The sequence below is a fragment of the Rhinolophus hipposideros genome, assembly GCF_964194185.1.
Source record: "Rhinolophus hipposideros genome assembly, chromosome: 10".
Taxonomy (NCBI): Eukaryota; Metazoa; Chordata; class Mammalia; order Chiroptera; family Rhinolophidae; genus Rhinolophus; species Rhinolophus hipposideros.
The window spans coordinates 43,661,643-43,733,731 of NC_138056.1; the positions used below are offsets into that span (position 1 = coordinate 43,661,643).

General features: G+C 37.8%; 3 protein-coding genes across 4 annotated transcripts; 1 reads left to right on the top strand and 2 right to left on the bottom strand.

The window, feature by feature from the left end:
* Positions 1 to 8,435: 8,435 nt before the first annotated feature.
* On the bottom strand, positions 8,436 to 9,872 carry RBMXL2 (RBMX like 2; the record flags this gene model as incomplete). Its single annotated transcript, XM_081063429.1, has 1 exon — positions 8,436 to 9,872. One exon carries the CDS (start codon positions 9,870 to 9,872, stop codon positions 8,436 to 8,438), a length of 1,437 nt encoding a protein of 478 aa, XP_080919555.1.
* Positions 9,873 to 18,419: 8,547 nt separating this feature from the next.
* NLRP14 (NLR family pyrin domain containing 14) lies at positions 18,420 to 40,763 on the bottom strand (the record flags this gene model as incomplete). Its single annotated transcript, XM_081063399.1, has 11 exons — positions 18,420 to 18,555; positions 19,246 to 19,416; positions 22,250 to 22,420; positions 24,443 to 24,613; positions 26,105 to 26,275; positions 26,713 to 26,883; positions 30,298 to 30,465; positions 33,125 to 33,289; positions 35,968 to 37,555; positions 39,608 to 39,679; positions 40,472 to 40,763. 11 exons carry the CDS (start codon positions 40,761 to 40,763, stop codon positions 18,420 to 18,422), a joined length of 3,276 nt encoding a protein of 1,091 aa, XP_080919525.1.
* Positions 40,764 to 54,336: 13,573 nt separating this feature from the next.
* ZNF214 (zinc finger protein 214) lies at positions 54,337 to 63,957 on the top strand. 2 transcript variants are annotated; one of them, XM_081063419.1, is made up of 3 exons: positions 54,337 to 54,455; positions 59,496 to 59,657; positions 60,752 to 63,957. In XM_081063419.1, the coding sequence occupies exons 2-3, from the start codon at positions 59,531 to 59,533 to the stop codon at positions 62,446 to 62,448; spliced, it is 1,824 nt and encodes a 607-aa protein (XP_080919545.1). In that variant the 5' UTR covers positions 54,337 to 54,455; positions 59,496 to 59,530; the 3' UTR covers positions 62,449 to 63,957. The 2 variants fall into 2 exon arrangements, with proteins under 2 accessions (XP_080919545.1, XP_080919544.1); XM_081063418.1 differs by lacking the exon at positions 54,337 to 54,455 and adding an exon at positions 54,468 to 54,599.
* The last annotated feature ends 8,132 nt before the right edge of the window (positions 63,958 to 72,089 follow it).

The following is a 72,089-nucleotide window of genomic DNA, read 5'->3' on the forward strand; positions in this document are numbered from 1 at the left end:
CGGGCAACTGTAAGTATACAAAATTTAAGCCTTACCATGTTATCACGTGGGGTGTCACGCAAGGTCTCTGGTCCTTCTCCCTGCATAAGAACGCAGGATATGGCGAAGCCAAAAAGGAACACCCACGGAGCCATAGGTAGGGGAGTCATAACACTATAGTCTCGCTGGCCGCTGAGTTGGAGACACAGGAAGCAGGAGCCACACTTTCCCCAACCCGCCATTCTCTTGTCTCTGCCAACCAACCTCACTTGCTAACTGCAATCCGCCTCTCTGCAATCTGCAATCCACACTGCCATGCCATGCCACACACCACACCACCACGACACCACACCTTGCTAGCTTAGCCACAGCAGTTACATCAGTGGCTAATGGCTAACCGGTAACAGCTGACGGCCAACTAGTCACAGCTGATGACCATCTACTACCTGAGCCAGCACCTTTCCATATGAGGCCGAGAGCCTGGAAACTGCTCTCTGGGGCTCTGTCCCCACACATGTATAAGATGGCTCTCTACCTCCAACCTTTCTCTGTGGTCCACTTTTAAGATGCCAAGGAGCCAAGGATATAACAGTCAAGTGCAGCTCAGATCACCACACCTGTCTTTCAAAGTTTCAATGACTTCCAGTTGGCAATCAAGTAAAGTACATGTAAATTAGCAGAGAGGGAAATAAAATCAACAAAGATTAGGACAATCCTAAAATTAATTACAAATAGAAACAAAGGACCTATCTGTACTTAAAATGGGCAACATACACACACTGAAAAGGAGCTTCCTTGTTTCAGGGAAAACCTTGAAATTCATATCCTCTGGAAAGACTTCCTCTGATCAGAATTCATGCATTTGTTCCCTTAACACACTGCCCATGCCTATCTCATAGTATTTATCTCTCCCTGTTTTGCATTTTAGGTAGTTTGATGCAGCACAATCTGTCACCCACACTAGATTGTGAGTGCCTTAAGGATAAAGACAGCATCTGGTTCATCTCAGATTCAAATTGCCTTGACACCTTAAGAAGAATGACTTTCTCTGTGAAGGTAACTCAGAGACTTTAAAGGAGGTATCAAGGCATATGCAGGTCATTCCAGGACATTAATCCAGACAATACATTCCTGTTTCCCAGTTTCTACAATTTACCTGTTCATTTTTTCCTATTAGTCTGACCTTAATCTGATCTCATAATTTCTGTCTTTCTTATTTATTGATTCACATTTTGGTGTTCCTCATTTCTGTTCTCCTGATAATCAACCTCAAGGTATACTTTCTTAATGTTAGTGATTAACCTGTGTTCCTTCACCCTTAGCTATATAAATTTCCAGCAAAAACTATATTGTCAAAAAAGAACAGCAATAGAAAACCCCAGCCTCTGTTTACAGAGCTATGTGCTACATGCTTTAATATATTGTGGTATTTAATTTTCACAGCAAGCTAGTTCTTACTCATCCTTCACATCTTAATTCAATCATCACTTCCTCAAGGATGCATTCTCTGACGTCATAAACTATACCAAACCTTTATTAATATAGAATCTCATAGTACTACGCATCTCTTTCATGCTTATAATAGTTAAATTGTTACATTTTTAACCAAAATTTAGCTTCCCTTTTGAACACCAATCCCTTTGAGGATTAATAATGTATTAATTAATACTTTTGTTCACCAACGTGTCTCCATTGCTCATCTAAGAGATAAGAATTAACTTGTCCAAAACTAATCGCCAGCAGAGTTGCTTCCAAGTAAAAGATTGGCCTTACACAAAGTTCTGTGGAAACTGGTTAAGGCCCAGTTTTTAAGGCAATCAATCAGCTGCACAGCTTGGACCACTGTTGCTCCTACAGCTATGATGTTAGAAAAGGGCTAATGCTTCCCCCCATCATGAATGCTGATGCAGCAAATCCTGCCACTAGTTTGCTATTCCATACAGCTTCAACTGCAAGACTTTGCCCCAGCCCCCACAACATCTTAGAAGTGGTGTTACTCACACTGACATCTTTGCTGCGCTCCCACCCCTTAGCACCCCCTACTCCACCCCCACCCCTGCCATTTATATTCTACTGTCTCTGACTTCTCCAGTTCTTGACAGCAGGGCTGGCCAAAAAACTCCACCAGGAGTCTTAGTGTCACGTTTTGAATAAGTAAGGTAAGGCAGATAGATTTCATTATCAAGGCCTTAACTTCTTCAAATCCCAACCATGAGCACTGAGTGACAAGCGGGCTAGAGCTAAGGTTCTGCCATGACATACTGCTATTACACCCTAACCCCTAAGAATTCCAGGATAGGGCTGACACTTCCTGTATTATGCAACTCAAAGCCCCAGAGCCCAAAAGCAGTAAGTTCTCTTCCAAAGCTGATACCCGCTGCATCTCTGCATTCCCCTAGAATGCATGTGGGCAGCCACCAACTGCTGCTGTTCTGCCTCTGTGACTCCTTCTTAATGAACATGAATTCAGCAGCTAAGTATGTGTGCTGCTTTGCTGTTTGCCTGTTGGCATGGTATGATATTAGCACAGGGCTTGACATATAGTGGATACTACATAAATATCTGCTCAACATTGAATATAATGAGCAGATGGACAAACCTCATGAGGTAAACATCCTTGTGTCTATTTTATAAGAGAAACAAAGCAGAGAGTGATCAAGTAACCTGATCAAGATCACATGGTTAGTAAATGGCGGATATAGGATCTGAATTCAGATCTACTAGATTCCATACTATTTATTCTAGATCACTGCACTCTATTGCAACTCAGGGACTTCCCTAGGTATGTCAGGCCCTAGATAAATTGTGAATAACAGTAACAATAGTAATAGCCACACTCTTTAAAAATCCAGGCATCATACTAGATGTTTTATTTATGGGGTAAAGTGAAGTCTGAGACTATTATGCCAGTGAGTAATAATTCTAAACCCTACATGATTTGAAGGATTCCAAGTCTTAATAATAACATCTATCTACCTCACTTTAGAGTGGTTAGGAATGGGACACTGTGGAAAGATTGGACCTGCTGGTGGAAAGTGAGGGGTCTGTAAAGAGTCAAGTATGTCTCTAAGATTTCAAGCTGGGAGAATATTGCTTGAATAAATACAATAAAATGCGCAAGATGAACTTTTCTGAAGACTTTTAGTACATAAGCAATTGTACTGTTCACTGGAAAAGATAAATTCCAAAGGGAAGTCTGGGCGTCCTCTGTGTGTAGAATGCTGTGGTACCATTTAATAAACCCCACTGCATTCCAGGCAATGTGCTGGATGCTTTATAAGCATTATCTTATTTTAAACTTTCAAAAATTTCATGAGATGATATCACCACTTGCACATGGAAAAACAAAAAACAAAAAAAACTGAAGGTCAAAAATTTTAAGAAAATGGCCCAAGCCACCTAAGTAACAGAATGAAGACTGTTATTTGACCAAAAGATTACCTTTCTATATTACATATGACTAAAGGTTACATATGACCAAAAGATTACCTTTCTAGGGGCGGCCGGTTAGCTCAGTTGGTTAGAGCACAGTGCTCTTTACAACAAGGTTGCCAGTTCGATCCGCACATGGGCCACTGTGAGCTGCGCCCTCCACAACTAGATGGAAAAAACTACTTGACTTGGAGCTGATGGGTCCTGGAAAAACACACTTAAAATAAATAAAAAGTTTTTTGTTTTTTTGTTTTTAAAGATTACCTTTCTACTATAACAAGCAGCCTATAAACATGGGGAAGCCTATTTTTTCCTCAATATTTTTTTCCTAAAAATTTCCTGATACTCAGGTTTTCATTCTCCTTGAGCATTTTAATAAATATAATGAAATACATTTGACAGGGTCATCATTGCTCTGTAGTTCCTCTAGAGTTATTTTTTACACTTAATACTCATGCTCATGTCACCCTCGAAATATTCAGACTCACAATCATTTTTAAAGAGTTCTTCAATGTGCTCCAGTATAAGAGAAATTAGCTTCAGAAGGAAAGTCACCACAAACAGAACATACAGATTCTGAAAGGAATTCCCACAACCACTGGATTCCATGTATGCACAGCAAAAGCAACAGTCTGAATCTGCTTGGTGAGTTCGAGTATGCCCAAAAGAGAAGGACATTGGAACTGGCCCCCAAAAAGGACATTTCTGTGGAGGAAGAGAAGGAAAGTCACATCACCTTTAAGATAAAGGCTGAAAGGGAGGCACATGGACCCCACATAATCTACAGGTTGAGAAATTAGAGAGGCCCCAGGTAAGAGGAGTATAGGCAGAAAAGCCTTCCCATCTTACCTGGCCCAAGGCAAGGGGAAAAGGGGAGCTAAAGGAACAGGGGGAATGAAGTCTACCTCCAGCACTCTAAAGGAGCCCCAGGACCCACAGAGGATTCAGGTTGCAGTCACAGATGGAAGTTCAGGCTTCACCTGGTGGGGAAATATTTAGTAATGCTGTCTGTTGCCACATGGATAGTTTGGATGCTCCTGGAACCGTTTTGGACAGAAGTAATGTGGAGATGGGATCTCAGGAGTAGGATGATTAAGGCAAGCTCAAAATTGAGAACAGTAAGAGATTTTTGTTTATGAGATTTTTGTTTATGAGATGATGTGACTTTCCTTCTCTTCCTCCACAGAAATGTCCTTTTTGGGGGCCAGTTCCAATGTCCTTCTCTTTTGGGCATACTCGAACTCACCAAGCAGATTCAGACTGTTGCTTTTGCTGTGCATACATGGAATTCAGTGGTTGTGGGAATTCCTTCCAGAATCTTAAATTTTACCCAGTGGATAACTCCTGCAAAATACCTGATTTGCTCGCTCTCTCTCTTTCTCCTCCTTTCCCCCCTCATTATTATGAAAGTAAGTATAAACAAGACCTCTCAAATCACTAGATCTCTTGCATATTTTCCTATGAAGATAGCTTTATTAATATTCAGTAAAAAAATATTGGGGCTGTTATACATGTATGAGAAATCCACAGCTTTTGTATGCTATGATCTCGAACTCATCTAAGCTCTGGGTCTTTATTTCCAAATGTTTACACCTCACCTTTTTAAATAAAGTTATTAATGGTTTCAGTATTCAGATTACTCCAGAAATAGCTATTCTGTAAATTGGGAAGTTTTTCATCATTATCATGCTTCAAAAAGAATGTCAAAGGAAAAAGGTGCACTTTCCTCTAAGATTTGGTTCTCAGATATGTAATTTCTAGCCTTGAGGTTATGGTAAGCTAGCTATGAGCAGTGTAGGATAGGAAGGTTCTGTAAACTGGTCAAATAGAATAAGGCATCACCCGTATTATTGAGAGAACAAAGCTGGGAGAATCATTTGTAAGATGAGAGTGCTGCAACTGAAAGTTTCAGAATAATAGATAACATTTTTAAAGTAGCCATTATATGCTGGTGCTGTGCTAAGCTCTATTTTTCATATTAAACTTTGTATTATGAAGGATTCTGAAATTATAGAACGACATGCCGATGTACATACCACAGAAATTTAAGATTTAACATTGTTATTTTTGCTTATAACCCATCTCTTTTTAGGAAATGAAACATTACAGATTCAGCTAAGGCCCACTACTCACCCTTTCCTCTCTTTCTCCTTACACTAAATATCCTTTTTGTGTACCACTCCAAACACATTTTTATCCTTTTATTAATTATACCTACATTTATGCAATTTGCCTTTTCCCCAAAATATTTCAATATTTACCTATGCTGATGCATGTGGGTCTGGTTGACTTCTACATTGAACTTCGTAATAAGCCTCAGTTGATCCACTCCAGGTAGACTGTTTCTTATTTTTTTAAACATTCAAATTGTGCTGTAAGGCCCAATCTTGAGCCTATCTCCTGTGTACACATGCAAATTTCTCGGGGTCCTCTCCTTCGAGTGAAATTTCTGGGTCATAAGGCATGCATCCTCCCACATTACTAGGCATTGCCAGAGAATTATTTCCAAAGTGATTGTGTCAATTTATACATCAGAAAGGTATGAGTCTTTTGCCCATTTTTTTCGTTTTTCCTTTTTTATTTCTAAGCATTGGAAGTTGATTTCAATGCAAATAAATTCTCCCAATCTATGGTTTGATATATTACTTTGTTAACAGTGTCTTTTATCATAAAAAATACCTTAATAATAATGTGGAAAATTGTACCATTTTTCTTCTAGGCTTGAGATTTTTATGTCTTAAAAAGGAATTCTCTACCCCAGTATGGTACATATCTTCTTTATTTTCTTGTATTTAAATTTTTTTCACGTTTGTATCTTCAAACCATTTAGGATGTATTTTTGTGTATGCTGTTAGGAAATTTCATTTTATCTTTTTGCAAAGAAATAGCCATTTTTTAAAGTCCATGCTTTCACCAATGACTTTTAAAGCTATCTGTCAGATATCAGGTTTTCACATACAAGTGGGCCTGTTTGTAGGCTTACTGTTTTAGGCCTGTTTGGTCTACCTATCCTTGTCTTGTTGATAACATACAGCTTAAACTACTAGAACTTTATAGTAAATCTTGATTATCTGGTAGGGTAAGTCCTTTCTAATCACTGTTTTTCAGAATTGTTTTGGCTCTTCTTACTCTGTATTCCACCATGTAAGTTTTAGGATTAGCTAAAGCTCCCATAAGTGCTTTTTTTTTTTTTTTTTTTAAATAAAACACGTTTCTTAATTTGTTGATAGTAAAATGAAGTTTTGGTTTTTTTTTAATTTCGTGGTTGAAGAGCCAAATCTTTTAATATTCCATCGTTGATCAACACAAATAAGGAGTGTTATTAGGAAAGCTAGGAGGGGAGCTGTGTGGGGGAAAAATCATGTTGCAATTTCATTTGAAGTAGTACTGATTTTCCAAATTAATTTTGATGAGGTGGAGAAGTTATAAAAAGTCTTCCCAACCATTTCATGATATGACTCTCCATTTATTTAATCTTCTTTTATGTCCTTTAATAAAGATTAACAATTTATCCATAAAGGTCTTACCCATTTTTGCTAGATTAATTCCAGGAATCTTTTTTTGAGCTATTTCTATTGGTCTTCTGGGCCATTGTGCAGCCTCTTGTAACTTCACTATTTTGTTGAAAAACCATGTTTTTAGAGTTGTATATGTGAGTTACATTTTTTTCCTGTTGTGCAGGTGTTCCTCCAGCAATTACTAAACTGAACATGGATCCCAGTTATTTTAAACTGATCCTTCCTTCCCTGGTCACTAGAGTCCCTTAATTGTACAATTACCTTCTCTCAGATACTCATAAAATTCCACAGGTCCTGAATGGAAAAAGTGTTTCTCGCCCTGTGCTTGGGAAAAGGACTGTTACATCCCTCCTGAGGCAACCTGGAGGAAGCCTCTCCGATTCTTGTCTGCTCAAACCCTTTTCCCAATTTAAGGCTATGGAACATTCAACCCATCTTCTTGCCTTTTGTGGACAGAAGACCAGAGTCCCTCATATCAGGTTGAGATTCTCAGATGCTGAACGGCCAAGCTCTCTCAGGGATTCTCAAGCTCCTGAAACCTGATACTAGGCTGGTCACATTCAAATCCTCCACACCTAGGGGAAGAAACCCAGTTCTCTCCACAGGAGCCAGCAGCTGCCTCTAGAGCCAAGGGCCAAGTAGTTTGGAATTAGGAATAGAAGCCATTATAGTCCCCAAATCCACCATTGGTATTTTTCTACTTGTTTCTTAATAATTTGGTGGTGGTCAAAATAAATGCCATTAGATATTTTATGGGATGTTGTTTTTTTGTTTTGTTTTTGAAGCTTTGTTGTTGATTGGCTAAATCGTTAATTTAGTATTCCATGCCTGCTCAACGCATATGAATGGTATTTTGGGGAGCAAGGGGACAAGAGATTGTGCAGAAGCCCAAAGAAAAAGTAAAAAGGCAAAATATGGCCAGCATTGTCCATTTGCTTTTTTGATTTACGAAGTGAATAGAACTTTCTTTAAATAAGCATCTGATTTAAGTGTTTTTTTGTTGCTTGTCTTTGTTTTTTAACACTGGGAACACTGAGATTCAGTTTGAAAGACCCTTGGTATCTTTCGAGTAGCATACACCAATCCCTCCCACTCTCCCCTGCAAAATCTAGTTGGTTTGAATGGACAGAATGATCCATTTTCGATTTTAGTTGAGCAAATATTTGAAAAAGATCTTAGGACTGTTTGCCTCATTTATCAGGAAAATTGAGAAGGGTGGAAGGCTTTAGGAGAATTTCTACTCGGAAAATATAAGAAGACTAGTACGCAGATTCGTCTTTTAACATGAGCTTGTTGAAAGAAACGTTTTAACAATTCCAAAACGAAATCAAACGAGTTTTAACTTTTTCCTCCCAAAAGCAAAATTACGGAGAGGAAGTTAACAGGAAATTCTCAAAAAGTAAAATCAACTCTTCCTCGTACTAGTCCTTAGGTAGCCACCATAGAACTGGTTCTTCTTCACGTTAGTTTCTTCGAAGCCGGATTCTGGTCACAAGCCGGCGGTCCTTAGTACCTGCTCCGGCCTCGCCCTCTCTCCGAGCGGCTTCCGAGGCGGCTTCCGCTCCTGGGAACCCTGCGCACCGACCGGCTGTAAGAGTCGCGCGGCGGAGGGCACTCCCTTTCCATGGACGGGGGGCCCCCGCGACTGGCTCTGTCGACCTGGTCACGGCCCCTGGAGTAGCGCTCGCTCCGACCGCTGCTGTAACTATCGCGGCCGCCGCCGTAGGCGTCGGGCGAGCAGCCCCGGTACTCGTCGTAGCGGCCTCCGCCGCCGTAGGAGGGTTGGGGCCCCCGTCCGGAGGCGGTGCCGCGCGGGTCTCCGTAGCTCTCGAAGGCGTCTCGGTAGGAGCCTCCGCTCGGGTGATCCGCGTAGTCACGGTCGCGACCCCCGTAGCCGTCTCGGTCGCCGTAGCCTCTCGACGGACAGTCGTCGCGGGCACTGGAGTGGCCGTAATCGCGGTAGGTGTATTCTCGCGGCGAAGGGGCGAAATCGCGGGGGTCGCGGGGGCCCGGGTAGTCTCGGCTCGAGTAGCTGTCCCGGGGCGAGTAGCCCTCTTCCCAGGGGCCCACGTAGGGGTCCCGGCGCGGAGGGGGCGGCTCCCGGCGCGGCGGGCCCGGGTAGCCGTCTCGCCCACGCGCGGCCGGAACCCGCCCGTGCATTCCACCGCCACCACCGTGAGCGGGGACGGACGACGTGGCCCTCTTGGGGGGCGGGCCCGCCCTGTGCGGCGGCGGCCCGCGCTTCATGGGCATCGGGGCCCGGGAGGACCGCGGATCGAAATAACCCCCGTAGCCGCCATCGGAAGGCCCACCCCGGGAGGGGGATCGGCGCGGGCCTCGGCCGCCCCCGCGGTTCCCGCGCAGGCCCCTCAGGCGGCCGCGGCTACGGGACAGCGGCAGCGGGCCCCGCCGGCCGCTCTCGAACGCCGGCTTGGTGGCCTGGGCCACCTTGATGGCCTTACCATCTAGGGACTTGCCGTTCATGTCTCTGGCGGCGGCCTTGGCGTCCGCGGGGTTTTCGAAGGTGATGAACGCGAAGCCTCTCGACTTGCTGGTTTCTCGATCTTTCATCAGCAGCACCTCGGTGATGGGGCCATATTTGCCAAACTCGGCGTCGAGGGCTTTCTCGTTGGTATCGAGGCTGAGCCCGCCAATGAAGAGCTTTCCCGGGCGATCCGCTTCGACCATTGCGGCGGCTCGAGTGATCAGGGGCGCTGGGAGGCGAAGAGGCAACGACCGTCCAGGCCTTTGAGTCCACCGCCTGAGGGCCGCTTCTACCGGTCGGCAGGTCGGACGGCGGCGCGGCGCGGAGGCGGAGAACCGCGGTTGCCGCCCCCTGGTGCGCAGGCGGAACGCTCCGGTTTGTACCGCTTGGGTCTGGTTCCCGCCGCCTGGCTGGGCTCTAGTTGTGATTGGTTGGTCGGGCCAGGAAGGCCGTCCCATCCGGGAAGATTGGCAGTTTGGTAACTTTCCAGTCTCTAAACTTAAAGAAGACTTATTAACCTGCCTTAAGGTCTTTAATTCACTCCTGAAGCCTCTGTTGAGAAATGAAAAGATGTTAGGTTAAAAAAAATTTGTTTTTCCCCTATACTACTCTTGATGAGAATCATCATGTATTACAATCCAAGTGACCAAAACCATTTGTAAGCAAAAAAAAAAAAACCCCAAAAAACATTGAGAAATGAAGTATTGAATGTTAACCATAATTGAAAAAATATTTAAACGAAAAATAAAATAGTGATAACAATTTGAAAGTTTGTACATAAAACGTTATTTGCTCTTTCGCACTTGCCAAAGGGGAAGACTAGGTAAGTGGGGGGTTGGTTGGAATAAGGAGGGAGCCGTTCTTTGGATGCACCATTTTCTTCAGTTTTTCAATCTTCAAAGGGCTCAGAGTTAGGCAGCATTGAAACTGCCCTTTCAAATAAAGGTCTTGCTCAGAAAGTCACCTTATAACTAACAGCAAAACGTGAGAGAGCATTTGGACACTCACGGAAGTAGCACCTGAGCAAACATTAACTGAAGCCTTCGCCTCTTCCTCTTGAAAGAGGAGGTACTTTTAAGTATTTGGGGCTCATGTACACCACCACAATTCAAATTTGTTCTTACAATAGTCTCTGAATGAAACACAAGTGTGAAGAATAACTTGGTGAACTTATCTTTGCTAGACACAGCAACGTCTAAAAACTTTTTAAAATAATATTTTGAGTGTGGTTTTGACTGGGTTTTTTTTTTCTTTGAAGTAGTATAAATTTTGCAAAGGTTTCTAAGACGAAAAGTTAACTGAATAATCATGTCTATATGTGTGTATGTACACATATATATATGTGTTACATTGGTTTACTGTAATAGGTATATAATATTGAGGCAGTGAAAGCAGGCATTTTTGTGTTTCTGACTTCAATGGGGACACTTCTAAGGTTTTAAGATTTTTTACCATGCACGAATGGCAGTTAAACATATCACATCAGTTCATGTGATGAATTGCGGTTAAGACGTTTATTAAGTCATTATATTTATAAGTCTATCTGTGTGAGATGCATTATTTTTAATATATTGATTTTTATTTGCTCACACTTTACAAAAATTTTACATTTCTGAGCATAAAAGGTACTGGCCTATAATTTTCTTTCTCATACTGAGCTGGGGAGATTTTTGCTTTGTGACCTAATGTGTGTGCATGTGTGCGTGTGTTTAATGTTCCATATATACTTGAGAAGTATATTCTCTAAATGTTGGCATAGAATTCTTTCCTTATATTGTAATATTCAAATCTTCCCTATCCTGTTTTTTATTTGATAGGATTGTCAAAAACTGAGAATTGATTTGAAATTTCCCCCAATTCTGGATTTGTCAATTTCGCTTTATTTTTATCCACTTTTACTTCATGTAATTTAATATTATGTTGTTAGATACTGTTTAACAAACAAATTTGGAGCTCCAGTTGACTTTGATTCATGAATCAGGCAGCATTTCATCTAGCAACTACATGCACACTGAGGGGTTGTACAAACTGAAGGTTTTTACAGAAAGAAAGATGGGGCAAGGGGGCTACTAGCAAAAGAAAAAAGAAAGGATTATTTTTAGGTCAGGCCATCTTTAGTAAAAGGTATGAAGCATGGAGATGCATTTTTATGAAGGAAAAAACAAAATGTGTTTTCTGGATAAGGAAAGATATAAAAGACATGCGGGAGTTGGTAAAGGAAGAAAAAAAAAAGTAATTTTGTCCTAAAGTAAAATGATTGCTTCAAAATAAAAAAGGAAAAGATAGGACAAAAGCTGAAAGGCATATGAAAGTTGCAGAAGGTTTATGAGTGAGGGATCTTAAGAATTTTATATATGGTCAAGCTAAAATTTCAATGGAAAACAAGTCAATTTCATTATTTGTATGTGTATGTATGTGAACTCTCATCAGATTTTTAACCATGGACATTTTAAAGTCTTTATCATTTACACTTACTGTTTTACTCTGATGCTTTGGCAAAACTAAACAAACAAAAAAGAGTTCTTATAAACGTATTTCATCTTCAAAGATGTTTTTTAAAAAAACACTGACAACTATAATTTTATATATATAATGTGATGGCTCGGTGTGAGGTCGGAGGGATAGTGGATGGGGGGAGGGGGGTTCACAGTGTGAGGGATATAAATGATGAACGTCTAAGTATTACCTTGTCTTGTACACCTGAAACTAAAAAAAAAAAAAAACACTGACAAGTACTCTAAAATGCCGGTTTCTCATCATTTTAAAAACATAACACTAAACTGGGTAAAAATGAACAGAACTCTTAGAAAAACGGCTAACAAAAAGATCAAGATCAACAAAAATTAACAACATGGGACTAAACGAACTGGTAAGAATGGTTATAATTTTTATGACTTTTTATATAAAATGTTACTGTATTTGATCTTTGTTTTCCAGATACATTTTTTTTTTCTCCTAAGCTACCTATGACCTGTAGTTATTTGGTAAATTATATCTTTGTAAGCAAAATTAAAACATTTACCTTTCCCTTTCTACATGATCCCTCCAAAATTTCAGGTACTCTTAACTAATCCATATATGACCAAATTTAAAGGTGTTTTAACTCTTGAATTCATGTTTCCCATTTAAAGAACTCTATTGCACCTAACTGGACTGGTCAACCAACATAAGATTTAAAATTTAAAACTACTAGAAAGTGAAGCAGATGACATCTGTTGTGGACTACTGAACCAAGATTCCAGACCAGGCCATTATTGTATAATCTACACCTTCATTTTCCCTTTCCCTTACTTTAGTTCCTTCCTATCTCGCAAATAATATGAGAGGCCAAACACTCACTATATTATTGTTTCCTTTTCCCCCTAAATTTCTGACTGGAAAGACAATTCAACATTGGGCATCATCTTTAAACCTACTTCACAGATCAGAATATGCAACAGGTTGCAGAGATAGGCTAGGATGTTGAATGCCTGGTGATGTCAACCCCAGTAAAGGTACCAGATTTGGAAGAATACTTTTTCCTTGGGCAGGTATTACAATGACTGCCACAGCAATAACCAACCAGAAAAATCTTTAAATTCCCTTGCACACTCAGAAAAATCTTTAAATTCCTGTTGTTATATTAGACAACAGAACTGTGACCATATCCTAACCGAACAAGTTGAGGTTTGCTACGTTGATAATCTCTCTTATTATACTTGGATAAAACATCTCTGGTGAAACGAAGATGAAACTAGGTAAAATCCAGGCACAAGCCAAATGATTAGTTACTGACACCTCATTATTCTTTAGTATCTTCAGTTGACAAGTATTGCCTCCTGGTTCAGTTCTATTCTTCAAATTGGACTTGGCATTTTGTTTTGTTATTATATATAGAAATTTTTGCTGTTATAGAACTTTGTTTTGCATAGCTTAATATTAAAAAGACACCACTCTGATAATGGTTGCTCACCGTTTTGAGATAATAAGGCCTATGAGACTTCATATGAAAAACCTCAAGAAACTACAGAAGATATTTGCTCTTGAACTGTAAAGCCTTCCTCTGTTCTGGTGCTCTTGTTGCTCAAATGTGGCCTAAAGCTCCTAAGGGGAAAACCCTTTTCCTTCCATGTGGGACATACCACAAACGAACCTTCCTGGTGATGAGGGACCGACAATATCATGACGTCCCCCAAATGATGCTTTCAATAACTAATCAATGTTGCTTTCTGATGAATGACTAATGATGCTTTCAAGAAAAGAACTTGATCAAAAAGAAAAAAAATATGAAAATATAAATGGAGCCACTTTAAAAATGGAGTCTGAGCTGCCATCCCAGAAGAACTGCTTTACATGTCTTACTCCTCAAACCTTTGTAATGTTAAAACAGGGCAAAACTTTGGACTGAGCCTAAAGCAGTATTATGTCCCAAAGAACTGTCTGCAAACATAACAAGAAAGCAGATATTGGGGCAGCTGGTTGGCTCAGTTGGTTAGAGCTCATAACAGTGCTCATAACACCAAGGTCGCTGGTTCGATTTCCCCATGGACCAGTGAGCTGCGCCCTCTACAACTGGATTGAGAATGATGACTTCACTTGGAGCTGATGGGTCCTGGAAAAACAGGACCCATTGGAGAGCTATGTTTTATAGTTCCCCCCCAAAAAAAATCAAAAAAAAAAAAAAAAAAGGAAAGCAGATATGACTACTGGGCTGAAAATTAAAAACATTTAGAATTAGCATCACCACTTTAGTTTATTTGCACCAACAGAAATGCTTTCCTTCTATTGATATAATTGTCCCCCTTCCTTTTCTCATCAAACCCCCTTGCCTTTGCCTCCTAAATTGGAACACTATTGGGCTTCTATCCAAATAGTGCTTCCCAAATAGATATTCTTTCAATCTCAGATAAATGCTGGTTGCCTCTCACTTTGGCCTTTTATTTTTAGGTTAACACTTTTATGATGGATATATAAACCCTTGTTCCACAAATACCTGCATCTCACTGGTTCCCTTACTACTCAATTGATGACAATCTTTGACAAGTGTTCACTCTGCATATGTATTAGAACCATGATTTAAAATCCTTGAAAATTATATTTTGCTGCATCACGGGATCCACAATGGTCCAATTAGAGTCTTTGGAAGACATTTTCAACCAAAGCAGGGGACCAGAAGACATCTTTTCTCCTTGGTTGCTAAGCTAAAAGCATGCAAGTTCAAAGCTGCCTGTGACATATTTCTACCCCATTAACCCCAAATAGCCTCAAAATATCTAAAGTAAAAATTTAAAGACTTACAGGAAAAAATAGAAAATTTCTCTATCGTATTAGAAGATTTAAAGAAAATGTTCTCAATAATTGATAGATTAAACAGCAAAAATTAGAAGATTTGAACTGCATAATTTAAAAGCTTGATTTGAGATATATATGTATTTATGCACTTTTATGGAAAAATGCGTATTTTTTAAGCACATATTAGGAAATTGATTATATACTAGGACATAAAATCTATTTAAATCAATTTCAAAATATATTTTCATATTGGACACATTATCTGATCATAACTCAGTGAGGTCAAAAATCAATAACGAGAAGATAATCTTAAAAATGCCTAAGTTTGTAAACTGACAAGCATGCTTCTATGTAACACATGGGTCACAGGAGAAAAATACTCCAGTGTAAATCAGAAAATATTTGTACATGAATGCAAATGAAAATATTCCACATTCACACATGGGAATTCAGCTAAAATGTATACAGAGGAAAACTTGTAGCCTCAATACTTATGATAAAAGAGAGAAAAGGCTGGTATGTTAATTTAAGAAGTTAGCATACCAACAGAACAAATTCAAATATAACAGAAATCCAATGATTTACAAAATAAATTTATTTTGAAAAACAGATAAAATGTAAAGAATCAACAAAGCTAAAATTTTTGACCACTCTATTTGATTCCTTGACTATTCTATTTCACTCCTTAACTACACTATTTAAAAATGCAAACACTTCCTAACCCAGGGTCTGTGTTTACGATGAGGGTTGTAATTTGCTTGATGCACAAATTTAAGGGGATGCCAAAACAAACAAAAAAAACCCCTCAGTAATGCCAAAACAAACAAAACCTCAGTAATCAAGATAAATATTTTAGTGGAATATTTCTAAAAATCAAAATAAATGCAAAATTATCCATGATAACAAATATCACAAATTTAAATAAAGATAGTAACTAACTCTGAGCTGGCACAACCCTGAGAATAGGTGCCTCAGTTGCCTCACCCTAATCCTGGCCCATGGATTATCTGATAGCAGTGATACCAGGCATGTTTTCAAATTTTAAATGGCAATGATGCTAGTATTTTGTTGTTAATTTAGGGTAAATATTCCTTATCATGTTATGGAAGTACCTGACAAAAAAACCTAAATTTTATTAAATCCTTTTTCAATATATATTAAGGTGATTATTTGGTCTTTCTCCATCAACTAACTGATGCCATAAATTTTAACAATATTCCTCCTAATACTTGTCCTCTCTTGCATTTCTGTTATAAATCATAATATGGTATATTTTAATTGAATGTAAAAATATACTCATGGTATATTTTAATTGAATGTTGGAATTCGTTTTCAAATATTTATATTTGGTGTTTGCATACACATTCCTAAGTGACATTCAACTATATATTTTTCTATAATGCTATCTCTGTGTGGTTTATTATCAAAGTTTTCTTAGCTTTATAAAATGAAATGGGAAAATTATCTTCCTCTGTTATGCTTGGAAGTTATTCAAAAAACAAAAGAATTTTCCTTTATCTGAAAGTTTGGTACAGATCACCTTGATAAGCATTTATCAACAACTTGGAGTTTTACTTGGGTAGCTTGGAAATCCTGTTGTCTTGTGAAAGATGCTCATTGCCATGTGAAAGGAATGCCACTTCTCTGATGCATACAGTAGTCTCCCCATATTCAAAGTATCAAATTCCAAGGTTTCAGATACCCAAGGTCAATCATGGTCCAAAAATATTACATAGAAAAATTCCAGAAATAAACAATCCATGTCTTAAATTGTGCTGTTCTGAGTTATGAAATCTCACACCATCCCGCTCTATCCTGCCCTGAACATGAATGATCCATTTGTCCACGCTTTGTCCATGCTGTATACCCTCTCCACTTTTAGTCACTTAATAGCCCTCTCTTATCAGGTCAACTGTTGTGGTATCACAGAGCTTATGTTCAAGTAACTTATTTTACTTAATAATGGCCCCAAAGAGCAAGTCATGTTGGCAATTCAGTTATGCCAAAGAGAAGCCATAAAGTACTTCCTTTATGTGAAAAGCTATGTACGCATAAGAAAAAAATATAGTATATATAGGGTTCAGTACTATCTGCAGTTTCAGGCATCCACTGGGGGACTTAGAAAGTATCCTGTATCCTTCGCATATAAAGGGGGACTGCTGTATTTCCTTTTCTGAGTTTGTTCTGACAACCTGAGGTAGCTTTCTTTAGCCTGTATGACTATAATGACTGGGAATCAACCTTAGTAACGACTCCTTTTCCAAGTATTGTCTATGACAAATGTCAGCCATATCCTTATTCTGTGTAGATATCAGCTCCAGTAACATTACCTATAAATTTTGACGATTGCCATCTGCCCCCTTCTAACTGTCATGGTCCACTCTTGTCTCTATCCCTGCCATATTGACTCAGGAGCTACTATACCAGCTAAGAGGCTTTTTTATCTCCTCCAGAAAGGAGGAAAAAAATGATAGCGTTTGCAGTAGACAAAAGGAGGCCACACATTTTTTGACACTACTCTCATCAAGTGACTGCCCTTGAACCTGCGCTGGCCTGTACTGTTTTGACCAATGGAATAAGACAGAAGCAACTTTGCCAGTTCTGGGCCTAGCTTTTACAAGAATTGGCAACTTCCACTTGGCCTCTTCAAACTCTGAACTCTCATCAAAGAACTTTATCTTCTCTGTTGGAGAGACCACATGGAGAGGCTCTGAGATGAGAGGGAGGAGGGGCCCAACCCAAACCAGCCTTCCAGCCATCCTCTCCAAGGCACCAGGCATGTGACTAAAGTCATCTTGGGGCTTCCAGAACAACCTGGCTGTCAGCTGAACACCACCAAGGCACTCCAGATGATGTCATGTGGAACATAAGAAATGCTTAGCTGAGCCTTTTCTGAATTTTAATCTACCAAGTCATGACATATAACAAAATGGTTGTTTTAAGCCACTAAATTTTGGGATGGTGTGTTACATAGCAATAAATAACGAAAACGTTCTTTTACAGAAAATTTTACTGTGCGATGTTTCTGTCAAACAGAGGAACCTGTTTTAGCTCTAACCCTAATAATCTTTGTATCTCCTTATATCTTCACAGTAGACTATAGAAAATAGTTCACTGCAGAAGTGGACTCCCATTTCTATTAAAACTAGTGAGTCTAAAATATTAATGTACTGAAGAACAGCCTGGGAAATAATTTAAAATGCCAGTTCCTAAGACCTTCACCCAGATATTCTGATTCATGAAGTCTAGTATGGGGTTCAGGAATCTGCATGTTAAGTAACACCTAAGTGATTGTGACCCTGGGGATCTAAGAACACACATGGAAAAGCATTCAATAAAATGAACCAGAGATGGTGAGGCTGTGAACTAAGCCATGGCAGTGGGAATGAAGGAAAGGAAACAAGATGCTTTAACACAATCTTCTCTGGCCCCACCCTCTGGTCTCATTTCTAGGCTCCTCACATCTGGATTCTTAAGCTCTGCATCCAATTGAAATCACGGTACAATTTTCACAGAGTTTTGTGTTTTTCATTTTATTTTAGCCTCTCAACTCCTGTGGGAAGTAGAACAGACATTTTACAGAGAAGTGATTAACCTATATCTAACAGAATATCAAATGCAATATGTCTGGGCAAAGAGTATCTAAGCTAAGAGCCCCAGACCACTCTAAGGTCTTTATTTTAGTTTACTTTTTTTTTTTTTTTTTTTTTTTAAAGAATATCAGGTTCTTCAAATCAGAAACACTGCCACCAGGAACCATCTTCTTCATTATGATCATTACAATCTTGCTTAATGACTAAGTGAGGATTGCTAACGCGCACAGCTTCCAGCAGCTTCTGGGCTTCCGCATCAAATGCCTCTTTGCACAACCTGAGAAAACAAGGGAACATCTCTTCTTGTACTCAATTTTCCCACAGTACTTTACTTTCTCTGGAGAATTTATTTCAGAAAAAAAAAACTGTTCTGTTAAAGTAGGGAGAGAATATTAACATGGCTAGGGAGTGGGAAAGGAACCTGAGGGATACAGTAAGGGGGATATCATAGTTGAAGGAAAATGGAATATAGAAGAGAAAGAGAGAAACATTAAAAATTAAAAGGATCCTCCAAGAGCGTTTTTCTAGTCAAGCGAAACAGTACTACTAATGATACTGATGAAAATAGCTAACACATTGTTTATGTTAGGTACTGTTTTAAAGATTGCCTATACTGATGAAAGTGATCAATCCTTACAATAAACCTGTGTAGATATTATCATTTCGTCCATTTTACAGATAACGAAACAAACGTGAAAGATTGGAGACTAGCACAAGTTCAAATATCTAGTAAGTGACAAGGCTGGAAATGAAACTCAGGTAGGCTGGCTCTAGAGTTTGTGGCTCTTAACCACTATTCTGTATTACATCTCTTGAAATTCCGTGTTCTATGGGAGGGGAAAAAAAAGGCCTAGAAAATAGCCAGGGGTCCACAATCAGGTTGCTTCTGAGGCCTGCAATAAACGAGTGTCTCCCCAGATTCCTCATTCCAGAAAACTTTTCTTCTAAGAAGCCAATGAAGACTTACCCTAGAACTTGTAGTTTACATTCAGGAGACATCAAACCTTCACATAACTTCATAATTCCTTCACAACCTAAGGTATTCTGTGTCAGGTTTATTTTTACCAATCTTTGGTTGCTGCTAAGAATAGAGGAGAGATCCTGACAACAGAGATAGGTCAATCCACAATATTCCAGCCTGCAGGGAAGAGAGACTACAGATAAAGTTAACTTTATCCCATGACAGAGAGCAAGCACATAAGAGATCTGTGAGCTTGGCGTGTAGGTTAACTCCAGAAGCTTAAAAAATGAGTACAATTAGGGTATATCCAAGGAATATAAGTGTTTATAATATTCATTACTAGACATTTGTAGACTGAATCTACCCCTTCCAATATCATGAATTACAAATTAAATAATTATAATCTAAGGGATAAATAAAATATGGTAGCACATTAAGGAAAACTATAAAGCAGTTGAATTCTTGAACAGCATTAAAAATACAGCAATATAAGTAGATTTTAGAAATACGGTATTGAGTATTTAAATAGCAAGTTATATAATGAGATCTCTAGCACCATGCCATTTATGTAAGTAAAAATGCATACACCGAAAAACAACATTACATCTTTTACAAGGATACACACAATTCTATGGCAAATTTCAAACACATTAGTTCAGCTGTCCATGGGTGGGAAGGAGAATGGTTAATGGAGATAAATTAACCAACTAACCAACCAACAATCAATCAGTTGTGGGCCCTTGCATAAACCAATGATAATACAATACCATGAACTAAAGAAGCATGTTAAACTCAACCTTCTGCACCTGATGATTCCCCCAACCAATTTAAATTTAATTTTCACATTATGTTTAACTAGTCATTCAACAATTGAGGGTCTATATAGGTACTGAGTATACAAAACTTTTTCTTAAGTTGCTGCCCACATGGAACACACATTAACATAATGGAGCAATAGTACCACTAATTATGACACAGCGTACATAATATCACACAAAATAAACCTTAGGGTGAAACTCATTATAAGACATAAAAGATTATCAAGAATTCATCAAGAAACAAATCATTCTAAATTTGCAGTCACTAATAAAAGTCTCAAAATACAGAAAACAAAAACAGAACTACAAAATGAAAGACAAATAATTATAAAAAAAGACTTTAAACATATTTTACCATAATTAAATTATCTGGAAAAAGATCACAAAAAATATAGATGACTTGAACAGGATTAATAATCTTACTAATACTAAATACGGCAACCAACAGCTCTTCATATTCTTTTCAAGTGCACTAGGGAACACATATAAAAACTGACTATATACTAGGCCATGAAGCAAATGTCAACATATTTCAAAGAACTGAAATCATGCAATGTATGTTCTCAGACCACAATGCTAGAGTGTAAATATAAAAAGATAACAAGAAACCACTCTTATGTTTGAAAATTCACAGTATGAGGGATATAAATGATGAACGTCTAAGTATTACCTTGTTTTGTACACCTGAAACTAATAAATAAATTAATTAATTAAAAAAAAAAAAAAAAGAAATACACTTTAAATTAAGAAATACACTTTAAAATAATGGTTTGAAGTTAAATATTTTAGACTCAAAAATAACAAAAACATTGTATACAGTATAAAAACTTGTAGGATGAAATTAATGCAATGATTTAAAAGAAAATCATAACCTCAAGTCTGTGTTGGAAAAGAAGAAATATTTATGAACTAAGCATCCTACTCAAGAACTTAGAAAAAGAATGGTAAAATAAATTCAACAAAAGTAGAATAAGATAGAAAGAATAATTAATAAAACATCTCTAGATATCTAAATCACTAGAAATGATACAGAAATGAAGCAGATGATAAAATATTATTAGACACTTGCCAATAAGTTTTAAAATGTAGATGAAAAGCTAAAATCATAGGAATAATATTACCAAAAATTACTCAATAAAGAACTGGCTAAAATTTTAAAAGTTAAGTCTGACAAAACTGTCAAGAATAGAAAGCAACAGAAACTCTGGCAGTGGCAGAATAAATTGGTACAATCCTTTTGACACTATCTCACTCCTATTTATTCTATATAAATGTTTATGCAGGTGCCTCAGAATTTATGAGTAAAATATTTATAGCATCACTAAGTCATAAAAGAAAGAAAATGAAAACAACCCCAAGTCTCCACCTACAATAGGATGGTTATAGTTTTTGGTATGGGCATTCGTCAGAATCTTTTACAGCAATAGAAATGAATTAACTACAGTTACATGAAGCAACTAGATGACTCTTATAATCATAACATTAAGCAAAAAAAACCCACATCTGTAACACAAAAGAATATATAAAGCATGATTCCCTGTACATAAAGTTGGTCAGGTTAATCAAGAGGCCAGTGGAGTGTCATATCCTTGTGAAGATTCACCAGAAGCTAGGACTATATTGTGTAGGAAAAAAAGGGGTCCGGGCTTCTCACATGTAAAACAAAATTTTGACTCAGAGGTCAATTATTCATGTTGTATACATATAAATGTACTATCCAATATCAATTCAAGATTTTAAAGAGAAAAAAAATCTAAACAATATATAACTGAACATAAAAAGTATGCAGAACATAGGATAAGATTAGATTGCAAGTTCCTTGAAAGCATCAATAGCATTTTTCTGGATAGAAGATGATTAGTAAAATCTTTGATTTAATAAGAATAATTAATTCAAGGACAGATGGGCTCTGAAGGGTGATAGCATGTAGAAGACCTAAATCAAGTACTATTTATTTAATACATACCCTGTCCAATGCACTGAGGAAGATACAAAGAAATGTGAAATACTGCTTCTATACTAACAACATGTAATACACACTGATCCCTATATTTGAACTTAGGATTCTCATTTCTGAGAGTAACTTACCTTCTAGCCCCATTTATTCCCATCCTCTCTCCATATACTAAATTTCTTCTAGGTATACAAGCCACCAAATAGGTATCATTTTCCTAATGAAAAATTGAACTCACCCGAGCCTCTGAATATTACAGTTTGGATGTCTCAAAGCCTCATGCAGAATTTTTACTCCATCATCCTGCAAGTCATTGTTCCCAAGGTCCAGGCTCCGCAGGTTTGGGTTGTTCAAAAGAGCAGAAGCCAGATCCTGACAACATGCACTAGTGAGAACACAGCCCATCAATCTGCAAGAAATACAAAAAAAAAGTGAGACCTTTAGTTGTGAGGCTTAATTGCTTTATTTCTGGGAGAAATAAAGAGATGCCCAAGTATTTGAGCCTTTTTATTGACCCTTTTTTATCTACAATTCAGGACACTCATAAGAAGATCTAACATTACCAGTAGAAACAGATGGGCTTTCTTAATGAGCAGGAAGAAATAGTGGATAAAACTGCTTTCTTCCACAAACAGGTTATTATTGACCAAGTTTCCCAAATCAAGGGTATAAACATTTATTTCCACCAATACCAAAAAAAGTATTGTAAGCTTTCCCAAGGAACTCACAGATCTCTATAATTTCAGTTTCTAATATATTTTTGAAACCAAATTGCTTTACAGGAATCTGTCTTAAAGTGTTACCTCCAAAGAAGAAAAAAGCAAGCTACATATAAAAGACATTTTTCCTGTCCTTTGTAGGACATTCGAGGGTATTCACAATCTGGCCTCAAGCATTCTCTTTCCATACTTTGTCCCTACCCTATTCTCCAACCATACACATCTATTTTTTTTTCCAAATATACTGTATCTATCCTTGTTCCCCTTTTCTCTTCTTTCGTTCTGACAGACATCTGTATATAACAAAATCCTCTTCATCTTTCAAGACTAAAGTAACTCAGTCTCCTCTGTCCCATTCCTTGCTCCTTGAAATTTCTTTGTAACATATGGAATATATTAATATTATAGTTGGCTTTATATTATCTCTTTATTAGCATTTTGTGAATTATCTGAGGACAAGAGCATGACTTTAATAATAACCTTTAGTCCCCTCAGCATCTAGCTCAATTTGCTGTAAACACTTGTTGAGGCAGTGGCATGGCCTTTATAGACTATGAAGGTAGCTAAGAAAGCATAATTAGTCTATGTGTTTACAGCAATGCTAAGACAAGTAACTGGGCTAAGCAAACATTTTCTGTGTATAGGCCACTTAGAAATTGTATCTCTGTAGCTGAAATAGAGGTATTGGATTCAATGACAATTTCCATTAAGTAAAATTTTATTTTCCAATTGAATAATAATCAAGGAAATATCAGAGAATCACACTGTAACTCATATTGTATACGTTTTCCGAAAATACAGGTGCTTATCGGACCCAAGAGTTCAATCGCTTTAGTGTTTATAGATGTGACAATCAACTATTAAACTCATTTGGAAATTTGCTTATCATGAGTCAGTCCAGTCAAGCCAAACACTTCTGGGTATACCAACAATCTTGAATTTATAGTTCTTAAGAAACTATGCTGGGGTTAGACCTTCAATGACTCACCCAGACTACTAGTCCCATAGGAGGCCCTAGTGGGACAGTAAGCTGAGATCGCTAAGGGACACCTCTATCTTGCATCACTCCAGCCACAACATTTATATAATTAAATACTAAATATCATGCAACCAGTAAGATAATCAATAAGGTAACTATATAAGTATTTAAATGTGTTTCTGAAATACTATCACATGAAAAGAAAACCTCAAAGTCATGTCTACACAGTAATCACAATTACATATACACATACCATGCACCCACTCACAGAGTAAGAAAGAACATAACAGGAATAAAACGGTTGCTGTTTAAGAATGACTGTATTGTTGGATATTTTTAAAAATTCCATTCCCAATTTCTTTAAAAGTTGACCTATTTATAAACCTGAATTTTAAGAAAGAAAAACTAGTAGAGCACAATTTCAGGTTCATGGATGTAAGGTAGGACACACAGTAGACTCACTGAGGCACAACCAAGGGAAAAATAAAATGGCTACTGTTCAGCATGATGGCTCTGGTCCTCCTTACCTGAGGGAAGTTAACTGTGATTACTGTACTAATTGTTTTAAAAAAATTGATGAACAGACTTCAGCTAGTCTAAGGCAGAATGAGAGAGAGGGAATCAGCTGTGTATTCTTTTCTCTGACACTCAGTTCTCAGTACCTTTCTTTCCATTCCTCTCCTGCCCTCACAGTATTTAAAGCTACACAAAAGTAAGGTCAAAGAATACGTACTCCAGGTCCTGAAGATTACAGCTTGGATGCCGAAAGACATCACACAGCAGCTTTACTCCATCATCTTGTAGCCAGTTTGACCCCAGGTCCAGATGTGTCAGGCTTTTGTTGTGCAGGAGAGAAGATGAGAGATGTTCACCACTAAGTGAAGTAAAATGGCAACGTCTCAGCCTACAGGAAAGACAGTGAGAGGAAAAGATAGAATCACTGCTCTATGGCCCAGAGATGTATATCTTTGAAAACGGTTCACGTTACCAACCCTTATGTACTTGCCAACACTCCATCTCAGATCAAATACTCTTTTCCCTCATTGCCTCTTTGGCTATCTCACTTGGGAAACAGATTTGCACCAGATTGGGCTAAAACTGGATTCATGTTCTTTTTATTGCTGTAAATGAAATGTTAATCTCTTTACATTTGTATATAAATATAGTACTCTGTTGCAGAAGTAGCTACATAAAGCAGAGGAACAGGCATATGGAAAAGAATGGGAGTAATCATAATAAAGTACTTTTTGTACATAATAAAAGTGGCTTTTCCAATCATTAAGGAAAAGAATATTATGTCATAAATGATTTGGGGACAACAGACCTGACATATGGGGAGAAATAAGTTTAAGCCTTGTAACAAAATTACCTTGGAATAATTTAACATTTAAATGTTAAAAATTAAACCTTAAAGAGTATGAAAAAGATGACAAAAGTGGCATTTAAAAAAATGTTATTTTCAATTATGAGAAAATTTTTTAAAGTCATAAGGGAGAAGATAATTAGATTTCACAAAAATTTTAAACTTCCATATTCTAAAAATGACTATAAAAAAATTAGAAATACAGCAACATTCTAGGTAAATTATTTATAATATATAAAAGTAATAGTAACAATGTACATGGGATATTAATAACCACAATATATAAAAGAAAACATGCAGATGAAAACTAAGCCTATGATGAGGCAATTCCTAGACTACTAAAGGCCAAAAACATCTGAAAAGATGCTCAACATCAAATCCTTTGTAAAGTTATTTTCAATTATCTAATTAATATTGATCAAAAAGACTGTAGATACCCAGTGAGGATATTAAAATTCAGGCCCCTAGATTGACTGCTGAGGGAATATAAACAATTTGTCAGGAGGCAATTTAACCATATTGCCAATAAAAAAATTGGCTCATCAATTCGATATCTAGGACATTACCTAACAGCAACTAACAGAATAATCACAGTGTGATCTAGCCATAACATGGAATGCTATATTTCTGCTTAACGGTATTCCTTACCTGTTCTGACCCCAGAATATGGAGTTGGATATGTGGACTTTAGTTCTAAATCCATCATTTTCTTGTGATCATTAGGCAAGTTTCATAATCTTTCTAAGCTCCATATTCCTTATCTGTACAACGAGACACTTAGAACTCAGGTGGCCAATTTGACACCAAGTATTTGTGTGCAGATTAAACAAATATAGCACAGGGCCCAGCACACAATAAAGACACAATAAATGGCAGTTATTAATATCATCAAGCTCATCATCTTCAAGCTCATTATCATTAAGGATGACAGGGGAAAAGCAGAAGACAGAATACATCATTAATATTTTCCCATTTTAAATGTATTTCAAGATGTGTATTATAATGGAAGGCTGAAAATGGGGAGACACTTACACAAGGCTCTGTAGAACGCACTGTGGATGTTTCAAGGCATCACTCATAAGCTTTACTCCATCATCTCCCAAGGCATTATCCGCCAAGCATAAATGTGTCAGACTTTTATTGCTGGTAAGAGCCAAAGACAGATCCTGGCAACCAGCCACTGTGAGGCCACAGCTTTCTAAGCTGAAGGAGAAACAGATGGTAAGGGATCAGTCAAATTCCAAACTTCATGCTTCTCTTCGCCTTCACAGAGAAGTTAGCTGGTACTTACATTTCCTACACCTCAACTATAGACTCAATGTCATCAAAGCTACTAAAAATGATGGATTCCATTGCAGCAATATGTAGAGTATGATGAAACAAAACATAGGAGAGGAGAGGAGAAGCCTGGAAAGAAATGAAAATTAAGAATTCAATCATGAAGAGAAGAAGTATCTAAAAGTCAGGTAAAAGAGGAAGGGCAGTAGAGGAAGAAAAGGAGGAGCTCATCCAGGATTGACCAGGATTGACAAATGACCCAATTCGTGTCAAGACCAGGCAGTTTTCCCATTCAGATCATAACTAAGCTATACAAGATTAAACAAAATGACTCTACAGAAAACAAAGCAAAAAAGACTCACGATAGTCTCTCTACGTGACACTCTGGATGTCTCAAGGCCTCACACAACAGCTCTACTCCATCATCTAATAGATTATTGGTTGACAGGTTCAGAAATACCAGGCTCTGGCTTCTGACGAGAGCCTTAGAGATATTCAGACAACAAAGTGTAGTTAGGTTGCAGGATTCCAAACTGGAAAAAACGAAAAAATAGAAATGACCACTACTTGGAGAAGAATTATAACCACTGTTCACTCAGACAGAGCATGTGGTAACTTCGATATGGGTCTTTGACCTTTTGTGAAAATACAGCTTCCCTGCATAGAATGAGTTATTTAATTCAAGCACAAGGCTCTAACAGAGAGTTAGGAAGGGAAGGGTGGGAAGCATATCTTTTCCATCTCCACCTCCCCAATTTCTTATGAAAATACATATAAAAATATTTTTTAATGATCCTCATTTTTTTTTTAAATCTTGTTGGAATATCCTCTAACTACAACATGGGAGATGGTGGACTGAAGTATGGCTCTAGCCTTGCATTCTCTGACTTCTGAAATAGATGGACGGGAAAGCAGGAGTAAAAGCTGTGACTCCCCTGTCTGCCAAGAGCTCATTTATTCATGGGAGCCAACATACGCTTTCTGAGGAATCCAGTCCTTAAGAGTGAAAACAAGAAGTAAATTGGAAATAAAAATTTCTAAAAAATAAAGGAAGGGAAGCAGAAGTAGTGCATGTAGAGTCCATAGTTTGAGACTCATATTTAGAGACAACTTGCACTTTGCTTGAGGCTGAGCCTGACACCAGCTATTTGTAAGAAGAATCGTGCATCAGCAGCATTCCTGGAACGTGGAGTTGCTCTATTCATTTTAATCAAGGACTTATCAATTCAAGTCTCTTGGGAATTGGTTCTCTATCAAAATCAGAGTGTACAGAGGTAGAAACAGAAGGTGATCCTGCCTCAGTCCAGAATCAGACCTCAACAGATGACCTAGGACATAGGCTCAGGCTGAAAACCTCACTTGCCCTGAAAAGGTGTTATGGACTGAATAATGCTCACTAAAATTCGTATGTTGAAGCCCTAACACCAAATGTGACTGTATTTGGAGACAGGGCCTTTGAGAAAGTAATTAGGTTTTAAATGAGGTCATGAGAGCAGACCTCCTAATACAATAGGACTGGTGTCATTGTAAGAAGAGATACCAGGAATGCGAATACACAAAAATGGCCACGTGAAGACACAGCAAGAAGGTGGCCATCTGCAAGCCGGAGAGAGAAGCCTTACCAGAAACCAATCCTGCCAGCACCTTGATTATGTATTTCCAGCCTCCCAAACTGTGAGAAATAAATTTGTTGTTTAAGCTACCCAGTCTGTAATACTTTTTTATAGCAGCCCAAGGAGACTACCGTGTTTCCCTGAAAATAAGACCTAGCCGGACCATTAGCTCTAATGCGTCTTTTGGAGCAAAAATTAATGTAAGACCAGGTATTATATTATAGTATATTATATAAGACCCGGTATTATATTTTATTATATTATATTAATTATATGTATTACATATTATACATATTATGTATTATATATTACATATTATATTACATTATTATATTATTATATTATGTTATATTATATTATACCCAGTCTTATAGTAAAATAAGACAGGGTCTTATATTAATATTTGCTCCAAAAGGCACATTAGAGCTGATTGTCCAGCTAGATCTTATTTTCGGGGAAACACTGTAATACTAAAGGGTATTAACCAAGCATACAGGGAAATGAAGGAAATCTTATGCATTGTATTTGGATAGAGCCCATCTAGAAACCAAAAGATTCCAATGTTATGGGAACTGCTGATAAATTACTCAAGTTTAACAGAAAAAGAACATTACACTAGAGGGACAGAACATAAGCACATATATTATATGGCTAGTCAGCTGTCCATAGCTCTTATAACATGAGGTCTAAAATAAACACACAACTGGAACTTTTCCCACACGAAATGGCAAGTCTATACAGGCCTCTTGATTACTCCCCAGTGGCTACCCACAACAGGAGAAGATCCAGTCCTACATAATGCAGTGTTTGGTTATTACAGTGCTTTGATGACCTCTGCCACCCAAATGTTCTATTCACTGGTGCAACGAAGCTGACTAGTTGGCCCAGAGAGATGTTTTCCTGTCTGAATGTCTAGTAACTGGGTCTACATCAAGGTTTATCAAACCACAACTGATAAAAGAGATTTTATCAAGTCCTGCTGATCTGTCAAGTGCCAAGTTATTTTGTCTTGGATCCAGGGCTCCCACTGTAAGAAAACATTTTGCCCTCCATTTCACAGCTGTTTGCTACTAGTATGTTTTACTTTTAGACAGGAACCAATGACCTACTTCTCACCTGGGTTCTAGAGCAGAGGCTGCAGGTTATAGAAAATTCCTCAAAATGTCCTAAAACTACTTCATAGATAGTATAACCGATACCCTAACCTGGCCTGCTTATAACTTAACACATGTTCAAGAATTATCCACCAACTTTCCAGACATGCTGTAAGTGAATTTAATCCTGTAAAAACTGGTGATAGCTCGGTGCGAGGTCGGAGGGATAGTGGATGGGGGGCGAGGGGGAGACCACAGTGTAAGGGATATAAATGATGAACGTCTAAGTATTACCTTGTCTTGTACACCTGAAACTAATAAAAAATAAAAAATAAAAATAAATAAATAAATAAATAACCAACCAACCAAAAAAAAACTGGTGAGATTTAAAATACTCAATGGTAACAGAATTCATAGTCAAAAAGACCTTGTCGCAGATTTTACTTGTGTTTTTTTTTCCTACACAGATTATCATGCTTCCCACAAATACAGACCTATCTTGGCCTTTGTTGCATCAAGGTTCATTCTTCACCACCACCACCAACTGACTCCAGGAATTACAAAAACTTCAAAGGTAAAACCAATTGCAATGATTTTTCAATTTTTCTTTTGTCAGAAACTGAGTATTTTTCATTGTAAAATCTTTCTTGAAATCCGTCACACAGTGTGGAGACCAAGTATGATTGCTAAGCTCACTTTCACAAAGAAAGAAAATCAGGCCCACCACTAAGACCCAGAGTATACATGACAGCGAGTGAGCACCCTCACAGTTGACAGCTGCTACACTGTTCCTCCTCAACTTTCTGCACTGGTCATAGAGTTGCACTTATAAGGTGAGGGCGATTCACTATCAAAATTAAGTAAAACCGAGCCTGGCACAGCACTGCCCTCAGTTACCATTAGTCCTTCTTCTCTATGAGAATTTAAAGACACAATGAATATACATATTCTTGCATTGAAATATGAAAAAACTTAAATCTTTATAAATTCTGGGTCTGACCCTCCTCCCCAATTTAGGAGATGGAGACACAGAGAACTGTACGATGAGGTGTCTTCAGATGGGGAGGATGGAAGGAGTTAGAAGTCATATCAGTAGGAAATCACCCTCAATCTACTGATCCCCGTTATTCCGTATCATGCAAGTATGAGTAGATTTAAGGTGGCGCTATGAACAGCAATTCCAGGCTGGAAGAGTCTATTTGGACAAAATATCAATTGTAATAAAAACCTCACAGCTTACCTCAGATTCTGTAGTTTACAGTCTGGGTGTTTCAAGGCTTCACATAATGACTTCACTCCACTGTCCCCTACATCACTCCCTTTCAGGTCGAGATGCATCAGATTCTGGTTGTGAGTCAAAGAACTAGAGATATTCTGACAACCATCAGGGAAAGAAAGAAATCTCAACCTTTAGGGAAAAAATATACAGGAGGGATTACAAAATCATCTCTGTTCCTAGTTACAGCACCCCTTTCTTTTCAAACCTAAATAACTCTTAGATGTTTTCTAAATATTCCTGCCATTTCTTATCTTACTTAGGGTTCCTCATATTCCAGGTCAGGTCATAAATTCAAGTTTCAGGATGTTGCTTAGAAAAACAATTGGGTTACCACTTAGGTGTCCATTACATTATATCCTGACAAGTGATACTCTCAACTTTGTTTGACCATGGAAAAGATAATAATATCAGGAAAAGCAGAAGGGGAGTTTTTTAAGCTCTTAAATTCCAGAAATGGCCACCCAAAATTATTGGGATTATTCCAAATACTGTAATTACAACATTCACAATATTTAATCCATTAAACAAGCCAAGGTGAGTTAACAATTAACATCAACTGTTTGATATGCATTAGGAAAACACATTATTGCAAAAATGCCATCATCTCGTGAACTTTGTTAGGTGTACAGAGACAGCCCAAAACAAAATAGGAAGGAAGTTAAATCCTCCCATTTTTCTTTTGATTTTTCCATCTCCTAACTCAGTTACTGTTAGCTGTACCTGATTCTTCTGTAGTGCCTCTGCTGGGCCCAAATGCTTAGCATGTTCACACAGCTAATTGTTCAAAACCTCTTTTTTTGCCCACTACTTACCTACCCTTCACCTTGACCTCCTTCTAGGCAAGCACAAGAAAATAAAGCTTTTCCCCATTTAGAGCATCAACCATCATCATCTAGTAAAAGTGGCTAACGCACTCACTAAATGTAAATCAAAAGTATAGTCTCACTTGTTAGGGAAATGGGATCTGAGTAAGACCCCACTAAGGTGGGAAAGGCCAAAAGCTACCTTCACAGTATCAGGGTACCCTTGCATTCTAAAAGAGGAAACCATTTAACCCAAAAGAAGACATTAGCTATTGTATTGGTGACATTTAGTGAAGGGACAATGTGTGGGGGAGATATTTGAGGGTTAGCTAAAACGACTTCCAGGAACCCCTGAATTATAACATATATGTAACTGCCTACTACATCTATATGCAAATCCAGACCTAATCTAGTTGCTTGAAACCTAAGGTCAGATTTCACTAAAAACACTGAGATTCTAAGGGAAATATTTAGCGGGAAGCCTGGACCCCCCCCCAAAAAAAAAACATTAATCTTCAGTGCTCACAGGAACCAATATCTATCATTCTTTCAGCATTCAGCACATATTACTGAGCACCAATTAGGCCACATGTGCATTGATGGGCACCGAATACAGAAAAAAAAAACAGGATCAGTTTCAGCTCCTCGTAGAGCCAATGGACAAGAAGAAGACATGTAAACAAGCAAATGTAAAAATGTGATATGAGTATCTAGAATCAAATTAAAGACTAAAATAGCAAATGTCTGCAAGAATGAGGAGCTGCTGCAACTTTCGCATATTGCTAGTAGGACTATGAAATGATAAAACCACTCCGGAGAACTGGGTGGTTATTTCTTAAAAAGTTAAATATATACCTATGAGCTAGCAATTCCATTCCTAGGTATTAGCTCAAGAGAAGAAAACATATGTCACAAAATAAAAAAATAAAAGATTTTCACAAGAATATGCACACCAGCCTTATCCATAATAGCCAAGAATTGGAAACCCAGAGGTCTATTCACAGAGAATGAATGAGCAAGTTGTAGTATATCATACAATGGAATGCTAATCAGAGATAAAAATAAAGGAAAAAGAAACATAAACTAATAGACACAGACAATAGTTTAGTGGTTATCAGAGAGAAATGAGGGAGGAGGGTCATAGAAAAGGAAAAAGGGGACTCAAATATATGGTGATGGAAGAAATGGCTCTGGTTGGTGGAACACACAGTGTGATACATGGATGATGTATTATTGAAATGTACACTTGAAACCCATATAATTTTACTAACCATGGTCACCCCAATATATTTAATTAAATAATTAACAATTCAAAACAGAAACAAACTATTAAAACATGCAGTAACAGATAAATTTTCAAAAACATTTTGTTGAGCAAAAGATGGACACAAAATGCATAGATTGTTGAATCAATCTAAATGACTTCCAAGTACAGAAAAAGCTAATATATAGTGATAGAGGTTAGAAAGTGGTTGCCTTTGGGACTGGATTGGTGAGATGACTGAAAAGAAAGGGGTACAAGGAAACTTTCTGAGGTGATAGAATTATTTTCTGTCTTGTTTGGGGTATCGGTTACAGAGGTGTATGCAACTGTCAACACTCAACAAACCGAACACTTAATATCTATGCATTTTATTGAACATAAATTATTCATCAATAAAAAATTAAAGTGTTCCAGAACTTCTTTGAAAATGCTTTGTTGACCTGCCTAGAATGCCTTAGCTTTGTGTTCTTTTTCATCTAGAAAATTCCTAATCAAGCCTCAAAAAACCATGTCAACAGCTGCTATGTCCTGTGCTGTCTTTCCCAGAATAAGTCAGTTATGCTTCCACGTCCTCAGAGGTTTCCACTGGTCACGTTCTTAGTTATTTTACTCAGTGGATTTTAAATATTTGTTTACTGTTTCCCCTAAGAAGTAGAAGTGGGAGGTGGGACAAAGAAAGAAACTGGAATAACTCCATTAAATTTTCTCATGTCAGACTTACAATAGTTTCTGTAGTTTACAGTTTGGGTGCCTTAGTTCTTGATAAAAAGTCTTCATTGCTAACTCATCAAGGTTGCTATGACACAGGTCCAATTCTCTCAAGTGTTCATTTGTATGAAGCACAGAGCAGAGATCTTGCCAGCAATGAGTAATGCAACCAACATCCCTTTGCCTAAATAATTGGGAAAAGAGAAGACCAATGATCCTAGTTCAGCCCAGGCAACTCTCAGAAGATGGTACAGGGTAGAAGTAAGTGGGCTTTGGGAATGGCGAGAACACCCAGTGCAGGTCTGGCTGGGTACAGTTCACCGGGAAGCCTTCCTCTTGGCACTCCAGAGGCTTTATTTGCCCAATAGCTTTCCCAACCCCCTGGACACACTCCTTTGATGCACAAGAGCACTTCTTTTAGGAGGAAGAGACTCAGGGAAACTAAGAAGTCTTCAAAAACCTGAAGAGCCTATATCAAGAAGAAAAATAACATCTGACCCCAATGAGTAAGATTAGGAATAACGGGTACACATTATGAGACTGTGACACAGATTAAGAACCACAGGTTTGAGCCCAGTACTAACACTTACTAGCAAAATTACTTTCAGCAAGTCACATCAATTCCATGAACTCTGAATTTTCTTCATCTATAAAATGGAAATGCCATCTCCTTTCATAGGGTTTGAGGATTTAATAGCCAATTTTAGTGGGCACATAAAAGCATTGTGTAAATTTTAAAATGCTGTATAATTTAATTATTAGGCATACTATCAATAAACTCATTATACACAAAAAAGGTGATAATAAAACAGATAGTCTAGCAATTATAAAAGCATGAGCTCTACAATAGAATAGTTCCGAGTTCCAACTCTACTACCATTCACTAAACTGAGTGATTCTGGCAACATTACTAACCTATATGAGCCTCAGCTTCTTCAACATAAAAAGTGATGCTAATAGTATCTGTTTCTTAGGATTACTGTGAAAATCAGTAAGACAATCTGTAGAAAATGCTGAGCCAGTGTTTCACATTGTAAATGCTCCTGACAATTGGTAGCTGCTGTTATTTAAAGTATATAAAAGTCTAGCATGTTGCCTTATATATAATAGCTACTGTAGGGCAGGAAAAAAAATACCTTTTTCCCTCTGCCCTCCTAGGTTTCCTGGCCAGGGCCCTGTAAATTAGATTGACAAAAGACAGATTAACAAGAGAAAAGCATGCAAATTTTATTAGCATGTGCATCATGGGTACACATAGGGGAAACTCACTTATGAGTAACTCAATAGGGTGGTTAAAATTTGGGATCTAAACACCTCACTCACAGGGTAAAGGCAAGGGAGAAAGGGTGCTTATGGAAAAACAAATGATTTTTCGGAAAGATAAATGGGATTTAGGAGAACAGATGAGAGACGTGATAGTTTGTGATGTTTGTCTGGGTAGTGTCAACTTCTGTCTCCAAAAAGAGATTAGGGTTGCTCCTAGGAGGGGATTTATGACAGTTGAGTTCTTTTGGGAAGCTCTGCTTTTAGGCAGATAAGGTATTTCAGAAACTCAAATGCTTTCAGCTCAAAATAATTCTTTTGTGAAAGTGGCATATTTTGGAGTGACATATCCTGATCCCCTTCACTACTCAATAAATATTGGTTTCCTCCCTTATTTCCCCGATACCTTATTTAAATCGGAATGAATGACATTATAGAGTGGTGACCGCTACATCACCTGACGTCTTAAGAGAAAACTAGGCAATAAATTATTGACTCAAACATTCAAGTGCTTACAGTGTACAGATACTATGGATAAAACGTGTGGTCTCAGTCAAATTACACAATTTCATGGTACCTCAGTTTTTTATAAGTAAAAGTAGCATCTACCTTGGATTTTTTAGGAGACTAAATGATTTGGGGCTTAGAAGACTGTCAGGTATGTATTAAGCAAATGTTAGCCACTATTTAATGTGTGCTTGAATCAATGATTGTACACTTACTTTCTAGGTGAACTCTGCATCTCAGTTTTGTAATCTCAAAAGTAAATTGAGATATGGCTTTCACCAGCATTAAACTGGGAATGTTAAATATCCTGTGCACTCTGTAACTGTATACCACGTTGTAAGCCCTCAATTAATTTTAGTTTAATATGGAACTAATTCCATAATTCAATTGGTCCCCCCAGACTTAGATGGGTAGAGTCAGGAAAGGCAATCTGCGGAAGGGAAGAGGGTGTAATAATAAGCAGAAAATGCTGAAGTTCATTTATTCTTTCAAAACATTCATCTAGCACCTATATTTCTCACCCACACCTGACTCTCTCCAGTTAGCTGTTAAAGGGCTGAGACTTTTCCTACAAAGGCCGGGTATGTCTAGGCAATGGGGAAGGTGAGCTAAATCAGTAGAATACAGCGGAACAGAGCCCACAGAGATGACCTATGTACACTAGGTTTAGCCAGAAATTCCTAGTTCCTATTCTTCTGGAGGGCATTATTTCTAAAAGTTAAATATATGTAAGATGATGGGTGTAAGTTTGGGCTATGCCATATCCCTCCCTGAGGACTGAAGCACTCATTCCCGAGTTGTTGGGAGTGTTGACAGCTGACAGTGCTCAGCCAAGAACCTCTCCTGGGATTACCATCAGGACAAGATGGATACTTCAGGCAAGTTTTTGCATATTCCTCACCAGTAATTGTGACTGGTCAATAAGGGGTTTCAGTGCCTGGCCTCTTTTTCTCAAGGTGGGAAAACTCTGAAAGGTTATCCTGGCTCTGGGATCTCAGCTAAACAGCTCCTCCTTTCCCTCTGAGAAAATCTACTTCCTTCACTCCCCCACAGAACACATCCAGGGAACTGACCTAACACACTTACCAAGTTTCAGCTGGGGGGCTTAAGTTTAACATCTTCTCAACTACCACAGACAGTTTAATGGTCTGTAAACTTTGGCAATGCTTAAGGCAGAATGAAGACACAAGCAAATGGATTTTCCCATAAATATTAATGACAACCTTTTGTAAATGTCTCATTGCCTGGCTTACAAATGCTTCATCTTGAGTCTCATACAGACAATGAAAAAACTCCAGACATTCCAGCTGTGATGAGAAATATTCACTCTTTCCTAATATTTTCATCCACTGAAGTATCTTCCATTTTATCTCCAGTGACATTTTACAGTTAAAAGTTTCCTCCAGTTGTTTTACTCGATCTTCATTCAAAAGGCCAAACAAAAAGCATTTCATCTGCATCAGATGGGGGTCTCTATGGCTGTTGCTTTCAAGTAACAGCTTCAAGTCTTCAAAAGACTGAGAGGAACGGTCTGTGATTCCCCAACTGTCTTTCAACATATAGAACATAGCTGCAAAAAACTCCTGAATGTGTAGGTGCGTGAACTCATAGCAGTTTTCATACTCTGTGTCCTTTTGAAGAATATTCATGTCCAGGAAAACTGAGACATCAGATTTAGTTAACCCATGCTTTCTGAGATTTTCCCTGTAAAACACATGTGTCATAGTCCAGACTCCTTTAGCGGCCAAGTGGCATAGACTCTTCAGTTGGGTTTGGTTGGGTAGATTAGGACAGCTTCCATCTACCTGTGTGAACAAGCTAGAGATATAGCAGGTAAACAGAGCTGTGGTGGTTTTGCAGGTCAACCTGATATCACCACCCTTCTCCATTTGCTGCTCCAGACAAGTACAAATGACCCAGCACACTAGGGGGACTTGGCACATGCTAAAAAGCATCTCGTTGTTTCGTAGTAAATCCAGTACTTGCAAGGCCAACTTCTTGTCTTCAAAAAATTGGTAAATATACTCCTCTCTTGCATCCTCAGACATACCTAGTAGCTCTACAGAATGCTGGCTTTTCAACAGAGGCTTTAGTTTCTTGCAAGCTGTGAGTCTCGTTGTCACCAGTAAGGACGACTCAGGGAGCATCACTTTCCTCAGCAAACTACTCATGAGGAAGGACACTGGGTGTACCTGGGTCCAGTCTTCGCACAGCGCCAACTCAGGTTCCTCAAATGCAAAGTTCAGCTCATCAAAACTATCAATTATAAAAAGGAGACTATTTGGCTGGGACATAATGCTTTCAATGGGGCCTTCTGTGCTGGGCCAGTCCTTTGCTATCATTTGAACAGAGCTTCTTTCTCTCAACTGGTTAATTTCTCTTGCATTGAGATAAAAAATGTAAGTAAATTTCTGGTGATAGAGATTGCCCTGGGCCCAATCTAACAATGCCTTTCTCACCAAGGTGGTTTTTCCAACTCCAGCAGCCCCCTGAAGTACCACTGTCTGTGGCTGCTCACCGGTTTTGACATCCACGTCAAACAACTGTTCCAATAGTTCTTGACCTTCCTCAGCAATTTCATGACGGAAATCTTTAGGTTCTCCAAACAAACACTTCCTATTCCGCATGATGCAAAATTTTTCCTGTATTTGAATTTTGTATTCTGTTCCATCACCTAAGTCAGAATGGAGCAAGAAAAACAAAACAAAGATACACGTAATCGAAACAAATTCTATGATTTGCAATGTTAAGAATACTGGACTTGGAGTTAGGAATAAGAAGTGATACAGGCTGAAATCAAAGTGCAGGCTGGATTAGCTAAGAAAAGAATGTAAATAAAACAAAAATATTCCTGTAGATTTAAAATCTACATTAGAAACAGGAAAAATAGAACTGACAATAACAAATAAATTTGTGATGGAAACTAAAAATTAAATTCATTCTAGAAATATTTTCTCTATTTTGTACTTTTGCTCTACAGAGAAAAAAAGGTGATACATGTGTAGAACAGTCATCATCCAGATTAAAAATGAACACAGACAACAATTAACAGTAATAGCCAGAGAGGACCTGAAGACAGATCTGAAGCTACAAAATAATCCACTTTGTACAGGTAAAACATTAATAGAAATGAACACTGAAAAGTAGCATGAAGAATATTTAAAAGAGAAGAAAAAATTCCCAAGTGTGCAAGTTGAATGAAAATATGGTCTCATTTTTACTTAAAGTCTGATCCCATCTTTAGATCTCAATTTAAATGTCACTATCTCAGGAAGGAAGTCATCTCTTAAGCCCCAACGCTAGAATAATTCTCTCTCTCATATACTCCCATAAAAGTTTATTTTTCATTCATAGCACTTATCACAAGCTGTAATTATTCTATTTAATTTTTAAAGTAAATACAGGTTTGAACTGCGTGGGACCACTTATAAGTGGATTTTTTTTTCAATAAATATACAGTCGGTCCTGTGTATCCCCTAGGTTTCACATTCACAAATTCAGCCAACCTCAAATAATATTTTTGATCTGAAGCTGGGAATCTGCAGACGAGGAGGGCCAAAACTCTATGCACGGTTCTACACCATTTTATACAAAGGACTTCATTCAGCATCCACAGATTTTGGATCGGAGGAGGGTCCTGGAACCAATCCCCCTCAGATACTGAGGGACAACTGTGAATAATTCTTTCCTTTGTTTTCCTAGGCATTCACGATAAACGTCTAACATAGTTCATATTCCACTAAATTACGCTTAGTTCTCCCCCAGGAAAAGTTATGGAATTATAAGGCAGGTATTCTTTCTTTTTAGGGAGTAATATCTAATACAGTGCAGTACTTAAAATTGAGATTATAAGGATGATTTTACTTTCTTCATTACACTTTTATCTAGATTCTAAACATTCTAACAGAACAATCTCTATGAAGATAGAATGCTGGTTTCTTAAATTTATGGCCAGTTATACCACAAAAATAAACTTCCTTGTAGTGGATCAGAAACTAAAGTCAAAGTGGGAAGTCATCTTCAAGATCATTTAATACAATAAGCAAATTATTTATTAGTACTTAAAATGAAATTCCAAGTACTAATAAATACTTAGAATGAAGTTCCAAGTACTAATAAGTTCTTAATTATTTCTTGAATGAAATAGTGTGGCCTGTTAGAAAGCAACATATCTGAATTAAGAATCAAGGTTTCTCAGCTGGACCAGTTTTCTTTGTATTGTAATTCCTCTTACAGACTGGAAGTCAACTACATAGAAATCAAAACAAAGTAGGGGGAATGGAAATGGTACTGTACTAAAAATGAGAAAACCTGATTCTAGAAATCACATTTTATATGGAGTAATTGGTTACCACCCCTGGAATTCAATGATTGCATCATTTCTAAAGAAAGGGAATAGATGTGATAAGCCAAATAGCCCCTGCTAACTCAGGGATTCTTAAGTCTATAAAACACAGACATGAATGTACCTTTGTTCATTAAGATTGTCATCTTTGATTGGATTTCCAAATTCAGGGCTCTCTTGAGGCCCTGAATTAACATGGCCTTGATGCTGACTTTGGCCAGGGAGCCAGTTTTGTTGACTCTTTTTGAATGAGAATCAGCAAACAGGTAGGATAGTAGAGGAAGTTAACATGAGTTGAATAAAAGTCCCCTGGGAGATAAACCCCATCCTGCTTCAAAAGCTCATACTCTTCCCAAATCTGACTAAAGCCCATCTACTCACCCAGCACTGTCTCTTGATCATCTTGTGCCTCTCCGGCCCTGGTGTTGTCTGGTCCCATGGTTTGGACTGCCCCTGCAACAGGTTCCAAAAGGACCATGAGATTTGCCAAAAACAAGGAGAGCTTTGGTAATGGCCAGAACAGGGGCCAGAGTTCTCCTCAGTGGTCTAATTTTATGACTACCTGTTTAAGAAAAGTAACACCATTAGAGCCTCAGACACCACCAGTCTAGCTGAGGGAGAAGTGATATGGCATGAACAACATAAAATAGGAGACCCCTTGTCATGCCCCCCACCCTGTAACAGGGCCAGTGGTCTAGTCTAAGCTCAAATTTCCTTGTCTGTACTGACCTCATAGTGATACAGTGAGCCCCAAAGGAAAGAATGGATATACACTTTGTAAGACTTGTATATGAATAATGAATTTTAGATATCTACCATATTTCATACTTGGGAATGACTAAAAATACTGACTCAGCTTATGTCCCTTAATAATTTTTCCCAGTCCTACTTCAGCAAAGATTTTAAATCCTATTTGAGATTCCTTAAAATTTAGCCTAACCTATGTCTTTATCTGTAGTTTAGGCAAAGGAACACTAGATGGCACAATTCTTATCACTCAGTTCCGTTAAGCACTGTAATTAGTGCAAAATGGATGAATTACCCCCAGTTAAGGAGCCAGGCTGAGTAACAGTACTCAAAACCCTCCTGCCTCTTCAGTGCTCCTCAAATGATCCAACAAGCTCCCAATGTACTTGAGCACCATGGAGCTTGTGTCCCACAGAGAATCATAGAATCACCCTAGCGGGTTCCAGGAAGCACTTCCTTCTCCCTACCCATCCCAGATATGTCCCCAGCATCACTCACAGTTGATCTCTGCTTTTGCTCTCTCACACAGATCCTTCAGGTTCATCTTGCCAAAGATTTTGAGAGCCACATCCCAGGCCCGCTCTCCTGAATAATGCTTCTTCATCAAGTTAGCCAAATCCTCCCGCTTGGCCTTCTTCACTTCTGCCCAGGGTATCAGGCAGTCCCCAGGTTCCACAGCCTCATTCTTTAGGAGTAACTTGAATGTCTTTAATTCCTCTTTGTTTAGCTCCTCCAAATACAACAGGAGCCCAAAATCAGCAAAGAAGGAAGATGACGACAAATCTGTCATCTTGTCCCTGAAAAAATAATTGAAATAAATGGGACCTAGGGAAAAGTAAGATTAGAACATGAAATACCTATACAAATATAGATTAATTCAACAAAAATGTGAAGCCCACTAAGTTCGGCTCAATGCTGACCTACTATCCTCTGTAATACATTTGCTATCATAAAAAAAATTCCTCTAATATAGACCACTGTATATTTCTTCCACCTTAAGAGCTACTCCCATTCCTACCACTTATGAGTTATAAGAAATAAAGACAGACCATTCATCTCTCTGAGCCTCAGTTTACTCTTCTGCAAAATGAGGTATCAGAGGCAACCTCAGAGGACTGTGGTATGGATTACATGAGGTAGACTGCATGTATCACCTAGCACAGAACAGGCTCCTACTCAGTACTGGCAACTTTCCTCATCCCTTCTCTCTCCCACCAACACCCAACATATATCTCAGCCTATAAAACACCCAACCAAACACATCATTACTCTTGAAGCACATGTGACTGGGATATTCTACCATCTACCTCTTCATGCAATGTCACCTCTGGTCACAAACCCATATGCAGTCACCGAGGGTCTGCGTTCCTAACTCAAAAGCTCCTTTCACGTCCACTCCCCATCACAATTTTTCTGGATGAGCTCAAAGTTAAAGCCCACACAAAACACCTCTCTCTCACATCCTTGACCCTAACTCCCATGACCTTATTTCACTTCAGCATTTCTCTATGATGCTTTCACTCCAGATTTTATCAGCAACAACTATTCAATCTCTTAAACTCCGAAGTCCCATAATCCATTCTCTACTAATACCTACAGTTAATTGAGCAGTTTCATGGCCTCACTCCCATTGTGACAGTTCTTCAAACAGCATGAAATCCTGGTCTTTTGAGCCCTGTGTTTTCCTCAGAAAACCACCCATCTCACTCAATTTAAGAGCCTTATTCAATTTCTTATTCAGCATGGGCACTCCAGTTAATCACTTAAATCGTATCTTCAAGTTTCTCATCTCTTCAATGATTTGCCTAAAGAGACACAGCCAGTCCGCAGTGCAGCTGATTTTTCTCTAAACCCTCTCCCCATTACAGTCTTTCATAATGCCTCCCCCTATGTTTGCCAATCAGACTGGAAAAGTAAGATGGGGGAAATAAAAAACAGTACCAAAGGGAGATTTTACTTCTTAAACAGAAAGTGGATGTGGATCATACAGTATCAAATCATATATAATCAAATTATACAGTAAGTCAGGATAATACCCTGCAGTAAATGATAAGCTTATCAGCTGTTTTTTGTTTTGTTGTTGTTGTTGTTTTTGTGGGGAGGGTTGGTGTATGTTTTAATTGCACTGCAGTTACAGAATAGGATCTAGATTACAGATTACAGATTAGGAGCTGACAAAAACAACTTTCAGAGTAATTTAAATTTAAAAAAAAAGCAAAAGGAGTAAATTTGAGCAAAACTTCAGAGGAACAATGAAATTTCTCCAAGACATATGAATTATGGTAAGTGAGGGAAAATGAGGCATAAAACACAACACCCTCAACTTCCTACCTAGAAATTTACAGATATCACTAAAGCCTTGTTCTTCTTTCCTGCAATAAAGGGGGCTCTCTCCCTTTTTGTATAGCTCATCTCTCCACCTGTGATCTGAATCTCATCAGAAACCAATATTAAGGGACTTAATCCATTAATGATCTATTTTCTCTATCTTCAACTTCTCCCTGTCCTCTAAGTCCTTATTAACATTTAAACATGCCCAAATCTACTTTAGTATTTTACAAATGTTCCCTTTACTTCACATTCCCGTCATCTTATAGTCAAATTTGAGAATCTTTCATACTTTACCTATCCTCAATCCACTGCAATCTAATTTTTGCAACCACACTTCTACTGAGATAACTCATACCAATTATCACCCTATTGCAAAACCCAATAGGCATTTTGGATTCAATTTTCATTATCTGTAAGCAGGAAAAATAACAGTACCTGCAAGGATTCAAAGATAATGCATGCACCTAATTTATAGGGTGCCATATGTATAATACTATTTTAACAATTCCTTATTTCTTGATAGTCTCTCTCCCCTTGACTGTCATAATCCCCTATTTTCTTTTTTCTTTTTTTTAATTTTCTTTTTTTCTTTCTTTTTTTAAATTTATTGGGGGTAACAATTGTTATAATCCTCTATTTTCTTCATTATTTTTCTCCTGCCTTTCTGGGTGTCTCTTTGAGCCAATATCTACATGGTTCTGAATCCTACTGGGTTTCTACTACACAGTAGTTACAATTCTGATAGAGAGCACAATATACTCTGTCCTCCTTCCCAAAGGTTTTATGCCGTACTTGAAGGAATTTGTTTTTTTGTTTGTGGTCTTCATTTATATTTTTGAGAAGGGGAAAATAGATGTCTGCTGTTGTTCCTCTTATGTGAAGACATTCATAAATTCCAGAATGTTCTAAACTCAAATGGGAACCTATGGTCTAAAAGGATCAATTTAAATTTGCAAATTTATTCATGTGAATTTTTACCATCTATAATGATTAAAGCGTATTTGTTCAAAATAATTTATTCATTCAGTACATGTTAACAATGACCATATCTGTTGAGGATCTACTGTGAAAGGTTCTTCATGAAAATTTTCTCGTCTTAAAAATACTCATGAAAGTTTGGTTTTATCCATACTTTACAGATAAACTCGAAAATTAAGAAACATGCCCAGGTTACAAAGTTGACAAGTAGCATATCAAACTATAAAGCTCATTCTTTCTATTAGATACCACCACCTTTTAATTTCAATTTTCCTAGGCACTGGGAATTCAGAGTTAAATGAAATTTATGTGGCCATGCTCTGTGATGCCTGATTTTGAGATAAACACTGGGCTAGGGGAAGAGGAAGCCCTCTAAGCTATATAACGGCAATCTTTTGAGCTCTACTAGTTCTATAGAGGGTAGAAATGAGAAGGTCTTGGGGAAGTGACATTTTATCTAGGAAACAGGATATTCCCACCCTTTCATACACTCCTGCCCTATTTCCTTTCTTGGTTGGTCTAACAGAATCTTCTACAGCAGTTTATCAACCTCATCACTACTAACATTTTTTTTGCCAGATAATTCTTTATTTGGGGGACACTGTGTGATGTTTAGCAGCGTTCCTGGCCTCTACCCACTAGATGCCATTAGAACTCTCAATCTCCCATAGTTGTGACAAACAAAATGTCTTCAGACATTGTCGAATGTCTCCAGGGCAGCAAACTGCCCCCAGATGAAGCCACTTCTAAAGCCTTACCTTCTACCATTGACTGTACAACTAACTCATCAATCCTTCCCTGTGATAGCACCATAATGAACAAATCAAAAACAGAGTAGATAGCTTAGAAAGGGCAATTCCGGGAGATTCTAATGTATAATGGAAGAAATGCCATAATTGGGAAAGGAAGCATTCAGTGCAAATTTTTTGGATAATTTGTAAACTATTCAGATAAAAATTAATTATTGCCCTCTCAGAATAACTCTCAGATATAATAAATCAGTAACACATTAATACTTCAAACCAGAGGGGTAAAAATAGCTGACAACATTCATCACACCATAGGGGAGGACGGACTCATCACCTTGGACACAATAACACAATTGATCAAGAATCAGGATAAATATTAGGAAATATATTATTGTCTATATTGAAATTAAAACCACTTGTCCATAAGAATTCAAACACAAAAGATAAATCAAACCCAGCAAAAAATTTTTTGGGAAATTTGACAGACAGATAAAAGTATAAATTAGTAAAACCACTTTAGAACTGTTGGCATTAACTACTAAAATAGGAGATAGGCCCCCAGACCCAGATCTTGGTTTCTAATACTACTCTCCAATAAGAAGAATCAGGGCTCCTTGGAGAAATTGCTGATTCTAGGGCTGGGGCAAGGAATATACTAGCTGCACTTAGAGCTTCTTCTACTGCCAGTAAGTAAGGAAAAGAAAAGGATAGGGTATGTCAAAAAGACACAGGAGCCAACCAGAAAGAGCTCCCAATGGCCAAAATAAATAACGTCGTGTTGGATTATAACCCAAAGTATAAACCAAATTTCCTTGAGCCATACTGACAAATAACTGACTGACTGACTGAATGAATGAATGAATGCAGGGGATGGGGAGACAAATCTCTCTTACAGAAGAATTACAAATACTTTACGTAGAAAAATCCTCCTCCAGGAGATTATAACCCTAGCCCATTCCCACCCATGAGTCTGGACTGTGCTTAATGATTTGCTAAGTGGAGAAACTTGATAAACACAGCCTCTGCTTGGGGATTGAGGTTAGTATCACTGGTCAATAGTCACTGTTGATAGTATGTGCCACTGATACGATATGCTGAGAATGGCATGTCACCATTATGCTGTTCCTCTCCTAAACCCATAATCCCAGTCCAACCACGAGGAAAACATCAGACAAACCAAAGTGACATACTACAAAATATCTGACTAGTACTCAAAACTGTCAAGGTCATGAAACACAAGGAAAGACTGAGAAAATGTTACAGGCCGCAGAAGACTAAGAAGAAAAGATAACTACGTGTAATACAGGGTCCTGTAGAGGATCCAAGTACAGGCATACGTCGGAGATATTGCAGGTTTTGCTCCAGACCACCACCACAAAACAAGTACTACAATAAAGTATGTCATTATCTTTTTGCTGTTGGAAGGTCTTGCCTTCAGTTTGTAAAAAAATGCAACATATGTGAAGCATAGTAAAGTGAAGTGTAATAAAATAAGGTGTGCCTGTATAGAAAAAGAACCAGGATACAACTACCGTGTTTCCCTGAAAATAAGACCTACCCAGACCATCAGCTCTAATGCGTCTTTTGGAGCAAAAATTAATATAAAACCCTAGATATTATATTATATTATTATATTATATAAGACCTGGTCTTATATTTTATAAAAATAAGACTGGGTCTTCTGAATGAAGTGTGACTTAATTGTCTTTATTGACTTAGTTTTTACAAATATACTATAGTAACACAAGATGTTAAAAATAGGAGGAATGGGGGGAGAAGTATATGAGAACTCTTTCTGCAAAATCTAAAACTATTCAAAAAGAAAATGGTTATTTTTTAAATTGAAGGTCTGCATACCCTATGGCCTAGCAATTACACTCCTCAGAATATACCCAGCAGAAATGTGTGTGCGGGTACACCACATGGCATATGAGTACAAGAATAGTCACTGCAGCATTGTTTGTAATTCCTAAGCCCTGGAAAAGATCCAAGAGACCACCTATAGTGGAACCGATAAATTGTGGCAAATTCATACAACGAAATCCTATACAGCAATGCAAATATCTGATCTGCAACTGCCTGCCACTATGCTCTATCTCAGAAACAATCAGTGAAAGCAGCCAAACCTCGAAAGATTATGTGTCACACAATTCTAATTATAAAAAGATCCAAACTAAAATATGGAAAACTATACTATTTATGGACACATGTGTTAAAGTCATATTTTTTTTAAATGGGCTGGGGGGAAGGTAGTAACTCACTCCTAAAAGTTGGTTTAGTGTTACCTCTGCAGGGAAGGAGACATTTGTGATCAGGGAGATACCCCTGGGGCTCTTAAGCTCTGGTGATGTTGTGTTCCTTAACCTCGTAATCATTTCCATGGATGATTAGTTATTTGGTAATCATTCTCTAAGCTGCACGTTTATGTTTAATGAGCTTTTTTATTGGGAAATATTGGCGAACAGTGTGTTTCTCCAGGACCCATCAGCTCCATGTCAAGTCGTTTTTTCAATCTAGTCATGGAGGGCGCAGCTCACTGGCCTATGTGGGAAACCAACCAACAACCTCGGTGTTATGAGCACTGCGCTCTAACCACTGTGACAACCAGCCACCCCAATGAACTCTTTTATACGAATCACAGTTCACACTAAACTATGGTTTTAAAAAGATTCGTATCACCAGAAAGACATAACACACAAAAAGATAAGCAAAACACTAAAAACAAGAATTTCACACAGAAAAAAAGGTTAATGGCTAACAAGTACTTCAGAAAACACTCGAAATTAAGCAGATACAAAAACTAATACAAACCAAGTGATATCACTTCACAATGATCAAAATGGCAAAAATAAGCTTTCAAAAATAATACCGTATGACAATGAGAACGGCATGGAGCAGATATTGTTAGTATAAATGTTAACTGATACACTTTTGGAAAGCTGCATGTCCACAACTATGTAGAGCTTTAAAAGTATGCATGACTTTCCAATCGGTAACCTCTTCTCTGGGAAATTATCCAATGGAAATAATCCTAAATGCAGAAAAAAGTTTTGTGAGTAAGGGTGTCGACAAATTAAAATTCAATTATGATTAATGAAATAAATGCATAAAAATATGGCACACCTTGATTTTTTCCACCATTAAAATGACCTCTTCATGCAGCAATACGCAAACACATGCAGGGTTAAAAGCATATGGTAGGAAAATGATTACAACCACGAAATTAAAACCAAACTTCCACAAAAAAAACGGACAACGAAAATATACCAAAATATTAACCATGGCTGTATTTTGGGTTTAGGACAATTTGTGACTTTTTAAAACCACAATACGTTCTTTAAATAAGTGGAACGATAAAAGGAAGGCGACAGCAAGTTGTCAAATCCCAAAGGAAATACAGAAATGAATGCTTGCCAACTGTACTCGAATTTGGCGGGTGGGAACTCATGGTAACCTCTATAGAGTGATAAAATCTCACCACTATGGGTAGAGGATGACCTCACGCAGAGAACGAACAAGGGCATTTTTTCTAAAGCTTTGCTAGGAAGGAGAGAGAAACTGGTAGCGCAGCACAGGGGCTGTAAAGTTTTAGGCTGTTTATCTTCAATGGAGCGAGAGGGGCTCGGAGGAGACATCATATGGAGGTCGGTTGGGGGAATCACCACGGAGCACAGGTGGCGGGAATATTCCCGGAGTGAATGGTCGACACCTGCTTCCTGCCGGGACGAGAGAGGGGTGCCTGAATTCATCAGCACTGGTGAAAGTGGGTATAATAATACCACCTGAATTCAGGCCACACTAGGTCCCCACCCGAAGTGGACTTCTTACCCACGTGCGCACCTCAGTCCTGGGCTCCCCGCCGCGAAAGGTGACCGCCGCCTCGCCCCGGGAAAGTGGTCTCTCCCGCCGGGTCTCCGCCCGTGTCCACGCGCGCAAATCGGCTGCATTCTCCACCAGGGGGGGTCCTGGCAGCTCTCACTCTTGGGCCTCCCCCTGAGGTCCGCATCCCCTTCCTTGTCTGCCACATACAATGTGGGTGCCGCAAACACTCCCACTGAATCTAACTTCCTATTTGAGGACCGGCAAAACACACCCAGAGGAGAGTCATTCCATACCTGTGGTCACAGTGGGAGTAGGTGGCGAAGGTTAAATCTCTGCTCTGAAAGCCACGACAGAACGCAAGAGAGAAAAAGTGAAAACAACGGCTCAACAGGCAACTGTCGGCTGATGCTAAAAGCCGCGCTTTGGCTCTTTCTGCCTAGTCTCCCTCCTCCGCCGCAAGCCGAACCAACGCGCAAAGAGCCCTGCGTGGGTCGGGAATGCGGTGGACCCTCCCCACCTGCCCAGCGAGGCTCTCTTCCCATTGGCTGGCCAGGAAAGGGGCTGCTCCCACGCTCCCCCGCCCGGCTTGAGCCTCGGACTCTTTCTACCAAGCAATCTTCCTGGGAGAAGATACATTGTTCTATATAGTTGTTCTGCGTGCAGCACACCTGGAGGTGCTCAGCGTTCCTCCTTCCCTGATAACCAATAACATGTGGGAGACGGGGCTGGGGGTGTGGAGCGGGAGGGAGGGGTTCTGGGAATTGGACCATGGCTTGGGTTGACCTTTCCCACACTGGCTGACTCCCAATAATCCATATAATTATTGAGCACCTACTTCGTGCCTGGCAGTTTTCTGAGCCCTCTCTAGCAGTGAACGAAACAACCAAAGTTTCGCTTCCTCCCTCCCCGACCCACCTCCCATGGAGCTTGCATTGTATTGAAGAAACACAGATAAGGAGGTAGTATATCACATAGTGAACGTTGCTATGAAGAAAACAGACCTTGTGCAGGGGCTGGGGGCTAGGAGGTGGACCCTACTTCTCTTTGGGTAGAAAGGGAAGACACTCTGTTAAGGTGACATTTGCAGAAAGCAAGAGCATGAGCCATGAGATATCTGGGAGATGGAGCAATCCAGAAGGAAATAGCTACTGCAAAGCCCCTCAGACAAGAGCCTGCTTGATATATTTGAGGAACATTTGAGTCAAATCAAACATCAAGTTCACCGTGACTCTGTGTTGATATATGTGTTGATACGTAGATAGTGCAATTTCATACAAATGCTACATGATTAGAACTACTCTGGTGTAAATTTGTGGCCTTGGCCCCTGAAGACAGGGATCTCAGAATTGGCTTAGACCTTAATAGGTCCAGCAACTTCAGGAATTAGAATTGTCTCTCAGATGACAGCACTCTAGATCAAATGGGCAAATGTGTGTTCTCATAGGACAGCTTCCTTTTTCTCCAGGTTATCCCTTCTAAAGACATTTTACAATTGACATAGCTGCAAGTTTTGGGAGATTCTAGAGTTGTCCATAACCTTGTTTAAAGTATCATTTCTCCAGCTGGAATCTCCATGGAGAGCTTTTAACCTTATTGACAAAGTAGGAGCCAGTGTTCATTGGCATTAAACTGTACCCTGTAGGCAACTGATACTAAGGGCAAGATGGAGCCAATAACCTCAATCCCAATCCCAGTCAGAAATCAGAGCCCTAGATTATAAGATTCATATAAAAACTAACCCAAAAGAATAACCAACACTATAGAGGTGAGAGAAAAACAAGGTAAACTCTCTTGGTTTGGGCTCCAACCTACTGTGTTCATTAATTATGTAACAGCCACTCAGGTAATATGCTGAATGTTATATTCACAAATAAGTACATCTTAAAAAAGCTATGAATGTTACAGGTTTGGGTTCTAAAACCATTTCTAACATGCTTGTAAAAACATAAAATAGAACATATTTAGTCCATGAAAAATAAAAAACTGAGGAGACCGTTAAAGTAAAACTTTAGAAGCACAAAGTCCTAAACTGTACCTAATAAAAATGAATGAAAACATTTTCCATTTAAATTTACATATACCTGACCATATTTAATTTTACATAAACACGTAAGTTTTACAATCATACATTTTAGTGCAATTTTTTGTTTTTTCCCTTTTTATTTAGCTCTCACCTGGAAAGCAACCCTTGTGAGGATTGCTTGCCCCTTTTTGCATAATTATTAAAGAACGTTCTGTTTTGTCTCCATTACTTTTCCAAAGAGTTAATTTTTTTTCCTCAAAATGCTATATAATAAAATTGAAAATGCAAGTCTCTTTAATTAACAGTTACTAGCAAAAAAAGTATCTTGGAAAGAATTTAAAGATGTCTCTTCATAAAACTAAACTAATAGGGTGCAAAGTTAATAAGGGCAATTAAAACCACATTCACAGCTGAGAATGAGGATGGCAACTCATGATTAGTTTTCCTTTTTATTTTTTTTTAATTTTAAAAAATATTTTCAATAAAATGTTCCCAATAGGCTGAATGCTAGCAACATACTAGTAGCAGAAAGAAAACTCAGTAGGAAAAATGTTTTGTGGTCATGGCCACCTCAAATGAGAAACTGCATTCTAAAAGCCTTGGTAATGACCATCTCATGCTTAGTTTTTGTTAATTTCATACGGACACAAAACTATGTTTTCTATTCTCAGGATATAAGTTTCTATGTATCTTTTAAATCAAGATTTTTAATTATACTTAATCATATTTAATCAAGATTTTTAATTATTTGATTTCTGTATGGCCTTATTTTTTTGTCTGCTAGATCTAATTTTGACACAAATGTATTGAATTTTCCCACAGAACTGAATTTTTTCTATAGTTCTCAAATTTATACATTTTTGCTCTATGCATTTAGTAGGTTTGATACTCTTTTACATCTTCAGAAATTGTCTTTTATCAACATGTGAAGTTCATCTTTCTTTGATTCTTAAATTAACTTTCACTTTGTTTTCTGCAATGTTGAAATTTCTGCTCTTTTGTTTGCCTGGTAGCTGTCTGACAAAGCTCACAGGTGTTCTTGTAAACAGCATTTGGCTGGATTTTGCTGTTTGGCCCCGTCTCTGCCTTTATATAAGAAAATTCAGTCCATTCACCTTTAGCACAATGACTGATAATTTATTGCATTCTCTATATATGACTTTAGTTTTATTATTTATTTTACATCTCGGTTTCCTTTTCCATAGTTTTTCTGTTGTTAGTTTATTTGCCATTTGTTTAGAGTCCTTTCTTGAATTGTTTCTTCAGATGGGGGAGACCTGAGTGATACAGACTGAATTTTTACAAATCCTCAAATATTTACTTCACCAGGGCAGGTGACTATATTGTGGCTGGATTGCCACCCCTTTATTTCAGTCTGTAGCTGCTATCTAACCATTTCCTAGCTTCCAACATTACAAATGAGAAGTCTAATGTCATTTACTTTTTAGATAACTTGCCATTTCTGCCTAAAACCTTGAGTTCTCTCTTCATCTTTAGTTTGTAGAAACTATATCTGTATACGCGTATGCATACTGTGAGTCTTTACTCATTAATCCAAACTGAAATGTAGTGAGTTCTTTATATCTGCAGATTCAGGCCTTAAAAATTTTCAGCCTACAGAAATTTTCTATTTTTTTGTTCATTATTTTTTTTAATCCACTTTTTTTTTCCTTCTGGAACTTTTATGTCTGCATATTAGGTCTCATAGGTGTATCCTTTAAGTCGTATCTTTTATTCTTCATGATTTCCATTTCTGTCTTTTTTCCTCTGTGCTTTGGGGTATGTCTTTAAATCATCTAGTTCTTGGGTCTCAAAAGGGACCATCTCCAATTAAATTGCCAAATTTCTTAATTAGGAAACTACATATAGATAGCTATAAATATAGGTATCTTTTTAAATTTAAAATATTTAAAGCATATATATTTTTAATTTCAAAAAGTATTTATGCTGTACTTGATACTCTTTTTGTTATTAAGACTGTCATCTGCTGTTCTAGCAGTTATATATCCCTAGATGCACATTTTGTTTGTTTCTACTCATCATTCTCTGTCTTAGTTGTTTTGTTTTGTTTTTGTCGGTTTGAGATTCAGGTCTGGTTAATGGAATATTTTAAGTGGCAGCAGTCCCACAGTTAGGGGAAGGGGTCTTTACCACTGCTGGCGGTATAGAAGCATGACTAGAAGCATGAAGCCTGCCATTCTCCTACTGAGGCACCTGGATAAAACCTTCTTGCTTCCTAGTCTCCTTATAATCTCTTGGATTCAGCACAGGGCACTGACCGCCTACCCGTTCATCTTCTTGGTTTCTTAGGAGTCAAAGAACCCCCCAGCAAATTTACACAGGTCTCCGACTGGGGTCCACAGACCTGAGGTCCAGGGTCTTTTCAAGAAATGCCACTTTCAAGTACTCAGCACCTAGGCTCTGATGCCGTTCTCCACATTCTTATCAACCCAGAAGGATGAAGGGAGGTCCAACATCAAGTCTCTAAACCTCTAAACCAGTGCTCTAAACTCAACATTTCTCTCCATAAGCCCCGTTTCTCTTAGAAGCAGGCAGCTAGAACAAGAAATAGAAGAGCTCATTAGGTAGCCCTTTCTGAGAATCTCCCGCATGATCCATGTCTAACAGAGAGCTACTGCCCTGTTCTGTGAATGACCTTATGAAATGGGAGACCCACTCACTTTCTTTTATATTAAAAGCCCCAATTTTTCCCAGTATACTCCAACTTTGGCAAGGAGAAGACATTACCAATGTGTCTGGGGTGAAAAGCCTTAAGGAGTAGTGTTATTAATTAATTTGCAAACAATCAGTTACTTAAAACAAAACCCCGTGTTCCACTTCCATCTCAAAATAAGTGCACAACAGCTGCAAGTCCAGGAGATTCCATTACACTTGTGAGATCCTCTGATTAAACAGTAGTTTAGTTTCAAACCACACTTTAAAAATGAGACTATAAGTTAAATAATGGCATCAACAACTAATTTTTGACGTTTTTATGTGCCAGAAATGTAAAAAAAAAAATTACATGGATTATCCCACTTATTCTTTAACAATCAGGACTGACAGGTTGGAAGAAGCCTGGCAGAGCAGCCCGCCTCCAGTGCTTGTTTTTACTGGTCAATGTTTGTGCATTCAGGATTTTAGATTTTATCAACTATAACTATTTAACCATATTACAATCGTCACCTTACAGATGAGAAAACTGAGGACAAAAAAATTAAAGAACTTGACTAACATCATTTAATGAATAACAATTTTAAAGTCAGTTCTGTCAAACAGCAAAGCCTAAGCAAGCTCCTAAAGGATATGCCGTTTTGTCTCTGAATGTTTAAGCCAGGGATGGGTCCACACAATGATTTTCAAAATGTGGTCTTGGGAATCGTAAGTAACTCAGAGGCTCATCTTCTAGTAGGGGCTATCCACCCCAGGTAGACATTTAACTGTAGATACATAGTTAACATTTATAGAATACTTCCTATATGCCAGGGACTAGATTAAGCATTTTAATAACTGCCCTCAATTATCATAATTCTAACAAGCCTCTGAAATGGTTACTACAGTTATGCCTATTTTAAAGGTGGGGACGCTGACACAAAAAAGGTCATTCAGCCAAAATCACATCACCAGTAAGTAGTGTAGTCAGATTAGAATCCAATGAGTGCCTTGCTTTCAGTGTCCTAACAAAGGTTTCTTGCCTACTAAATTGAAAATTACGGATCCAACTCAAGTTTGAGGGAAAGTGCTTAAGGAAATGAAAACATTTTCCCAAGATAACACACTCAACTACATGATAGAAGATCAAGTACTAGGATCTCTTTCTGCTGTTCCCAGGATACCATGAAGATGGTCCTTCCCGGAGCTCCACCTCGGTCCCATCTTGCCTTTCCTGTGTCTGCCAGGAGCCACCAGAGGAGCCCAAGAATTGGCAGGAAGAGAGGAGGAAAGCCAGATTCCACCAGCGAATGAGCAGGAGCGAAGCGGTCCAGGCAACCATGAACTGGAATTGGAAAGATCTGCGTGACTCCAACCTCGAGTTTAGGGAGGATGCTAGGGCCAGCGCTGATGGGGGTGCCCGTTTCGTCGAGGGCGCGAGACAGCAGGGGCAACCAGCCGTCGTCCTCAAAGGGGACGGGAGAGCAAAGGTTTCCCCAGGTTCCTGTTGTGGGGGTTCCGCACTCGCGGGTTGTGAGGGTCCCAGATTCTCCAAGGCCGGCTGCTCATTTCCTCGAATCCCCAGCCCCGCCCCCTTCCCAGGGTCCCTAGAAGCACAGCCCTATTTCGTTAGCATGGGTGGGGGGGTGGTTAGTTCGGCCCCATCCCCTGCTCAGAGTGAGCGAGTGCACAAACCTCCGGCCCTGGGACGCTTGTGGCACAGCGCCGGACTGCGCCCCGATCTTTCTGGCCAATCAGGAGCGACGTTCTCCTGCGCTCTCCTTTCCTGCCTGCCCCCTCCCGTCTCCATGGAAACACTCGGAGTGTCTGTACCAGGCCTAGGGGCTTCGGTTCGGTGCTGCGGGGCTGCGGCCATTGTTTGTGTAGACGGAGTGATTTGGTCGTCTCCGTACCCATCAGAGGCTCCGTAAGTGACGCGGACCCTTGGGAGTACTGAGCCAGAAACGGACAAGGGCGGGAAAAGCTGTGACTGAAGAAAGAGTGGCAGAACAGGGAGGGTCCGGGGCCGAGAAATAGCTCCGGCTTAGAAATCCCGGAGACACCAGCGTAGGTGGGTTCTTCACAGCCGCCCTGCCCATGTTAAAACTGAGTAAGGGGGAGAGAAGGGCAAGAGGCAACTTGGGCCCTGGGGCCGAGGTGCTCGGGGTTGGGAGGTGTTGGGGCACCGCTCGGGTCTACGGTCTGGACAGCGGATCGGAGGCCGCGCAGATGGTGGCCCTGAGACATGGAGATCCCGCTCCTTGAGAACCGTTTGTAGTCTGAATCCGGACACCCGGGCGGCCCGTTTGCTCGTTGGGGGAGCCCAAACCTGCCCTGCTCTTAGGACACCCATGAATCATTTTTCTCTCTAGAGAAAGAGGGCTCTTACTGTTTATCATTTTCCCCAGGGACCTGTGATCAGCAAGGCAGGACCTGGGTGGCAAACGCTCATGCACCCCATTTTACAGGTGAGGGAAGTGGGAAGTCTAGAGGTCTGGTCCTTTTCAAAGTTCCACAAGTGGTTGGTGGTGGAGTTGAGACTATGATGAGGATCTAAGACTCTAGGTACTCTGGCAATAAATCCAGTATTTCTGTTGTTAACAGAAGGGGAGCGCATGGAATTATCTTTCTACTTAACTGATGGACAAAATAAAAAAATAAAGAATAGAAACTATTTAACTACCCTATTATTTCGATTATTTTTATTGTTCTTAATAATAAACTAGAAAAGCCTTGAGGGTCAGAGAGATTAAATTACAGAGAGAGCATCTGCATCCTTGCAGGGATTAAATTGAGATCCAATTCTGTGTTTTCATGCTCAAAGTAGAATTGTACTTTTGAAGTTTCTAGAGGGTCAGAAATAAAGTCCTGGTTCCCGTCCTAATAACTCTCCTGGTTCTTGAAAGGGAACAGAAGAAATGTTCTTGGGTTTTTTCTGACCTCTTTGTTGGGGATTTGGGGTCATGCCCTATTAGTATGTGGAGAATGTAGTGGGAAGGGGAATTTCAAGTCATGCCGTCTTTCATTCCTCAGCTCAGCCTTCTCAACACTCCATTACCCACAAGAGAAGCACAAAGTTAGAAGGAATATTTACTGTTTTCCTTATTATCTGATCCCAGGTGAGTAGGAGGTGTGATAAAAAAAATATAGTGAATGTTTAAATTAAAAAAAAAGTTATTACAGAAAAGACATATTGCCATTAATCCCCCTCACTTTGAACACAGTTATTTCATTGTTCTTGCCACTTTCTGAAGCAGTTCTAGAAGTCCTCTTTCGTGTCTTTATTTCATCCTCCATCATGACAATGCTCCATGTCACACATCACTTCTGGTATGGCAATTTCTGTCGAATAAAAACATGACGGTGTGTCCTCACTCATCTTATTCACCGGATCTGGCACCATGCAACTTCTGGCTCTTCCCCAAAGTCAGAATGACCATGAAAGGAAAACATTTTTGAATCGATTCAGGACATTGAGGCAGCCATGACAGCACAACTGAAAACACTCACGAAAAAGGACTTCCAGAACTTCTTCAGAAAGTGGCAAGAACGATGGGATAAATGTGTTCGAAGTGAGGGGGAGTATTTTGAGGGGAATTAATAGTAATGTATCTTTCACTGTAATAAATTGTTTTTTATTTAAACATTCACCATATTATTTGATCATAGGCTCGTAGGCTTGTCTTTTCTCATTTATAAAATACCCGTGAGTTCTCCTAGTAGTTGAAGCGGCCATGGGAATGCATATACCAGACAGAACAGAATATGTTCCTCCCTTGCCTGGACAGCTTCCTATACAGCAAGTCCCTGCCTCCCACCCAGTGTCTTTTCCCAACATTTACTCAGTCATTCCAGTCTACTATACAATTCATGTTTTCCTTAGAGCTCTGAGATAAATACAAGATTGGGGAAATAAACCATATGAAGTTAATAATAATTTCTAAAGTTACAGCACATTAAATAGTGCCAGTATGAGCCGCACTTAAAAGACAGGAACAGAAACTCAGATTTGAATAATCATTATGTATAGGAAGATAATCATTCCAGACAGAAGGCTGTCATTTAATCTCAGGCAGAAATTGAAGGAAGAAATAGGAAATTGGGTAGTAGCAGTAGAGTGTAAATATGAATGCATAAGGTGAGGCCATTTGTGGAGGGCTGGTAATATTTAATGGGTTACTTATTCTCGTGAACCACTCTAGAGTCTCCTGCACATCAGCCAGAGGCAGCCATTATTGACTTAGTCTTTTATCTAATACTTAATATATATACATACTAGTCTGTATAAACAATAATACGTATTCATACATATACATACACATATGTACAAATATACACACATGGATGTATCTAAGATACATTATATAGAGAAATTACATAAAAAAGTTTTGAAATTTTAAAAATTTGCATGAAGTGAAATCTTATTTCTTTTTATTTATATAGGTTTAGGCTTTGAAAGCTCTTCTTCATTCTCAAATATTACTTTCATTTTTTCAATTGTATTTTATAGTTTCAAGTATTTTAAAAATTTAACTCTGAAACTTAAACATTCTTTTTTCTTACTTATTTTTCTAGTAACATTTCCTTTCTCCACTGATTGTGGTACTACCTTTTCTTATCCAAATCACTAAATTCTTTACACACACATGCACATACACAAATGTATCACAGGTCACTTCTGGGGCTATCCTGTTTCATAGACTCATTTCCAAATTCTTAATACTGGTATCATAATGTATTTAATCTTGTTCCTTTATACACAGTGGATTTAATGGGTAATAAAGAGGAATTTAGCCTTTCCTTTTTACTCAGTGAGGATAAAGAAAAGGAAGATAGCTTACATACTGGGACTATTCCACAGAATAACATTATGATTTCTATTTTGGAAAAAGGAAGTAAAAGTAACATATAATAACTTAGATATTGAATATGTTAACCTTTCAGTGTGTTTTATTAGTATAGCATATTGGACAAACTACAGGCTCTAGACTTATTACCTAAACTTGTTTCATGCCTCCACAACTTCTTGGTTATGTGAACTAGATTCAGTTACTTAACCAGTTTTTCAACTGAAGTGGGAAAATAGAACCTACTATATAGAGTTGTTAAGAAGATTAAATAAGATCATACATGTAAAAGACTTAGTACAGTGCTTGACAACTAGAACTCATTAACAATTGGGTGCCATTATGTTAGTTAATATTTGAAATATAATGCATACCGTGTTTCCCCGAAAATAAGACTAAGCCGGACCATCAGTTGTGCATCTTTTGGAGCAAAAATTAATATAAGACCTGGTCTTATATTAATTTTTGCTCCAAAAGATGCATTAGAGCTGATGGTCCAGCTAGGTCCTATTTTTGGGGAAACACGGTATCTGATAACTCTCTAGTCACTAAGACACAAGAATTTAGGCAGGGAATCTTGCTTTTGTTGTTTTTTTTTTTTTTTGTCAGATGGCTAGTCAGTTGTCCCAGCATCAATTAAATTAGCCATCTTCTCCCCACCAATTTGATATCACCTTTATCATGTTTAGAATTCATTGCTATATTTGAGTCCATTTCTGGATTTGTAGTCTTTCCATCGATCTCTATTCCTGTGTCAACCCCATGGTGGTATAATTAGAGGCCTCATTAAAGTTTTCATATACCATTGGGTTAGTCTCCCCTTTTTCACAATTTTTCTTTTTCTCATGAAAGCACTTGAAAATCAGTTTGTCAGATACCTTCTTCTCCCCTCCCCCAAACCTTGTTAGTATGTTGATTGGGAGCCCATTAAAAATATAGGTAAGTTTAGTGAAAACAAAATTACGTTTATTTCTCCTGCCTAAGATTGTGGAGTATTTCGAAATTCTAAAGCTATCTTTATATAGGTTTTAAGTGTTTTTGTTAAACTAATTTTTAAGAATTTATATTTTTAAATTACTGTTGTTAAATATTATTTTAAAAATAACTTTCAAAGATTATTATCTGTGTCCAAACTCTTTTTCTAAATTATGTAATTGTATTTTATGTTAATTAATTTGAACTCTTATTGTGATGTATTACATAATGCAAAAAATATATTAAAAGAAATATGTACAATTTAAAATACAATAACATGGACACCCACCATCTAGACCAGCAAAAACTTTTAAAAGCCCCCTGATAACCCCAACAATTTCATTTCCTCCCTCTCCTAGAGGGGCAATGGCTACCTTAAATCTTGTGTTTATTATTCCTTAGTTTTGTGATTTTTTTTTTTTTTTGCAGTTTTAACTACCTATGTCTGCCATCTCTAGACGAAATTGTTTAGTTTGCCAATTTTGAACATTATATACATGGAATCACTACGTATGTATTTTTGCCAATGGCTTCTTTAGCATATTAAATTTTTATTTTTCTGTACATTTTACAAAATGAAGGACCAGTGAGTTTATTTATTTTCCACACTTTTCAGTCCTGTAGACTGGGTTTCTGAGCATCCCAATTTTCTTTTCTTATTTATATATTCATTTGTATTAAACATTATTTTTCAATTTTTTAACTTTTATTCTATAAACATAAAAATAAAGATCACTGAATTTCCTCATCTTTGAGTTATTTGTGTCTAATGTTTCATTGTTGATTAATTCAACATTCAAGATTAATGTTTGAATCTTGGGAATTCACTTAATCTTTTGAAATCAGTGCTTATTAATTTGTAAAAAAGAGGTAATAGTAATATGCACAAGATGGGATTGCTGTGAGGATTACTTGAAATATATGTGAAGTAGTTAGCCCAGTGGTTAGCAGACAAATGCTATATAAATGTTTTTTATAATAGTGATGGGGTTCAATGACTGGATACATTATTTAGCCATTTGACTATTAGTATGTCTCCTCTTGCCTTTCTTGTTTTTCGTCATTATTGAAGTTCTTTCTTTTTCTATTTGATTTGCCATTTATCTTACCTGATGATTGTCTTTTTCTTTGTCCATCTTACGTAGATTTCTTTGTCCCAGAAAGGCTGATCTTTGACCCGATGGCAGTAACATTTGAAGATGTGACGGTTATTTTTACCTGGGAGGAGTGGAAATTCCTGGACTTTTCTCAAAAAAAGCTCTACAGAGAGGTCATGTGGGAGAACTACACAAATGTCATGTCAGTAGGTAAAGTTATCCCAGTTCTTAGGAAAACGTTTCTTCTGGGACCAATTGTGTAGAGTAGTTTGGTTCTTTATCTAGGTGTTGTATTGAGGTGGAAGAAACAAGTGTCAGAAATGGGTCTTAAATCAGATGACAAATAGAAGATATACAAAGCAAGACATCTTCCAAGACTATGTAATTAATAGGTATTTGTGATTGTTATTCTTGTTTTCTGTATTACATTTAAAGCACAGATCACACACAATCAGTTTTGTGTGGTCCTAAAATTGTTCTCTGTACTATTTGTACAAGTTTGCTTTTGCTGTATAACCCCATACTTAATGATATAAAACAAACTATTGTTTATGATTCTAATTGGTTACATGGATCTTCTATCATGGAGTCACTTGGTTGGGGCTGGACAGCCTGACTCACATTTCTGGCAGTTGGTAAATATCAGTGGGGAGAATAGGAATGGGTTAACTATATGTCCTTCTTCAAACAGGCTATGTAGGTTCGTTTACATGGTGGGGGTCACAGAATTTTCAAAACGAGCAAGAGAGAGGCAAAGTCCCAATGCACAAGCAATTTTCAAGTCTCTTCTTATATCACTTTTGCTATTGTCCCAGTGAACAAAGAAAATTGTACAGCCAAGCCTACAGGCAGTATGGAAGGGAAACAGCAAAAGATATAGATTAGAGAGTTAATACAGCCATTTTTTAATACATAATTTATGACACTCTTCTAAAACAAAAATTCTAGAAGCAGTACTTTATTTCTTATAATAATGCCCCAAATAGAGTAATCTAATTAAATCTTGGTCTTCAAAGACTATTTCCATGAAGCAGTCAGTCAGCCTTACTCTTTTATTTCTAAGAGTACATAGTAGATGCTCAAGATACGTTTGTGGAATGAGTGAGTGAATGAACGAATACATATATGAATAAACAAACAAATGAATTTCAGACCCAAATATGGAGCAGCCTAAGTCATAACCTTCTTTCCCACTCCAACCTACATATATATTCCTATAATTCTGGAGGCCATTGATTGAGATACTTGGAAATTTTTAAACACATACTTAATATCACCACTGGATTATTTGTTTATACTTTTAGGAAACTGGAAAAAGAGCTACAAACCCCAAAAAGAAAGATTCAGATATTTAGAACATGAAAATCTTTCCTGCTGGCGAGGTTGGAGGAATGCAAGCACTCAGATATACGAGAACCGAAACTATGTGAAAACCATTCAAGGGACAGATTCCAAAGACCAAAAGCAACAAGACTTTTCTCATTATCAAGAATGGTTAATACTCTCCACACAAGTACCAGGCTATGGGGACTATGAACTGGCTTTTGAAGGCAAAAGTCCCAGGAACTTAAAATATACGAAGTTTATACCTTGGCAGCCCTTGGAAACAAAACATTCTCAAGACTATGGTAGAGAAATCTACATGAGTGATTCACATGGTTTTCAAGGAAACAGATACCGTCTTGGCATATCCAGGAAAAACCTCTCCATGGAAAAACAACAGAAGCTCATAGTTCAGCATTCCTATGTCCCAATAGAGGATGCCCTTCCAGAGTACATTGAGGAGATATGCCAAAATGACCTACTGAAAGACTCCATGGAAGATAAATACTGTGGATGTAGTAAATGTAAAGAAATTTATTATTGGAACTCGCAGTGTGTTCTCCACAAGAAAAATCAACTTGGAGAAAAGTTCTATCAATGCTCCATCAGCACAGCATGTTTCTCTCAGGGATCAGACTTATACAGACATCCAAGATTCCACATAGGTAAGAAGCTGCACGGATGTGACGAAGTTGACAGTAACTTCAGTCAGAGCTTAGGTGTTCACTTTCATCAGAGAGTCCACAGAGGGAAGGTTCCTCCTTATATATGTAATATATGTGGTAAGAGCTTCAGTCAGATCTCTAGTTTTCACAATCATCAAAGAGTCCATACAGAAGAGAAACTCTCTGAATTTGAGTGTATTAAGGACCTCAGTAGAAACCCATTACTTCATATTCACCAGAGACTTCACATAGGAGAGAAGCCTTTTAAGTGTGATCAGTGTGGTAAGAGTTTTAGTCGGAGTTCAGTACTTCATGTTCATCAGCGAGTCCACACAGGAGAGAAACCATATAAATGTGATGAGTGTGGTAAAGGCTTCAGTCAGAGCTCAAATCTTAGAATTCATCAGCTAGTCCACACAGGAGAGAAGTCCTATAAATGTGATAACTGTGGTAAGGGCTTTACCCAGCGCTCAAATCTTCAAATTCATCAGAGAGTACATACAGGAGAGAAGCCTTATAAATGTGACAACTGTGGGAAGGACTTCAGTCACAGCTCAGATCTTCGCATTCATCAGAGGGTACATACAGGGGAGAAACCCTATACTTGTCATGAATGTGGGAAGGGCTTCAGCAAGAGTTCAAAGCTTCACACTCATCAAAGAGTACATACTGGAGAGAAACCCTATAAATGTGAACAGTGTGGTAAGGGATTCAGTCAGCGTTCACACCTTCTCATTCATCAGAGAGTCCATACAGGAGAAAAGCCCTATAAATGTGATGATTGTGGAAAGGGCTTCAGTCATAGCTCTAATCTTCACATTCATCAGAGGGTCCACACAGGAGAGAAGCCTTATCAATGTGCTAAGTGTGGTAAGGGTTTCAGTCATAGCTCAGCTCTTCGAATTCATCAGAGAGTCCACACAGGAGAGAAACCCCATAAATGCCATGAGTATTATAGGAGATTTGATCAGAATTCACATCTTCACAATAATCACGGAAGAGAAACCTTATAATTCTGTGCATTTAGTTAACAGAAGCTTTAATCAAAGCTTAACCTTAAGCCCAATAAATGCTGCTGGGAAGAAAATTCTATAAATAACCCAGGTAATCCCAAGCAACATTTACAGTTTCCCCCAATACCCACTAAGAATCATTTACTTCAACATGAGATCCTTAGGATTCCTGTGTATTTAAAAAATTAAAGTTTTTTTTCTATAAATATTATAGTCATAAAACGTGAAAGATTTGAGAAAACTCTTCATCCTCTTTCATTCTAGTCTTTTTTTGTGCTTTTTTTTATGTGCATGAAATCATACTGTATGTTCAACTTTGTATTTCCACTTACTTCAAAACATTTATCTGTACTTACATTTTGGTTTGAACTGAAAATAGCTGGCTATCTATGGAATAAAATCTTGACTCTCCTATAAAGTCCCTAGGAAGCCACAGAAAAAAAAGGAAAACACACTAGACTTAAAATTGAAGCTGGTAGACAACCTATTAGTCAAATGTGTAAGAATTAACTCTAGGGCTAGTAGAATTCAATTGCTTATGACAACAGATAGGAAAACACTGTGTGACCCTTTATCGGAGATAGGATAGCTTAGAGATGTTATCTTTGTCACCCAGAAAACTCAAGAACCATCTTTTTGTTGCAGGGTGCTGTACTTTCAGGTTACCACAATACACTCTAATCCATCCTCCTCCCCAGCTTTCCACATTTACTCATAAGTTCAGACAAGTAATAAGAAGCACAAGATTTAGTTTCTCTAAGTAAGGTGTGAAAGATGTTGACAAAATCTGATAGAAGTGAATGCTAGAAACTGAAGATACTCCATAGGTTCACCGTTAGAAATCCAAGCAGTAGAATTTGATTTAATCTCAGTAGAAGAGAGTGGTAATAGAGAAATATCTGGTAGAAACAGAAATGAACTCACAGCTATGTGCAAAAATGAATTCAAGCTAATTATGTAAGAAGAGAGAATCTGGCCATTATAAAAATGGAGTAGAAACAGTAATACACAAGTCCTAATTATTGATATATAAATATGTTTGGGTATCATGACACAAGAAAAAATAAGTAGACCTGTTTAGGGAAATAAGAGGAAGTTGCAATCCAAAGAAAGGAATATCATTGTAAAGACTCAGAATCCCATAGCCCTAAAAATGAACTATTTTGGTCTCCAGAAGAATTTTCAAAACAATTGGTGTCCTCAGTAACATGACAGAAAACCTGAAATCAATAAAACTAGAGTAGAAATCCCTAAGTACAGAAGAAACTCTAAGATAAAAAAGAAAAATATATAAAATGAAGAAGGACTACAGGGAACTTTAAAATACTGTATCAAAGTGAAAGACAACAAGGAGCAAAACTGACACTGCAGAACATCAAATACTGTAATGAATAAACTTGAGATGATCTTAAATGTGTAAGTAGAGGATAATGAGATGAGAACAATGACAGGAAAGATGTGAAGTGCAGAGAATGGCGATTCCAATGTAAGAATGGTGTTTCATTTTTTTTCCAAATTTTTTTTATTAAATTTATTGGGGTGACAATTGTTAGTAAATTTACATAGATTTCAGGTGTACAATTCTGTATTACATCATCTATAAATCCCATTGTGTGTTCACCACCCAGAGTCAGTTCTCCTTCCATCACCATATATTTGATCCCCCTTACCCTCATCACCCACCCCCCACCCCCTTACCCTCTGATAACCACTAAATTATTGTCTGTGTCTATGAGTTTTTCTTTCTCATTTGTTTGTCTTGTTCTTTTGTTGTTTTTGGTTTATATACCACACATCAGTGATATAGGAGCATTTGTGACAACATGGATGGATCTTGAGAGTATAATGCTAAGTGAAATAAGTCAGACAGAAAAAGCAGAGAACCCTATGAAGAATGGTGTTTCTAAGGAAGATAAAAGAACATTTGGAATATGTGTAGAATCAATGATTAAAGACATAAAATTGTTTCTAAGGTAAAAGTACATGCTCACTAGATTTTAGGGAAAACAAGTATAAAAACCACGCTTAGAAACAACTTAGGACAAAAAGAACAATGCAGAAAGAAAAATTCTAGTCCACAAAACCAAAAAGGGAGGATGGATAAAGACCTAGTCAACAATAAAATGTCAAAAGACAACGGAACAACACCTTTGGAATTGTGAAGTTAAAAACTCTGTTATCACCTACAGGATTTTTTTTAAATCTACTAAATTGTCATTTATACATGCAGATAACAAATTAGATAAGCAAGAAACGTAAAACATGCCTTTTTTTTTAAAAAAGAACTCAAGAATGTGGAAGTCATGGTATAAAAGGACGGGTTATGAGCACTTAGATAAAACATGCCATTAAGTCTGAATAATTGTTCATTTGTTTACAAAACTTCAAAAATTTTAAATAGTTGTACAAGAAACTATTTAATATACAAATGCTGAGTATAAAAGCAGAGTATATATAAAAGTTTGAGTGGGGAAGTAGAGTTGTCAGATTAAATACATGACACCCAGTTAAGTTTGAATTTCAGATATACATGAATAATTTTTTAGTATAAGTATGTTCCAAATATTGCATAGGACTTATACTAAGATATTATTTGTTTATATGAAATTCAAATTTACCTAGGCATCCTGTGTTTTTCATTTGCTAAATCCAGCAACCCTATGAAGAAAACAGCAAAAAAAAGTGTGCTACATTTCTGATCTTAAGTAGTATGGACTATTACTTAAGTAGTATGGACTATTTTCTTCTTGACTTTAAAAATTCAAGAAATAAAATTCTAATATATATTTTTTACATTAGAAATTGCAACTAAGAGAACTAAAAACACATATACATTTCAAAATAGAAGAAAATAAAAAACGAAGATAAAATAAAAGTTCAGTCGCTATAGCCAAAGACAGACAAAAAACCAAGAAGATATCCTAAAACATTTGAGAACATGCATCAAGATGAGAAAAAAACAAGTTTACCAAAATAGGTTAAATTCTCCATTAAAAATTTTTGAAATCCCTTGATTTTTAAAATTTTTACTTATATGCTATTACAAATGAAAACATTAAAGCAAAATGATATTGAATAATTGATCAATTGCTCAACATTGACATTAATTTTACTGATGTAAAAGAACAGGCTAAGTTTATTAGGCAAACATAAAGGGAGTGTCTACAATATGTTTTTATAAATTAAAAACATGAACTAAATCTCCCCATTAAGATGGGTAAAAATATAAAAACCAACATTTTCTTAAACTCTTGCAATAATCAGAAAATAAAATGGGTGGAAAAAACATGTTTTGTAATAAAACTAAAATGTCTTAAAAGGAACAAGTAAGAATGTAGAATGAAAATAATGAAAAACAAAACATTTAATTGAAAATAAAAATGGACTTGAATAGATGAGTCTTATTTATGTTTAGAGGGAATGTTCCTAAGTAAATTTATAGATTTATTTAAAATTTCATCAAAATCCCAATGACATTTGAAATTTAAAAAATGAGATTCTAAAATATTTTAAGAAAAACAGACATTAGAGAAGAGCAGAGAATTATAAGAAAGATTAAGATTGCTAACAGATAATGCTATATTGAGGTTAAAATAATGGAGAACTTGGTTATATATTTGAAAAATGTTCAGAATACTCAGTCACTACCTTAAAAGTAGACCAGTGTATGGATTACGTGTGTGTGTTTGTGTGTGTGTGTGTTACCAGGGGTGCCAAAAAAATGTATGCAACTGGACAGTTTGGTCAACATTGCTCAAGCAATAGTTCGCCATAATCAGAAGTATCTGGACGCTGATGGTAACCATTTTGAGAACCTCTTGTAATTGCAGAAGTCAAACGAGACTTGTATTCATCTTTTGTTACCAGTATATATTGCATATTACAATTATAATAAAATTTTCCTTTCTTAAAATGTGTATAAATTTTTTTGGCACCCTTTGTATATACATATCATGTAGTACATATGCTAACATACTTTACATATGATAAAAATTAATGAGTAGGAGAAGGTTTATTCAGTAAGTAGTGCTGAGAAAATTATTTCTTTGGTGAAAAATAAAATTAGGCTTTCATCTCATGACTTACATCATATATATATATGTATGTATGTATATATGCCGATTAAAGCACAAGTTTTCAAGCTGTGTTCTAAGAACCTATGTATGGTTTCATGAAGGCTGGTTTGTCAGAAACAAAAGAATCACAAATTTAACCCCATTTTTATATGAGTCATATTCAAAATTAGCACAAGATTTCCTCTTTTAAAAGGAGGTTCCACCACTTTAAACATAAATTTTTAAAATTCAATAAAGTGGGTTTTTATATTGAAAACACATGCATTTTTTGAGAATTAGATGAAATGGAAGAACCCAGGAAAAATGCCTAGAATTTTGACCACATAATATTTTTTAAACTGTAGGTTAAGAACATATGGAAGTCAGGCAACAATAGGAAAAATATTTGTGATGATTATGACAGTTACGAACTTTTATAAATTAATAAAATGGACATCTAGTAAAAAAATTGGCAAAGGACATCAACAGATTAAAGCAATAAAATGCCACTTTATTAAAAATTATAATAGCAATTTTTAGTGAGTACAGAGTGGTGGATACTTATATACTACTTATGTTGAGGGTAAATTGATACATGTCTTTTTGAAAAGCTTCTTGGCAAAATCCTACTCTTTCCTACAGTGATTTCATATCTAGGCATGTATCCTAGAGTTACACTCTATTCAGGAATTTCTATTTGCAAAGAACAGAGATCCACTTAGGTTATCTCATTTAAATATGGAGTTATATAATGTATTTTAAAATCTCACCAAAAAAAAAAAAATCCAGGGACAGAAGCTTCAGTATGGGAACTTACTCTACAAAGACATTATTCAATGAGGCTACTCTTTCAAGAGCTTGTTTCTCTTCGGGTATCCTCTTTTCTCTCTACAGATCGACTTGTTTACTCTATGTATGCTTATAATTGCCGTCACATCCCTGAATAGGTTTTCAATTTTGTTGCCTGCCACTCATTTGTAACTTCCTTCTGGATCTCTATTCAGATTTCTGAGTGGGGTAAGATGATTGACTCAACATATAATTCCTACCTCTGAACAAGCCTTTGAGGCCAGGCCAAACTATAGGCTACTGGTAAGCCTTTGCAATGGCTAACTTTGTATCAGATGGTCACTCTCGTCCCTTCAGACATGCCTAGGGATGGGGTGCTAAGGCATATGACATGCTCATTAAGTGCTGATGTTCAAATAGGTTTCCCCAGAAAGTGCTTGGTTTGGTCAAGCATTCTAAACTTCATTAGAACACACACAAAGACAAATATTCAAGATATTTATTGCTGTATTTTTTATACTGCCCACTCCACAAAATAGGGGAAAGGTTAAATAAATTATGATGCATCTATATGATAAAATGTTATGCAGTCATTAAAACATTTTCCAAGAATATTGTAATGATAAGAATATACTTATGGTGTGAAGTGAAAAGTACAAAATATAGAACTGCACATGGGTTAAGATTCCATTTATATATATTTATATGGATATTTCCATGGGAAAATATTGGATACATTTAAAACTGTTATTAGTGGGTATCTTTGACAGGATGGATTGTGGTTATCTTTATGTTCTTCAAACTTTTCTGTATTTTTTATATTTTATTGATGTCTTATTTTCATAAAAAAATAAAAATCACTTTTACATACAACTTATTTAAAATGTTACATGATATTCCATTGTGTGGCTATACTTTAATAATTATATTATCAGGGACTTAGACTGGTTTCATTTTTATATCATGAACTGAACTGCTATGTCATTATATATGAAGTTTTCTATTAGGTAATTTTTATAATAATTTTCTGTATTCAGTTGTTGGGTTAAAAGATAGGAGAAGGTATAACTTGTGCAAAGAACTGGAATAATGAAATTACATGATGTATACAGCTAACTACAAGTAGCTTGACATTGTTGGGGTATAAAGTGTATAAGTAGAAGGAGAGGTTAGAGTAGAGGATGGCCAGATCATGAAAGACTTCCTATGCCAAGCTAAAAAATGGAGAAACATTATAGAAGTTTAAACAACAGAACAACACTCATTTTGAAAAGGTGACTTTAACAACACTGCAGAGATTAGATATGTTGTAGAGTGAGGGGAAGAGAATGAGCAAGAATGGAGGTCCCAAGACTATTTAGTAGACAAGACAGCTAGGTGGTGTCAATGAGTTTGGACAGGAGGCAGTTTCCTTTTTAATTGTTGGTTTTATTTTTCCCTTTATTAGTGTGGTCACCATAGTAAATTTGGAAATCATATTTACTTAAAAAAAAAACACGAGGTTAAAAGTAGTATGAAAAGCCATTGGAGGTTTTAAGTGACATGATCTAACTTTAAATTTTAACAGGCCTACTCTGAATGTTGTACTAAGAATTGACTAAAGGTAGAGGCTAGAGCCAAAGCTGGGATTCTAATGAGAAGGTACTGCATAACACCTAAGAGAGAGGAGGTGTTAACATAGTGTTAACAGTGGAGATGAGAGAAATCAAATTTTGATTATATTTTGAGTATGATGAATATATCAGAAGGAAGTTTTAAAACTGGACTTTAGACAGTATTTTAATAGATAAAAAGGTGAAAATGTGTAAGACAAGAGGAATTGTTTGTAGTAACTTGTAGTTGAGCAGTGTTTTAGAAACAGTGAAATCAGTCTGTCCAGAGTAATGATTTCATGTTGGGGTTTGAGCTACTCCTAAAAGTCTAGGGTTTTTTTCATCTGGATAATCTAAAGCTCAGATTCTGTCATGGGAATAGTCAAATACAACCTTGGGGAGGAGTCAGGGGAGGCTTTCCAGAATGGTTTTAATCTTAGTCCAGAATAAATTGAAATAAGGTGTGTGTGTGTGGAGGGGGGGTAAAAGTGTTTCAGGCACAGTGAGCAAAATATGTAGTCTTTGGAATAAGTGTAGCCTGGTGGTTAAGAGCTAGGCTGCCTAAGCTCAGATGGGTTTTGTGTTTTTTTTTTTTAAGGCAGGGTATATTTCTACCTAACATCAACAAACTTTTATAATCATTGGGTCAATGTGAACTGGGAATAATGCAGACTGTCATTAGCAATCCTGGTAAGCCAAGAATCAATCAGGCAGATCCTGTCAGAAATGCCTACCAAATTGATTGATTAAATCCTAATACCTACTGAGTATTGTAATAGGCAATGCAGAGGCTGAAAAATCCAGTCCAAAAAGTAACGCAATAGTGTGTTTTTGTTCATTTCAGGCCCTAAGATTTAGAATATATAGAGTCGTGTTTAAGTGTCTTTCACCAAACATTAAAATTAATTGGCAAATGAATTAGAACTCTAACAGTCTTTGAAAAAGTTTCCTAGTGAAGTGAAAAACACAGTGGCTGAAATAGTTTAAGAATTCGCTAGCCTTTGATCCAGGATCTGATGGCATAGGATTAGGCTAATCATTTGACCTCTCTGAGCTTAAGCATCCTTCTCTGTCAATTAAAGGGGTTGAAACAACAGTTCTTAAGGTCTTTTAACTGAATTTTTCTTTTATCTCTAAACTAAAAAAGTGTCTACTGCATAATAAAGTATTAATTTCCACAGAGCACCGATCTGGGAGGTCTTCTCAAAAGTCATTCTAATTTCTAAGGGCACTCCATAGTTCAGAGAACTTGTGGCTCAGAAAGGTGCACGATTAGCCCCAAGACACCAAGTGGAACGGCCCAGAGGGAAACGTCACCACATCTGCAAGCGTTTTCATGGGACTGGGGATTGGAAGTCATGGTACACTTCAATAGCAATTAAAGAGGGAAGCGCAAAAGATGTTACCAGGTCTTCCCGAGAAAGCTTGTAGATTCCGGGGTTGGCAGAGAAGACAGGAACGTGGATGTCCAAGAACCTACCCTGCTGGCGGAACGCCACCGTACCTTCGCAGCCCAAGACTACTCCGCAGGCAACCAGCGGCTCCACTTCCGGTCACCAGGGCCCCGCCCCGCGGGGGAGGAGCCTACCGGCTGGGATGAGTGCCCGGGGGAAAATGGTGAGCGCGTTCCTTAAGCCTTGGCTGGAGTCGTCCTGCCGTGGCAGGCAGGTCGAGCCTTCCAGCCTGTCCTCCCTCTCAGATTGAAGGGGCTCGCGAGGGAGAGCAGAGGGTTATTGATTTCTCGTTTTCTGTTGACAGGCTGAAGCTACAAATTGTAGTCGCACATAGTTTCTTCCGACTTACAGAAGGACGGTCCACAGTCTCCTCTTCTTCTCACCGTTCTGCCCTCCCCTAGCAAAGGTGCGGAGAAAAGGAGGGATAGACGGAACCCTTCGCAGCCAGGGCTCAAGTCAGTAGGTGTTTCTTCATCCCGAAATGCAGTTTCACAGCCATCCTGAAGATTGTGCCTCCACGCTGGAGGCTTAAACTGTGCCAAATCTGGTCTCTGGACTCCTGTACTTTTACATCATTTGCCTAGTACCTGCCCCCTGTGTAATGTTTAGGTATTATGCGTTCCTGGGGTGTTTCCAGCTTCCAGTGCAGTGTTGTTGACTGACTGTAAATGTTTAAGGGATGGATGTTGTTGAATACCCAGCATCACCATAACTCCACCACATCTTCAAAGATTCCAAGTATACTGAGAGAAAAAAGTAAAATTTGGGGGTTTAGGAGCAAAGAATCCATTACAATGTTTAGAGGTGTCCCATTCAGAAATATGTTGTTGCTTTTATATGAAAACTGATTCACAGGAAGAGAAACCTGACAGAAAAAATTCCCTTTAATCTCTTTAAGCTACAGCACTCTATTTTTAATAATTACTATGTTCATAAAGAAATACAACTTTAAAACAGTCATGTACATTCAAGTCTGTACATTCTGAAGGTGGTCCTCATGTCAGCTTTCTCTCTCCACTATTATCCATCCACTAATGGAACATGAAGGAATTATTTTAAAATCAAAGAGCCAACCAGTAGCTGATGCAGAATAGACTTTTATCGATTCCCAAAAGTTACACATTTTCATTCAGAAGTCAAACCCTCTGAGATGTTACCATTTTACATCCATGAACATAAAGGAAAATTATTCTTGGAACCTAATCTTCTAATAGCCTCTTCCCTTTCTTCCCTCAACCATTTTTTTAAAATTACTTGGTTTCCTCTATGATGTGTATATTTTAGTATTAGACCAGATACCTTTGGTTTCTTCTTGCTGTGGGTCAAAGCCCCCCCTTTGCTCTCCTGTTGTCTCCCTCTGGGGCAGATGCCCATCAGTACTTACCTTTAGATGGTCAGGCAACTGGAGAATACACCTGTTAGTTTTCACTAGGTCTTGTTTCTGAAATACTTGCTTTGGTCTGGTCAGTATCTGCTATATTTGGTAAGACTGCATTCACATGCATAAACACAGATACACACATCCAGATTTCTGAGGGCATTTATTGCCACAGAAGTTTTGAATGGCTTTTTCCATAGTTTATATTTATCTCGAATAGGTCCTTTGAATATCTTGAAGTTCCTTAGAGACCTTTGAATAGGTCTCTGAGAGTTCTTAGCTTTGTTTTCTTGTTTAAGGATAGATAGGAAAAGTAAAGGCATGACTCCTTTTGAAAGTTTTCAAACCATTTTACAATTGAAAATGTAAATGG

What these genes read in the sequence shown, in the direction of transcription:
- ZNF214 (XM_081063419.1), top strand. Translation starts at nt 59,531, where the DNA reads ATGGCAGTAACATTTGAAGATGTGACGGTTATTTTTACCTGGGAGGAG. An exon ending in CACAAATGTCATGTCAGTAG is followed by an intron (nt 59,658 to 60,751) that starts GTAAAGTTATCC and finishes TTATACTTTTAG; the next exon opens with GAAACTGGAAAAAGAGCTAC.